The sequence below is a fragment of the Microtus oregoni genome, unplaced genomic scaffold, assembly GCF_018167655.1.
Source record: "Microtus oregoni isolate MIOR12 unplaced genomic scaffold, Mior012 000022F_ref0000154, whole genome shotgun sequence".
Lineage (NCBI taxonomy): Eukaryota > Metazoa > Chordata > Mammalia > Rodentia > Cricetidae > Microtus > Microtus oregoni.
In genome coordinates this window covers 33832990-33905078 of record NW_024543081.1, presented here as the reverse complement: position 1 = coordinate 33905078, position 72089 = coordinate 33832990, and the positions used below count along the sequence as shown (strand labels likewise).

General features: G+C 40.0%; 1 long non-coding RNA gene across 1 annotated transcript; it reads left to right on the top strand.

The window, feature by feature from the left end:
* The first annotated feature begins 68435 nt into the window (after positions 1-68435).
* On the top strand, positions 68436-71865 carry LOC121461104. Its single transcript, XR_005976155.1, has 3 exons — positions 68436-68459; positions 71166-71288; positions 71762-71865. It is a non-coding gene; the product is annotated as an uncharacterized LOC121461104 (long non-coding RNA).
* Positions 71866-72089: the final 224 nt, after the last annotated feature.

The following is a 72089-nucleotide window of genomic DNA, read 5'->3' as shown; positions in this document are numbered from 1 at the left end:
TCTCCTAAGAGCCAAAGAAAACAGCAGAAACCAAGGAACAAACCACCCACACAACAAACCAAGACCAGATATGAAGAGAGACAATATGTCTCCACTAGAACACAGCAATGCTGACAAAGAAGGCCTTGAGAATTACAATATAGCAAAATAGTCATTATGGTTATGACAGATGTCCTTTAAAAGGAAATGAATAAATTCTTCAGAAATCTAATAAAACTGAGTTCGAGACCAGCCTGGTCTATAAGAGCTAGTTCCAGGACAGGCTCCAAAGCTACAGAGAAACCCTCTCTTGAAAAAACAAAACAAAACAAAAAAAAAAAAACCAACAAACCAACAAAAAAATCTAATAAAACATAAGCAAACAAGGAAGTAAATAAAAAGTTAAAGAACTGAAAATGGAAATAGAATCAATAAAGAAAACCAGAAAATTAGGGAAATCTGGAAATGAAAAATTTAGGAACAGGAACCTCAGAGACAAGCCTCATCAATAGAATACAAGAGATGAAAGAGAGAATCTCAGGCTTTGAAGATATAATAAAGAAGTGAATATAACAGTCAAAAATGTTAAATTAAAAAATTCTGGAAAAACATCTGGGATATCTGGTACACCATGAAAAGACAAAAATCTAAGAATAACAGGAATAGAGGAAGGAGGAGAAATACAGATTAAAGGCCCAGAAAAAATTTTCAGCCAAAACTTAGAGAAAATCTCCATAATCTAAATAGGCAATGTCTACCAAGGCAAAAAAAAAAATGCTTATGGAACATCAAATAGACAGGCCCAGAACAAAAAGTCCCCTGAGCAATACAAATAAAACACTAAATGTACAGAATAAGGAAAGAATATTGAAAGTGACAAGGGATAAGACTAAGTAGCATATAAAGGGAAACCTATTACAATAACCCCTGATTTCACAATGGAGACTATAAAAGCCAGATGGACCAGGACAGATGTTCCAGAAACTCTGAGAGACCAAAGATGCCAGCCAACACCACTATATCAAGCAAAAGATTTAATAACAATAGATGAGGAAAATAAGACATTCAATGATAAAACCAAATTTATGCAGCATCTATCTATAATTCCTGCCCTATTGAAGGTGCTGGAAGGAAAAGTCAAAAAGAGGATGGATGACCTCAGTCAAGAAAAGACAATGAGTAAATAATCCCAGACTAGAAAAGCAAAGGAGTAACACACACACATACACACACCACATCACCACCACCACCACCACCTTCACCACCACTAACACAACAACAACAACAAAATAACAGGTATAAGCAAACACTGTTCAGTAATATTTCTCAACATCAATGTTCTCAAACCCCAATATAAAGACACAGATTAACAGAACTGATTATAAAATAGGATCCATCCTTTAGCTGAATCCAAGAATCATAAAAAGTTTGATATTGTTTCTTCTGTTTCTATTGTGTGGAACAATTTGAAAAGTATTGGTATCAGCTCTTTTTTGAAATTCTAGTAGAACTCTGTCCTGAAACCACCTGGTCCTTGTTTTTTTTTGTTTTTGTTTTTTTTTTTTCCGTTGGGAGATTTTAATGACTACTTCTATTTCCTTAGGTGTAATAGGTCTATTTAAATGGTTTATCTGGTCTTGAGAAAATTGTTCAATATTTTTTTTAGATTTTCCATTTTTGTGTGGTGTAGGTTTTCAAGTATGAACTGATGATTCTCTGGATTTCCTCAGTGTCTGCTGTTATGCCCCATTTTTTTATTTCTGATCTTGTTAATTTTGATATTCTTTCTCAGTCTTTTGGTTAGTTTAGATAAAGGCTTGCCAATCTTGTTGATGTTTCTCAAAGAACCAACTCTTTGTTTCATTGATTCTCTGTATTCTCCTTTTCTTAAGAGGAGATTTTTTTTCTCATACAATATACCCCAATTACATTTACTCCTTCCTCTGCTCCCTCTAGTTCCTCCCCACTTCCACTCCCATCATTATCCAATCTGTTGAGGGACATCTAGGTTTCTTAATTTTCTGGCTATTGTGATAGAATAGGAACGAACATGGTTGAGCCAGCATCATTGTGGAAGGATGAAACATTCTTTGGTTAGATGACCGAGAGTGGAATAGCTAGGTCTTTAGTTTGATTGACTCCCATCTTTCTGAGGAACCACCATATTGATTTTCATGTGACTATACAAGTTTACTATTCAACCAACAGTAAATGGGTGTTCCCCTTTTTCCACACCCTCACCAGCAGGAGCTGTTCCTTGAGTTACTGATACAAGCCATTCTGACAGGTCTAAGATGGAATCTAAGAGTACTTTTCATTTTACTTCCCTAATGACTAAAGGTGTTGAATATTTCTTGAAGCATGTCTCAGTCATTTGATTTTTTTTCTATTTAGAATTCTCTGTTTATATCTGCATTTCAGGTTTTAATTGGATTATTTGATATCTTGTTTTTGGAGTTCTTATATATTTTGGATATTAGCCTTCTATTGGATATGTAGCCTGGTGATTTGTATGAATGATGATATCTTTTACCTTCTTTGTAAGTTTGTTGAGGGCCCATTTTCTAATTGTTCATCTCAGTGCTTGTGGTGTTTCGTTGGGAAAGTCTTCTGTGCCACTGAGTTCAAGGCTATCCCAAACATTATCTTCTATCAGGTTTAATGTATCTAGTTTTATGTTGATGTCTTTGATCCATTTTGGAGTTGAGTTTTTTGTGTAGGGTGATAAGCATAGATCTATTTGCATTCATATACAAAGAAACATCCAGTTTGACCAGAACCATTTGTTGAAGATGCCCTTTTTTAATCCAGTGTATATTTCTGGCTTCTTATAAGCTACTTTTAAATATATACATATATCTTCTCTGTGAGAATTCTTCATCCATTTTTTTCCACCACTCCCTCAGACTCCTTGGACTCATTACCCTGTGCTATTCTTCCTTCAGATTATTTGAGTCCCTACTTCATAGTTAAGTCTAAAATGTTGCAAAAAAATTCAGTGACTCAAATAACAACTGTTGTTGTTTAATTCCATTGGGTCCAGAGCCTGATTGCTTTGTTGATTTGTCTAAATTCATTAAAGAAGATACAACCTTAAAAAGTGAACTGCAACAAAGATGGTCTCCCTTCTGTTTCCCTGTCTGTTGGAGCAAACTAGTCCTCCCTCACACGGCTTCTCATTCTCCAGTTGTTGGAAGGGCTGCCACTGAGATTTACTCAGGGCCATTCTCTAAGGGAGTGAGATAAAGTGTTCCTCTCCTACATTAGGTGAATACTTCCACATCTCAAAGACCTCTCCTATTATATCCTATTAATATAGAATCACAAAGGATGAGAAGAGGATTTTACCTCTTGAAAAGAAAGACTTTAATTAATTGTTACTGTATTTTATAGACTAATGCATTTCAAGTTTATTGATCATCTACCTACCTACCTATCCATCTACCTTTCCTATTAAAATGCAAGCCTTGTGAAGATGAGCTTGATTGTGTTCCTTATTATGTCACTGGTGAACAGCACTTAGCATATAGTAGGAGCTCAGTCAAAGTGAATGAATAGCCAGCTTGATTTGATCTCTGCACTTCAATGCAAAATAATTAGGGAGTTTAAATTTCCTGAGATGAGAGCAGGTTCTTTTTGGAATGAAGCAGTGCCCTTACTTACAGCACAGCACCCTGATGGAGGAGCAGTGCTGGAAAGAACCCGTTGGTTAGTTATTGCAATCGTGTTCTGACAGATGAGACAAACGAATGCACAGACATTAACTGATTTACTCAAGTGTTATTAAGGGTGGAATGGAATTTCTGTTTTTAAATATGATATTTCTTTTTTTTAAATATGATATTTCTTACTACCCTATTCCATATTCACTTCCCAAATTATATCACGTGCAGTGAATCAGATATGTTGCTCCGAGTTAAATATACAACAAAGAACAAAAGGGAGTTTTGTCCACAAACACATGCTATTTAATATGTACTGAAGGAGTGAGACACTAGCTAACAATTTAAACAAGACATTTGCATGTAGTCCCATGGTGTGGTGTATATTATGGCAGGTGATTCAAGCAGACATTATTATTTTCCCCATGGAGTCTGTTGGAAATAACAGGCAAGTAGCAACTAGAGATAGAGCACTTTTATAGGACAGTAGTGCCCTGAGTCACAAGACCTGGCTATATTAAATATTACTGCAACCTAGGAAACATTTGCCTTTCTGTTCCATAAGGACTCTAGTGCATGTTTTAATTGGGCAAGATAGGTATATTCATTGTTTTGGGGCCTGTTCTTTTCCATAATTTTCTATTACTTTCAGTTTCAGATCTCCCTGAACGAAATTTGAAGTAGGCTTGAGGTCTAGAATACTCTAGTGCCACAGTTACTAGAAGAGAGCATTTGATTATGCAAATGAGAGACCTTATTCTAATTCTCACTGTGATCCTGGCTAATCATTGCCTCCGTATAAGTAGTGCCCACTTAGGACCAACTTGTTCACTTTGTTCAATAAAACATTTCTAACAAATTCATTCCAGTGACTAATTATGAACAGAGGGCATATTCCTATCACCAGAGTCTAGTGCACATACATATCCCCCCCGAGAAATTTAGTTTTTAATATTTAATACTCATACATGCTTAGAATGTGTTTGGATCAAAACCATCCCTCAATTCCTCTCCTTCAATCCCTACTACCTTGACTTTTCCCCTTTTCCCTCTCAACTTCACATGTGATCTCTCTCTCTCTCTCTCTCTCTCTCTCTCTCACACACACACACACACACACACACACACACACACACTACCCATTGATTCCATTGTTGTCTGTATGTGCAGGGTAATGGGTGCTATAGTACAGGACCATCTGGAGTATGAACTGTCTCTCAGGTCCTATATTCCCGGAGAAAACTGACTCTTCCTCCCACTGTATACATCAGTTACCAATAGCTCCTCAGATTGAGGTGGGACTTCATGGCTACCAGACATTTTCAATCGGTTTTGAGACAAACCCTTTCCAGTTGTTATAATCACATCTGGTAACAGGTCTATCACAGGCTGGAGAACCCTGAATGGAAAATGGGAAGAAGTAGCCCCAGGCACAGAGAGTGATGTCATGTAGGCCTCATGCTGAGATAGTGTTTGTTTTCTTCCTTTGCAGACCCCTTGCAGCTCCTGACAAGTGCTCTTTGGGAGGGAGTGGATGTGGCAGTTTCTAAACTCATTTAGCATAGTGCCGATGGCCTTTTCATCATGAGTTCTCCCCCCCCCCCCCCACCCTTGTCTCTGAGCTGTAATCATAAAGAGAGCACATTGTGAAGCTCTATAGTCTCAGTTTTAGGGAAAATTTGTTCCAGGAAGGAAAGTGCTATTAACTACAAAAAAAGCTGGAGTGCATGCTGTGTGCTTTGCAAATAACTCCTAATAAACAGACAGGCCCAGGTGTGAAGCATGATTTATTTCTTCCCTGCCCAAAGTCGTGTGGATTATAATGCTTTGGCTGCTGATTGTCCTGTTGGAAGCGTGCCACTCTCCCTTAGGACATGGTTATGGTCTAGTCCTGCAGGTGGGGAGCAGCAATTCCTTGCCTTCCATCCACCTTGAGGAGGAAAGCAAGCCAAAATTAATAAAAAGCACAAGGCGTGGGGGGAAAAGGAGATATGTGAGCAGTGGTGAGAGAAATCTCTTCCTGACTGAAATGTTTCTGGCCTGGAGCCTCCATTTGCCTGAGAGAAGGTGGTCTTTCTCTGCAGTGGAAAGCACAGGTCCCCGAGGGCCGGCCATCCTTCCCTGAGTGTGTCTTCTAGTTCAATCTGTTTAGACATGGGCAAGACCATGTTTATGTCAGATCACAGATGTGACAATGCAGAGACATCTCTTCCACCGTTTGGCATCTTTGGAAGAAGTCCTCCAAAGGCAAGGAGAGCATAAAATAAAACACGAGGCGAGAGTGTCCATGGGAAGAGCGTAAAAGAGAGTAAGAGTCAGTCAAATGTGGCATGATGGAATGACCCATGATCCAGAACTTAGTCACAAGCATTTTGATAGTTCTTACATGTGACTTTCAATATTAACTTTCTATTTCAATCATTTGCTGAAAGTTGGGATAATTATTATAAAGATAGCCTAAAGGAGCCTAAGGGAGCATCTTGGACTAAATCTGAAAAAGAAAAACAATTTATTTCTTCGGAAAACTTGTGACATTAGCTTTTCCATGGGGTTACCTTCTCTTTCCTCTGTTCCTTTAACTGTCACAAATCCAGAACACTCTAGTTCAGAAGTTGTATAAACCGAAAATGATGAGATTCTCACAGATAAAAGACAAGTCATTTTTGAAATGCAAATTTATTTGACAGTGCACAGCTTTCAGTCATTCTTGTCTGAGATTAGTTCGTTTTAATTTCATCCGCATCTTTTTAACACCTCAGTGAAAGCAAAATCAATATCATGTTACTGCAGGAGAAAAAAAAAATGAGAACGGGGGAACAGCTAGACGCAGAAAACCATGGCTATGTGAACCGCAAAATCAGAAGGTTTCGGCAGAAAGAACACAGATGAAGTAAGGATGTTGCACATCAGCACGTGAGACCGGTTATCCTTCATGATGCCTTTGAAGAGTATGGCTCCACAGTACTTCCTTGTTTGAGCTTCTCTGGAAGAATGCAGTGAGTTTGTTTGCATAAATCTTGATTTTGAGATAAATAATGGGGTGAGAGACAATACCACTGTGGTCAGTAATTTAGGTTTAATCCCGTGGAGGAAATCTGATGTGATCCTTTGAGTTCTCTAGAGCAGAAGGCAAATTCAGAATACCAATACTCCAACTCCCATCATACATCATGACCTATATTCTTTTTTTTTTATTGCTTTTTATTTTCTAGAAAAGGAGAAAATAAAAAAAACAAGTTTCCACCTCCTCCCAGCCTCCCATTTCCCTCCCCCTCCTCCCACCCTACGCCCCCTCCTCCCACCCTTCTCCCCCTCCCCCCACTCCTTTCCCCCTCCCTCTCCAGTCCAAAGAGCAGTCAGGGTTTTCTGCCCTGTGGTAAGACCTAGGACCTCCCACTTCCGTCCATATCTAGGAAGGTGAACATCCAAACTGGCTGGGCTCCCACAAAGCCAGCACATTACGTAGGAATCAAACCCCCGTGCCATTGTCCTTTGCTTCTCATCAGCCCTCATTGTTCGCCATGTTCAGAGAGTCCAGTTTTATCCCATGCTTTTTCAGTCACAGTCCAGCTGGTCTTGGTGAGCTCTCAATAGATCAGCTCCACTGTCTCAGTGGGTGGGTGCATCCCTCGTGGTTCCGACTTCTTTGCTCATGTTCTCCCTCCTTCTGCTCCTCATTGGGACTTTGGGAGCTCAGTCCAGTGCTCCAGTGTGGGTCTCTGTCTCTATCTCCATCCATCACCAGATGAAGGTTCTATGATGATATGCAAGATATTCGTCAGTATTGCTCAAGGATAGGGTCATTTCAGGTTCCCTATTCTCAACTGCCCAAGGAACTAACTGGGGACCTCAGCTTGGGCACCTGGGAACCCCTCTAGGGTCAGGTCTCTTGCCAACCCTAAAGTGGTTCCCTTAACTAAGAATTGTGGTTCCGTGCTCCCCTGTCCAACCTTCCTTTATCCCAATCCTCCTGCTTTCCCAAGGCCCGACCTCCTTCCCTTCTAACTTTTCTCTCCCCATCTCCCCTTACTCCCAACCCTCCCCACCCCAAGATACCAATTTTCTCCCCGGCAATTTTGTCTACTTCCCTTAGCCAAGAGGATAGCTATATGTTTTTCCTTGGGTTCCCCTTCTTACTTAGCTTCTTTAGATTCACCTATTGTAGACTCCGTGACCCTTATTTATGGCTAGAAACCAATTATGAGTGAGTACATCCCATGTTCATCTTTTTGGGTCTGGGATACCTCACTCAGGATAGTGTTTTCTATTTCCATCCATTTGCATGCAAAATTCGAGAAGTCATTGTTTTTTACCGCTGAGTAGTACTCTAATGTGTAGATATTCCATACTTTCTTCATCCATTCTTCCATTGAAGGGCATCTAGGTTGTTTCCAGGTTCTGGCTATTACAAATAATACTGCTATGAACATAGTTGAACAAATGCTTTTGTCATAAGATAGGGCATCTCTTGGGTATATTCCCAAGAGTGGTATTGCTGGGTCCAGGGGTAGGTTGATCCCGAATTTCCTGAGAAACCGAAACACTGACTTCCATAGTGTTTGCACGAGATTGCATTCCCACCAGCAATGGATATACAGCAAGCTGACCTATATTCTTATATAAAAAGTATTCTCCAGGAGTCCCAACCTAAGTTGGTACTGTCCCTGCAAGTCTACGACAGGACGTGAGTTTATCAGAGAAGGGAAATGGAATAAGTACTGACAGCTTCTGCTCCAAGGGAAAGACAATGTACTTGTTTTGAGTCCCAGTTCTTCTACCTACCAGTATAGACATGCTCTGTCACACTCTTTTCCTGGATTGGTTGTTTGAAAGCATTTAGTTCCTAGTTTTGGATGTAAAACCTACCCAGTAACATTCTCTCTCTGGCTCTGCTCTCTCTAGGCTATACCCTCTAACTGTGACCCAGATCCACAGTTCTAATCTCAGTCTCAAATACTGTGCTGGGGCATAGAAATTAAGCCATCTTCAGACTGTGTATTTCCAAGGTCAGGTCAAGAATATTTCCTATCACTTGAGGTGGGAGAAGAATTGGGATAGAGGAAGAAGGTAAGACATAATCCTGGAAATTGAGTGACTCAATTTTGAAGGTCCATGCAAGAAAGAAATCAGGAAAGTCTGTTTCTACAAATGTCTTTCTAATAGGGTTTCCCAGGGGTCACTCCTACACAAGTCCCCCCACTTAGCCCTCAACATATGTATTACATATTCCAACCTGTGGAGTTGAGGTACTGAGTTGTTTTATTTTATTTTTCTTAATGAAGTGCATTCATGGTACATTGCCAAGAGTTACTCGGAAAAAAAACTAATATATTTTCCATCTCTCATATCCTTGGGGAGAGATGATGCTATATGCCATTATACAGAGATTTTTCTTAAGACTTTCCCAGCTTGACAGCTCTTCCAGACTCCTTTCCTCGAAGGCTGAGTCCAGGATTTTAAACCTCAGTGTTTTGTGAGGTCCCCTCTGCATCTAAAATCTGAGATTAAGTGTAAACCACATAAACACAAACCTCTTGCTACAAACATTAAATAACTTATATGAAACAAAAGAAGGCAACAGTGAGTAAACAGGTCTTTAGAATCAAAGAAAAATATTAACCTACCTATCTAGTATGAGGATCATTTTTAGCAGCATATCCAGGTGAATTCCTTACAGTTTACTCCTTCAAATACCATATATTTTTCCTTTATTTTCAAGAACCAAAGAAAACACCCAATTTTAAAAAGTCCATTTTTTGCTGAAAATATGACATCATTGGTCAAAACACTTAGACCAACTCTTTCTTGCCACTCAAGTGAATCATACCAATAGGCTCTCCCTGGTTAACTTTGTAGCTGATAAGGTTTGTCTTCCATGAAAAGGGGAAAGTTACGAAGAAAAACTGAGAAGTAATTAAAAATGTGGCCCATTACTCCTTAGGTGTCTTACATATCAGCATATTCTTTATTTTCTTTTGTTTTCACATTCTGATCCCTGCAAAATTAGTCCAGTTCAACAGACATGTAGATGGACATCACTCTGAGTCAGTCAGCCCAATGGTTTATTCCTTCTACTTACCCCGCATTGATTACTCAGAAATCTAGCAGTTTTCTGCTTCTTTGGGGAGGCAGGGAGTGGCAATGTCCACAGCTAGGCTACAGTTCCAAGCCCCAACAGCCACTGCTTCCCCATATAAATCCTCAGTTTTGCGGGCCAATCCTTTTTTATCCCCCAACACTTCTCGTGTTTTGGATGTTTTTAACTTATATTTTACTTATTCACTTACTGGGAGTGTGTGTGTGTGTGTGTGTGTACATGAACACTTTGGCACATGTGGAGGTCATAGAGGATCTTGCAAGGGCTGGTTCTCTCCTTCCACCATGTGGGTCCCAGGGATTTAACTCAGGTGTTTGGGCTTGGTGCTCAAGTGTTTTTATCTGCTGAGCTATTCACTGCTTCAATATTTCCCATTTTTTCCCCATACAGATTAGTTTGCCAACACTATGACAAAATACATGAGATAAAAAGTTTAAAATAAAGGATGCTATGGTATTGATAATTTAACTTGACTGCTGGGTTCCTTTCTCTGATCATATGGCAAAGCAAGTGTTAGGGGTGTGAGTAGCTCAGGGCTTGTTACATCAGGACAGTTAAGCAGAAAGAAAAAGAAGAAATAGCCTCAATATTATTTGAAAGGTCATGCCTTTGGTTCACTAATCTCCTCCTATGAGATTACATCTCCTGTAAGGATCCACCAGCCCCTGATATCTTCATCACCCTGTGTACCAAACTTTTCATGAAGAAACCTTTGTAGAAAAGTCCAGATTTAAGCCATAACAGTACATGGGATATTTGTTCCTTGTAAATATTCAAATAGCAACCATTAAACAAAGACAGAGAAATTTCCCCAACATAAAATTAACTGAAGCATGAAATAAAAATATGCTGAGAAAGATTTATTTCTGAAAAAGATACTACATCAATATTGGGATGGGTTATAAGGGAGAAGAGCAGATGATGCATAGTGGATCTATTGTTTTTGGAAATTTAATTAGAATCCACTGATTAAATGTTCAAAATTCACTGTTCCTCTAGAAAACAAGAATTTTAAGTCTCTTACAAACATCGCATGGCATTAATTAATGTCTGTGAGGGGACAATGAACATGTACAACAAACAAAGTGGTTGCTTTCTGATCCGCATCTCTAAACACATGGGTTTTCAAGTTCTGGGAGAGAGATTTCCCAAAGAATGAAGATCCGTGAGTACCCTCAAAAGTTTATTTTGGCCAAATATGAGGGAGAGCTTCAGCTACCAAAGCTGTCCTTAGGTATGGTAAACTGCTTCAGTATTTCATGCATTTCCCGTCTGAGCTAAGCTACATTTGGGAAGATAAAGTAGCCAAGAAATAGCGGTCTGAGTAGGTTTTCAAGAGAGGTTAGAACAAGCCTTCTTTATGTGGAGATGACCTTCTCAAGGATGGCTAATGCAGCAAATGCAATAATGTAGTGATGTTGCAAGGGTGGAATTTCAGTAACAAATTTCTAGGCTCTTGCAGAATGCTTACAATGTCTCCCTTAGACAAGAGATTCCAAGGGATTCTGTTCTCTTGTGGGCTATAATTAATATCTAAAATATTTTCTCCTGGTTATTCATAGTATGAAGTGAATAGTATTAGCATAGAAAAACATTATGCATCTATTGTTCCTTCTTGGCATCAAGTGTGTTTGGCCAGTTGCAAAAGGAGAATACAGAGGGAATTTAGGGGAGAGGATGAGAGCCTTAACTTTTCTTTTGTGTTTTCTAGTAGCTCTTTTTGGCTTGTCTCATGCCAGAGGGAAGGGAAAAGATTCTTGAGTATACTCTACTAAGCACTAGTATTTTCTATATGCAGATTGTCTCCTAGAGAAGGAATTTACATGACCTCTCTTCCCAACCTCCAGTCCCCAGCCTGCTCTCTGCCTCTGAGGAGAATCTTTCCACCTGTGTAGGAAATCCCAAAAGGGGAAATCAGTCTGTGCCTTTTTTTCCCATCAGCTCTATATCTCACAAGCCTTATATACAATTTCCTTGAAATCAGTGCAGCCTTGGAAGCATTGATGCTATAGTTTCAAAGGGAGAACAACGGAAGCTGTAAGTAATGGAACTATGAGTAGGAAGGACTATCAACCAAATTACCTACCTATATACTTACTTGCAAATGATATCTCATGATCCATGCTCATATAGGAGAAGAAATGAGTCAACAGAAATATCAAAGCTTGGATAATATATGTCAGTACCCTTCATTACCACTCAAATGCTCAAAACTCTTTAAGAACTCATCTTACTGAAAGTGAAAGCCCAAACCCTCACATCATCTCAGGCAGCCCTCTGTGACCCAGTCCCTAATATTTTTTCCAATTTACCTATCATAACTCTTTGGTGCTTGCTCTGTTCCACCTTTACTGGCTTCCTTATAGTTTAGAGCAGCCAGGAAGGCCTTCTTTCAAAGACCACATTTCTTTCATCCAGAACTCTCTCCCCTGTAGAAGGAGCTGCAGGCAGGCCTGCTTTCGTCCCACCCAGCTCCTGTATGGTTAGCTTTAGTCCCGAAATAACAACACACAAACTGTATTCATTTAAACACTGCCTGGCCCATTATATCTAGCATCTTCTTGGTTAATTCTCACTTCTTGCTTAACACATTTCTAATAATCTGTGTAGCACCACAAAGTGCTGGCTTACTGGAAAGATTCAGCATGTCTGATCTGCGTCCATCTTGGGCCGGAGCTTCTTCACATCTGAACCAGAGAGGAATGGCATGGCATCTGCCTAACTTCCCTTCTTCCCAGCATTCTGTTCTGTCTATCCACCCACCTAAGGGCTGGCCTATTAAAATGGCCAATGAAATCAACAGATAGACAAATGACCTTTGCCACATTTTCTTTATTCATTCCTCGGTTGAGGGACATCTAGGCTGTCTCCAGATTCTGATTATTACTAACAAAGCTGCTATGAACATAGTTGAGCAAGTGTCTATCTGTTGATTTCATTGGTTTTATTAACCAATGAAATCAACAGATAGACAAATGACCTTTGCCACATTTTCTTTATTCATTCCTCGGTTGAGGGACATCTAGGCTGTCTCCAGATTCTGATTATTACTAACAAAGCTGCCATGAACATAGATGAGCAAGTGTCCTGGTAATAGGATTGGCTTCCATTTTATTACTTTCATTTCTGATTTCCATCAATTTCCTTTATTATTTTGGGATTGGCTTGTTATTGTTTTTCTAAGATTTGAGATACACCATTAATTTTTATCTGAGATAATCTATTTTTAAAATATATTTATTTATTTATTTATTTTACAACTGGGCCACAGTTCCCCTTTCCCATCTTCTTCCAGTTCCTCTCCCCATACCTCCTCTGTTCCCTACTCCCCAACCAATCCATTCTTCCTCTGTTTCTGTTTAGGAAAAGGTAGGCATCCCATGAGTATCAACAAAACATGGCATATCAAGTTGCAGTAAGAGTAAGTACCTTCCAATGTATTAAGACTAGTCAAGGCAACCCAGCATGAGACATAGAGTTCCCAAAGACTGTAAAAAGTGGCAGATGGCCCCTGTTCCTGCTGTTAGGAGTCCCACAAGAGGATCAAGTTATACAACTGCACCATTTATGCAGAGAGCCCAGGTCAATTTCATGCAACAAACCAAATAACCCAATTTTAAAATGGGGTACAGATGTTAACAGAGAATTTTCAATAGAAGACTCTCAAATGGCCAAGAAACACTTAAGGAGATATTCAGCATCCTTAACTATCAGGGAAATGCAAATCAAAATGACTCTGAGATTCCATCTTACATCTGTCAGAATGGCTAAGATAAAAAAAAAAACACAAGTGACAGTTCATGCAGAAGAGGATGTGGAACAAGGGGAACACTCCTTCATTGCTAGTGGAAGTGCACTTTGGAAATCAGTGTGGCTATTTCTCAGAAAAGTGGGAGTCAATCTACCACAAGACCCAGCTACACCATTCTTGGACATAAATCCAAAGGGGCTCAATCCTACTACCAGGACACTTGCTCAACTATGTTCATAGCAGCTTTGTTAGTAATAACCAGAATCTAGAGACAGCCTAGATGTCCCTCAACTGAGGAATGAATAAAGAAAATGTGGCAAATTTGCACAAGGGAATATTACTCAGATGTTAAACCAAGGACACCTGGAAATATGAAGACAAATGGATGGAACTAGAAAAAAAATATCCTGAATGAGGTTACACAGACTGAGAAAGACAAACATGGTATGGATTCACTCATGAGTGGATATTAGCTATAAAGTGAAGGATAACTTGTGACAGTCCACAGACCCAGAGAGACTCTGTAACAAGAAGGGTTCTTGGAGGGACACTCAGATCTCCTGGAGAAGGGGCAAGAGAAGAGATTTTGTGAGTGAACTGAGGGCAGACCTAGACGGGAGCATGAAAAACCAGTTTGGGAGCAGGGGTATGGGAGAGAGTATGGGAAGAGACTACTGGAAAGGGGGTGGCATTTCAGAGTCAGGTAATCACCTGTCACAAGGGATTTCCCAGGAATCTACAAGGATGACCCCAGCTAAGACTCCTAGTAATAAGGGATATGTAGCCTGAACTGGCCATCTCCTGTGACTGGACTGGTGTATAGAAAGCTCACAGAATTGACTAACATGGGCTCACAAAGCCTCACAGAGACTGAACTGATAGTTGATATATATATATATATATATATATATATATATATATATATATATTTGTATAGTCACTCACAGCTACAATTTCCACTTTCAAAATTCTCCTGGAGCTTGGAAGGTGGCTCAGTGATTAACAACACTTGCTGCCTTTCCGAAGAACCCAAAGTTGGTTCCCAACACCCAAGTCAAACAGCTCACAACTGCCTGGAACTTCATTTCTAGGGCAGCCAACATCCTTCTCTGATTTCATTGGATACCTGAACACAGATGGCATATACTCACACAGACACATACACATAAATAAAAATAAAATTTCTTAAAGGATTAGAGATTTAATTTGAGCACGAAACCCCAAGTTCAGCCCACTCTACTTCTCATGTAAAACTGAAGAAACTAGAAATTCTTTCTGGATTCTCAAATATCCTGGTAAGCAGTGCTTTATTGTTTTTTTAATTTTAAACTTTCCTTGCCATTTTTTAAATGGCCTACTTACTACTCAAAAGCTTATTGTTCATTTTATGTAGTTTCTTTAGATGTTATGTCTCATTTTATTCCAGTATGATCTGACAAGACACAGACATAATTTATCTTTTTTGCATTTATTAAGATCTGGTTTATGGCCTAAAATGTGATCAGCTTTGGTGATGGTTCAATGGGCTTCTGAAAAGAACATGTATCTTTCAGCTGTAGATTTCTGTACAGTCCAGATCTGTGGGGGGGGGGCAGTTTATCTATGAAAATTCATTATTAAACATTTATCTAAATTATCTTTTTGTTAATGAGAATAGGGTACTGAGATCTGAAACTTATTACTGTGTCTGGACTTTGAACCCACTATAAATATGAAGGGTAATAAAAGCCCTGAAGAAACCAAGAGCAGAAGATTCATACCTTAGTCAAATAAAGTCTATATACAAAAAACCCAACAGCTAACATTAGACTTACTTAGAAAATCTAAAATATTTCCTCTAATATCAAATGGTATGAGTCTGTCCCTCATTAAATTAATATAGTAACTATAAAATCAGTATTAGATTCTTCAAAAATTTAAAAATAATAATGCTTCAATAAATCCAAGTGCGCCACTTCTGGATACACACCCAAAATAACCCAGACGTTTTCTTTACAGATACCTGCAAAGTCATGTCTATCATAAAAATAGGCAAGCTATGGAATCCACCAAGATAACCATGAATGGATTACTGGATAAAGCAATTGTGATATATGTCCATGATAGAGCATTGATCAGTCATAAAAATATGCTCATTGACCAGAAAATGATGGAACTGAAGATCAGTCTGTTAAGTGGGATAAACTGGACTAACCAAGGGAAGTAAGTGTTGGACGATTTCTCTCAAAAGTCTGATGTTGGTGGGTTACAAGAGGATATCAAAGAACAAGAGTGACTATGAGAGATGTAGAAGCAGAGTGGGGGAGGGATGAAGAGAACAGAAGAGAGGATGAACATGGCCAAGGTACACAACTTGCATGCACAGAAATGTCATAATGAACACCTTTACTTGGTATGTTTAGTATACGCTAATAAAAATTCACTGTCTTTCTTGACAAGGTTCAGTAGAGAGCAGCCTGAGTGAGGGGTTGTTCTTTTCCTTGGAAGATGCGGTAACCCAGGGTGTTTCCATTACCTAACTTGAATCTGAGCCATCGTCTTCCTGGAAAGTAAGTGTCATGTGTGAGATGGATTTTTTTCTTCATCTGAGGGCTTTCTGCTTTGGCCTCATGGTTAAGTGTAAGCATGTTTTATACAATTAGACAGATGTTCAGGCAGCTCAGCGATGGTGCTAGTCCTCGGAACCCTGTCAGTGGAATTTGGCAGTGTGATCACTGCCTGAAGTTACAGGAAACGATCTGAGCAAAACATGAAAGAATTTTGTAAAGATGGCAAAGGAGATAAATTTTTCCTCTTTAAAAGCAAATTAAATGCATTCTCTTCCAGCCCTGACTGAAATTTCCCACATGTAAAATTAAAAAAAAAATCAGACATTAACATCAAAACCGGAGAAAGAACCAAAGAGCATAAATCTATCTTTTGACAAGGAAATGACTAAGTCCATTCACGCCATAGTTTCCTGAGCTATGACATAGCTCACTAAAGCCACCTCAAGGGATTTTATGTGTGTATATGTGAGTGTGCACACACACACATGTTGAAATGTGTATATTTACACAAAGCTTAACAAAACTCTTCTAATAATTTTTAGATAATCAGTTTATAATATATTTGTTATATAGTCTATAATAGTATTTGAGATTCCATAGTGCCTAGATTTCCTGTTTAGTCCTGAAGTTTATCTAAAAGTCAGTGTTCCCTGTCCAGACAGTCAACAAAGACCTTCACAGTTTCACTTTACCCCCCATTTTTTAGAATTTAAATATAATTGCAATATTTTCCCCTTTCCTTTCCTCCTACAACTGTTTATATGTTACCCCTTACTCTCTCATTCATGAACTCTTTTTTATTTTAGATAGACAGACAGGCTGATAGATAGGTAAATGGTAGATACATACATATATGCGATATATAGAAAACACACCCAGTTTTTATACATATACATATACCATATATATATATATATATATATATATATATATATATATATATACACACACATACACACACCATATGGTATTTGTGTGTGTATATGATTTCAGGTATGACCAGTTGGTATTAAAGAAGAGATCAATGGTCTTTATCTTTGGGAAAGGCTGTTTCTTCCACTATCAGCATTCCTTTTTAAACTGTAGTTCTTTGCTTAGTGGTGGGGACCTGTGAGATTTCTTCTTTCATGGTAGCATATCCCCTGATGTTGTCTTCGGCCATGTCTGCTTTAAATAACCGTATGGCTGAGGTATGAAGGGGACAGCATCTTTATCAGTTCTGAGAAACACAACCTCACAGTAGATTTCCTGATCCATATCTTCATAGAGCAGTATTGTGCACCCACACAGGGTAATTCCAGTTGAGCTCATTTTTAAAGCTGTATTTTGAAACTGACTTACTAGCTGTTGAGTCTCCATAAGACTTAAGAAACTTTAACTCTGGTTAACCCACTCACTAGGCCTTCGTTTCCTACATTCCTCTGTCTCTATTCCTTCTTAATATTTAACCCTGTGCCTTCTCTTATTGTCCTTATTTGGATCCTATTGCTGTGATAAGGATCATGTTTGCTCCATGGACTTTTTATTAATTCATCATTGATCTCTGCTATTCCTATTCTGCTGATCCTATTCCTCTATCTTGTCTTCCATTTATGATGCTCTACTATCCACACAATCTGTTCTATTACTGTAGCTTTCTGTTGATACTTTTGTTTGGCTTATTACATGTTTCATTTACAATATCATTTCATTTTGGCTTGTCTTCAGCAATCCTATTTCTTCATTGAATTTTCACTTTCATCTCTTATATTGGTTTATACTACTCATCTCTATTTGTTCTTTTGGAGTACACTTCTTTGAGATGTTCAAACATACTTATCAACATTCCTTTGAATCCTTCCTTGGTCTGGAAGATTTTTGAGTTTATTTGCATTGGGGTCTTCCATTATAGGATTTGTAAATTTAAGAGGAGACATATTGTCTTGGATTTTAGGGCTGCTCCGGGTACTGGGACTTGCACATCTGGAGTCAGTAGGTTGGATAGTGGTGTTGGCTTTGGGATGCTGGTCTAGGGACTGCATACCTATCAGCCTGGGAACTAGGGAAAGTGGGGAGGTGAGGTAGTAATCAGTGCCTGAGGACATCTTATCTGTGGATGTAGGAGCTGGGCAGAAAGTAGAAGTTTGGATTGGGTTGTCTAGTGCTTGAGGACCACTGACTTGTCAGCACCAGAAGCTAGACAGGCCCAGCTGTCAGAATCCAGTTACATCTACCTGTTGTTTCTCTCTCCATCAACCTGGATTTGGGTGGGGAGAGAAAGTTTGTGCTGAATGGGTTGGGTTTTTGGAAGTTCTGACTTACAGGCATCAGGAAGTTGGCAGGGAAAGTGGTATGGACCACATTTGTACATTTGCAGGCAAGTTTCTTTTTTTAATCTGTGGAAGTAAGCAAGAAAAATGTAATGGTTCCATCATCTTGCTTGTGACCTGTCATCAAACGACCTACCAATGGTGGCTCTGAATGAGAACGATATTTGTGTAAGATGTCACGGGACTTGAATCTTCCATTGTGTGTGATCTCAGTTTGGCCATGCATAAAATATGATCTGAACTGTGTCTGAAGTTAGCTCAAGGCTATCAGAATATTCCTCCTGAGTGTTGTTAATACATTAAACTACAAATACCCCAAAGGCAGCATAAAGTCTAATGGAAAGGACTGAAAGACAAACCAGGATTGAAATCTTCACATAAGAACTTATCAGCAGATGTTCGGTATGTTGTATTTTCCTCTGTTCCTCTCATTTATCAGGTGAGAACTATAATACTAGTTCTTCTTTCATAAGCTTCATAGCTGGATCAATTCAGAAAAGTCAAATAATACTGCAAAGTGGTACCAGTGTGCAAAAATATTTTTCATTTTGTTTTATGTACATCATTTTATGAATAGAAGTGTTTTGTTTGCACATCATTTTATGAATAGAAGTGTTTTGTATGAAGTTCCCATGGAGGCCAGGAGAGAGCAGCAAATTCTCTGGGACTGGAATTACAGATATTGTCAGCTACCTTGTGGGAGCTGGGAATTGAACTCTGGTACTCTGGAAGAAAATCTGATGCTCTTAGTCATTGAGCTCTCTTTCCAGTCCGAGAATCTTTGCTGTTTGTTTTTAAAGACAGGGTCTCATTAAGTAATCCTGGCTGGCCTGGAACTCATTCAGACTAAGCTTGTCATGAGCTCACAGAGATCTACCAGCTTCTGCCTCTTAATGCTGAGATTAAAGGCACGTGCCCCCACTCCCGCTATTACTGGTTTGTATCATATCATTTATTAGACTACAATCATTTAGAAAGGTAAATGTTCAGTAGGCATCAAAGTATCACAGCATACCTTCTCTGCCCTTGACGAAATTTGACAAACACACCTCACTCTCAAAACATTTGATTATGCAGATTTTTCTAATTAGTCACAGATCTCAGAATGACCCCAGAATTTATTTCCAGAATAACAGATGGTTACAAATTAAACTTCATACATCAATCCTGGTGCAGGAATCTATGGGCTATGCCATTATTACAAAACTCTCTCAGTTGACCTGAATCCTTCAGGCATTGACCATTCATACTATATGTTTTATGTGACTGTCATAATTAATATTGATATTTCAATTTATTGGATTAAGAGCCAGAGAGAATATTTATAGAACATTCCTCTGAGTGAGTCTATGAGTGCTTTTTTTTCTTAGGGAATTAAACCTAACCAAGGGTTTAAATCATGGATGTTTGCAAAAGCTAAAAATAATATTGGGTAGTGGATACTGTGGATGGTGGGAACACGGAACACATAGATCATTAGAGATGTGTCTTTGAAATGTATTTCTTATCCTGAATCAGCCCTACCTTCATTCTTGTTATGTGATGACCCCCATGTGAAACCTTGGAAACTGTGAACAAAATGAGCTTTGCACCCTTTAACTTATTTTATCACAGGCACGCAAAAAGAACCCACATAATAATAATTGCTTTGTTGTGACATTCCTAAGAAGAAAACTAAGCACAATCAACAGCCAGCATGGATTTCAGGCCCTCAAAATCAATAACTTGTGTTGAGGAAATCTCAAGCCTGTCGGAAAAGAAAGAGTTAAAAAATCACAGTAGCACTCAGATTTCAGTGATGAGCTTAACAAGAGAAATGAAGCCTGGAGAACACTCTCAGATTATATGATTCATTCCATCAGTCCTGGAGTACATAATTTTGTAACAAACCTTTAAACTTTTATCCTAACACGTTACCAAGTAATGCTGAAACAGATGTTTCAGGGGTCACACTGAGAATCACCACACCAGAAAAAGGACAATTGGTCTTAGAGTGAGGAGACTTCTTTTGGAGACATTCTCCTGCTTTTTATAGTACTCATGTTCTTAAAAAAAAAGAACTCCAAACTATTTCTAGGCTGCATCTCAGAGTTTTCTAAAATGCTTATGGCAAGTTTTGATTTGCTTACTTGGTGGTTCTTTGCAAAAATCTTACACATGGTTCAACATGAAAGAAACATACATGAGTGCTTCAGATGCTGTTTGTGGAGGATGAAAACTTGTGAGTCTGCAAGCATATCAGCTGCCTGTACGGCCTCACCTTCTTCTCTCCTTTCAGCAGTCATGGGCCAACCACAGCAGAAAGGTGATGCAAATTTCCAACCAACTTCTGAGATTTACCAGACTCTTAACAAAGCTAAAGTTTTCCAACTGCTTAGGGTGTTTTATCCAAGACATTTTCCCACTTCTCTGCTCTACAGAGATTAGGGAGAATCTGTCAGTCGGAGAGGAACTAGGGTGGAACCCTCAGCCATTGGCAGTTACACATCAGAGTCGTACTTATGACTCATGACAACAACTTGCCCGGAGGATGGGATGGAAATCATCTGGAAAACACCCTCAATAACACTAAACAAATGTTCTGGGAACAAGACAAAGAAATAAAATATGGTCACGATAGTTAAAGTCCCCTTTAAATTCGATGTCTTTCCGATAGTGGAAAGAACCCAGAGTTTGCAGTTCGAAGTCCTAGCTCTGTGACTTAGGGATATATTTGAAAAAGTTACTTCCAAATTTTGTCAGCTTAAAAGCTCAGCTGTTGATTTGAGCTAGTGGAAGCTCACTGACCCTGGACTGACAGCTGTGGAAATAGTGTAAGACTGATCTAGGCACTCTGAATGTGGGTGACAGTTGTGTAGCATGGGCAGTTTGTGGGGCCACTAACAGTAGAGCCAGTATTTATCCCTAGTTCATGAACTGGCTCTCTGGGACCCATTCCCTATGGAAGGAGACCTTGCTCAGCCTAGGTATAAGGGGAGGGTCTTGGTCCTGCCTCAAGTGATGTGACAGATTTTACTGACTCCCCTTGGAAGGTTTCACTCTCTCCAAGGAGTGGATGGGGGTGGGGTGGAGAGAAGGCAGGGAAATATTAAGGTGGGAGGGAGAGGGAACTGAGATTAATATGCAAAATAAGATTATTTTAAAAATAACATATATGCATATATAAAGCTCAGCTGTATTTTCAAAGAATATAAAATATTTTTTGATCAATAAATCAGTGACCTAGCAAACCTTTCTTGACTTCAGTTCCCTCATCTGCCAAATAAGACAATATATAGGCAATGGTCATGGTCCTTTCTTACCTCCCGTGACTTAAAAGGTAAGGTCCTTTTGCAGAAGACCCCAGACACTTCAGACACAGGATTGCGAGGAATCATGATAGAACTGACTTGGATGCCTCCTTCCTGAGGGTCAGAAAATGTTATGCTGAAGGCATATTCGATAGGTACGCTAAAATAACCAAACCAGCTCAAAACAACAGATATAATTTAATAATTGAAAACGAGGAAACCTAAGCAACCAGAGTAAAAGTTCCAATGTCCAAACGGGTCAGGCGAACACCATGGGCAGAGAGGGAGGCACCTGGATCTTCAGGTTTATCTACCTAGCTCCAGGTGGCCACACCCTAGTCAGATGTGATTGGCTGAAATTCCCCATCATTATGCAAGCTGCCAGCAGGCAAAGGGAATTATGGGTCCTCCCCAGTTATAAACTCTATGAATCACAGCAATGACTGGCCCAGAAAAATATCCACAATGGTACAATAATGCCGCTTTTATCTTGGGAGTACCAACAGTTATGTAATTGAACATAAAGTATGGTCAAAAGGAGGAAATCCACTGCAGGGGCTATACTGCCCGATACCTCCTCTCTCTTCCTATCCCACCCAGCTTACATCCAGAAGCCCCTACCCCCTGTCTCCCTCCCTACCTCCCCTCTTTGGCAGCATAGCACCTCCCAGCTCAGCCTGCTCGGGGGCTGGGACCGAACCCAAATCGGGAGGGCAAAAGGGAGGGCAGTAGTTCCTTTGTCTCCATAGCCTGCCTGCAGAAAGCAGGGTGGGCCCTTTGTTTGCGAGCTACCCAAGCAGGACGGAGATCTGATCTGGACACCAGGAGAACCATCACTGGGGAGTGACATCACTGGGAAGGTACATCAGTGGGCAAGAAGACCTGATCCAGTAAGAGAAGATCCATAGGGGAGTATTCGGAGGAAGAGATGGGCAGGCGCCAATGCAAGAATTCACCCAACAATCTGAAAAACAACATGAAACAACCAGAACCCAGCAACCTCACAACAGGAGGACATGAACACCTTAATCAAGAAGAAGTAGAAAAACTGACTTTATGAAAGTGATAGAGGCCCTAAAACAGTATATAAAAAACGCCCTTATAGAAATGGATAAGAAGTATAACAGAAAGTTTGAGAAATTGAGTAAATCAGTGAATGATACCCTAGGAAACCAAGGAAAAACAATCAAGCAGATAATGGAAACAGTTCAAGACTTGAAAACTGAAATGGAGGCAAAGAAGAAAACACAAACAGAGGGCCGGCTGGACATGGAAAATCTAGGTAAACGAATAGAGACTACAGAAACAAGCATAACCAGCAGAATACAAGAGATAGAAGAAAGAATCTCAGATTCTGAAGATAACATAGAGAAAATAAACGCACTGATCAAAGAAAACAGCAAGTCCAACAAACTCTCATCACAAAACATTCAGGAAATAGGGGACACAATAAAAAGACCAAACCTAAGAATAATTGGAGTAGAAGAAGGAGAAGAAGTGCAGCTCAACGGTCCAGAAAATATACTTAATAAAATTATAGAAGAAAACTTTCCCAACCTGAAGACAGATGTACCTATGAAGGTTCAAGAAGCATACAGAACACCAAATAGACTAGATCAAAGAAAAACATGCCCTCGCCATATAATAATCAAAACAAAAAGCATACAGAATAAAGAAAGAATATTAAGAGCAGCAAAGGAAAAAGGCCAAGTTACTTATAAAGGTAAACCTATCAGACTTACACCTGACTTCTCTTTGGAAACCATGAAAGCCAGAAGGTCCTGGATAGATGTACTGCAGAAACTAAGAGACCATGGATTCAAGCCCAGACTACTATACCCAGCCAAGCTTTCGTTCACTATAAATGGAGAAAACAAAATTTTCCAGGATAAAAACAAATTTAAACAATACATAACCACAAATCCAGCCTTACAGAAAGTAATAGAAGGAAAATCACTAACCAGGAGTCAAACAATGACCACAATAACTCAGACATCTAGAGACCCTTCACCAGCGCAACTCAAAGAAGGGAAACACACAAACCCTACTACTAAAAAAGTGACATGAGTTAACAACCACTGGTCATTAATATCACTTAATGTCAATGGGCTCAACTCACCTATTAAAAGGCACAGGCTAAGAGATTGGATACGAAAACAGGATCCAACATTCTGCTGTTTACAAGAAACACACCTCAACCACAAAGACAGGTACCTACTCAGAGTAAAGGGCTGGGGAAAGGCTTATCAAGCAAATGGACCTAAGAAACAAGCAGGTGTGGCCATACTAATTTCTAACAAAGTTGACTTCAAACTTAAATCAATCAGAAGAGATGGAGAGGGACATTTTATACACATAACAGGAACAATTCATCAGGATGAAGTCTCAATCCTGAATATCTATGCCCCTGATATAAAAGCACCCATGTACATAAAAGAAACATTACTAAAACTCAAGGCTGCCATCAAACCTCACACACTAATAGTAGGAGACTTCAACACTCCTCTCTCACCAATGGGCAGGTCAATCAAACAGAAACCTAACAGTGAAATTAGAGAATTAATGGAGGTAATGAAGCAAATGGACTTAACAGACATCTATAGATTATTCCACCCAAAGAGGAAAGAATATATCTTCTTCTCTGCAGCTCATGGAACCTTCTTGAAAATTGACCACATACTCGGTAACAAAGCTAACTTACACAGTTACAAAAAAATATTAGTAACCAACTGTGTCTTATGAGATCACCATGGATTAAAGTTAGAATTTAACAACAATGCTACCCCCAGAAAGCCTACAAACTCATGGAAACTGTATAGTCAACTACTGAACCATACCTGGATTAAGGAAGAAATAAAGAAAGAAATTAAAGTCTTCCTTGAATTCAATGAAAATAAAGAAACAACATACTCGAACTTATGGGACACTATGAAAGCAGTGCTAAGAGGAAAGTTCATCGCACTAAGTGCCCCCTGCAGATGAGGGAGGGGGACTTGATCGGGGGAGGGGGGAATGGGAAGCGGTTGCGGGGAGGAGGCAGAAATCCTTAATAAATAAATAAATAAATAAATAAACTTAAAAAAAGAAAAGAAATTAAAGTCTTCCTCAAATTCAATGAAAATAAAGAAACAACATACTCGAACTTATGGGACACTATGAAAGCAGTCCTAAGAGGAAAGTTCATAGCACGAAGTGCCCACTTAAAGAAAACAGAGAAAGCACATATTAGAGACTTACCAGCCCACCTGAAAGCTCTTGAAAAAAAAGAAGCAGACTCGCCTAGGAGGAGTAGAAGATTGGAAATAATCAAACTGAGGGCTGAAATCAACAAAATAGAAACACAGAAAACAATCCAAAGAATCAATGAAACAAAAAGCTGGTTCCTGGAGAAAATCAACAAGATTGATAAACCCCTATCCAAACTAATCAAACGGCAGAGAGAGAATACCCAAATTAGTAAGATCAGAAATGAAAAGGGGGACATAACCACAGACACAGAGGAAATTCAGAGAATCATTAGATCTTACTACAAAAGCCTGTATACCACAAAACTGGAAAATGTAAAAGAAATGGACACTTTTTTAGATAAATACCATATACCAAAGTTAAACCAGGACTAGGTGAACAATCTAAATAGACCTGTTAGTCGCGAAGAATTAGAAGAGATTATCAAAAACCTCCCTACCAAAAAAAGCCCAGGACCAGATGGTTTCAATGCGGAATTCTACCAGAACTTCCAAGAAGACCTAATATCTATACTCCTTAATGTATTTCACAATATAGAAACAGAAGAGGCATTGCCAAATTCCTTTTATGAAGCTACAGTTACTCTGATACCAAAACCGCACAAAAACTCAACCAAGAAAGAGAATTATAGACCAATCTCACTCATGAACATCGATGCAAAAATCCTCAACAAAATGTTGGCAAACCGAATCCAAGAACACATTAGAAAAATCATCCATTATGATCAAGTAGGCTTCATCCCAGGGATGCAGGGCTGGTTCAACATACGAAAATCTATCAATGTAATCCAGCATATAAATAAACTGAAAGAAAAAAAACATATGATCATTTCATTAGATGCTGAAAAAGCATTTGACAAAATTCAACATCCCTTTATGATAAAACTATTTGAGAGATTAGGGATACAAGGGTCATACCTAAATATAATAAAAGCTATATACAGCAAACCGACAGCTAACATCAAATTAAATGAAGAGAAACTCAAAGCCATCCCACTAAACTCAGTAACACGACAAGGCTGTCCACTCTCGCCATACCTCTTCAATATAGTGCTTGAAGTTCTAGCAATAGCAATAAGACAACATAATGGGATCAAGGGGATTCAAATTGGGAAGGAAGAAGTTAAACTTTCATTATTTGCAGATGATATGATAGTGTACATAAGTGACCCCCAAAACTCCACCAAAGAACTTTTACAGCTGATAAACACCTTTAGTAATGTGGCAGGATACAAGATCAACTCCAAAAAATCAGTCGCCCTCTTATACACAAAGGATATGGAAGCAGAGAGGGAAATCAGAGAAGCTTCACCTTTCACAATAGCCACAAACAGCATAAAATATCTTGGGGTAAATCTAACCAAGGAAGTGAAAGATCTATTTGACAAGAACTATAAGGCATTGAAGAAAGAAATTGAAGAGGATACCAGAAAATGGAAGGACCTCCCTTGCTCTTGGATTGGGAGGATCAACATAGTAAAAATGGCAATTCTACCAAAGGCAATTTATAGATTCAATGCAATTCCCATCAAGATCCCATCAAAATTCTTCACAGGTCTGGAGAGGACAATAATCAACTTTATATGGAAAAACAAAAAACCCAGGATAGCCAAAACAATCCTATACAATAAAGGATCTTCTGGAGGCATTACCATCCCTGATTTCAAACTCTATTACAGAGCTACAGTGATGAAAACAGTGTGGTACTGGCATAAAAACAGAGAAGTCGACCAAAGGAATCGTATAGAAGTCCCAGATTTTAACCCACAAACCTATGATCACCTCATTCTCGATAAAGGAGCTAAAAGTATACAATGGAAGAAAGAAAGCATCTTCAACAAATGGTGCTGGCACAACTGGATGTCAACCTGTAGAAGAATGAAAATAGACCCCTATCTATCACCATGCACAAAACTCAAGTCCAAATGCATTAAAGACCTCAATATCAGCCCGAACACACTGAACCTGATAGAAGAGAAAGTGGGAAGTACCCTACAACAGATGGGCACAGGAGATCGCTTCCTAGGTATATCCCCAGCAGCACAGACATTAAGGGCCTCATTGAATAAATGGGACCTCCTGAAACTGAGAAGCTTCTGAAAAGAGAAGGACACTGTCACCAAGACAAAAAGGCAACCTACTGATTGAGAGAAGATCTTCACCATCCCCGCAACAGACAAAGGTCTGATCTCCAAAATATATAGAGAACTCAAGAAACTAGACTTTAAAATGCTAATTAACCCAATTAAAAAATGGGGCACTGAACTGAACAGAGAATTCTCAACAGAAGAATTTCATATGGCCAAAAGACACTTAAGTTCATGCTCAACCTCCTTAGCAAACAGGGAAATGCAAATCAATACAACTTTGAGATATCATCTTACACCTGTCAGAATGGCTAAAGTGAAAAACACCAAGGATAGCCTTTGCTGGAGAGGCTGTGGAGGAAGGGGAACCCTCATCCATTGCTGGTGGGAATGCAATCTTGTGCAACCACTGTGGAAATCAGTGTTTCGGGTTCTCAGGAAATTCTGAATCAACCTACCCCTGGACCCAGCAATACCACTCTTGGTAATATACCCAAGAGATGCCCTATCATATGACAAAAGCATTTGTTCAACTATGTTCATAGCAGTATTATTTGTAATAGCCTGTAGTGAGCCGGACAGGATCGCCATTACAAGATGGCGCCGACATTCTGTCTTGTTGGAAATAAACAACTTCATATTTGGCTAAGCCTTTGAGAGCTGCGTGTCCCCCGCTTCCCGCATGCATGGTGGTGAAGGGTCCCTGGGCCTATCCCGATGCAGTCTGGTGTCAGCTGTTGGTGGCAGCCAATCACAGGGCGACTCGTTTGCCATTTCCATATATAAGCAGTTGCCTTAGTGCTCTCGGGCCCCCTTTGCTTCATGCTCTCTCAACCAAGGGCACTCCAATAAAGCGTGATCTGAGAAGAATCCTCGTGTGGTGGTCATTCTTTCTCACTGGTCGAGAAGTCCGCCACGATAGCCAGAACCTGGAAACAACCTAGGTGCCCTTCAATGGAAGAATGGATGAAGAAAGTATGGAATATATACACATTAGAGTACAATGCTGCAGTAAAAAAGAATGACTTCTCGAATTTTGCATGCAAATGGATGGAAATAGAAAACACTATCCTGAGTGAGGTAAGCCAGACCCAAAAAGAGGAACATGGGATGTACTCACTCATAATTGGTTTCTAGCCATAAATAAGGGTCATGGAGACTACAATTGGTGAACCTAAAGAAACTAAATAAGAAGGTGAACCCAAGGAAAAATATATAGTTATCCTCTTAGCTATGGGAAGTAGACAAAATTGCCGGGGAGAAAATTGGGATCTTGGGGGTGGGGTGGGATGGGGGTAAGGGGAGACGGGGAGAGAAAAGTGAGAAGGGAAGGAGGGGGGGAACTTGGGGAAACAGGAGGATTGGGATAAAGGAAGGTTGGACAGGGGAGCACGGAAGCACAATTCTTAGTTAAGGGATCCACCTTAGGGTTGGCAAGAGACTTGACCCTAGAGTGGCTCTCAGGAGCCCATGGTGATGTCCCCAGTTAGTCCCTTGGGCAGCTGAGGATAGGGAACCTGAAATGACCCTATCCTATAGCAATACTGACGAATGTCTTGCATATCACCATAGAACCTTCATCTGGTGATGGATGAAGATAGAGACAGAGACCCACACTGGAGCACTGGACTGAGCTCCCAAGGTCCCAATGAGGAGCAGAAGGAGGGAGAACATGAGCAAGGAAGTCAGGAACACGAGGGGTGCACCCACCCACTGAGACAATGGGGCTGATCTATTGGGAGCTCACCAAGGCCAGCTGGACTGTGACTGAAAAAGCATGGGATAAAACCGGACTCTCTGAACATGGCGAACAATGAGGACCGATGAGAAGCCAAGGACAATGGCACAGGGTTTTGACCCTACTTCATGTTCTGGCTTTGTGGGAGCCTAGCCAGTTTGGATGTTCACCTTCCTAGACATGGACGGAGGGGGGCGGACCTTGGACTTACCACAGGGCAGGGAACCCTGACTGCTCTTTGGACTGGAGAGGGCGGGGGAGAGGAGTTTGGGGAAGGGGGAGAAGGGTGGGAGGAGGGGGAGGGAAATGGGAGGCTGGGAGGAGGTGGATACTTTTTTTTCCTTTTCTCAATAAAAAAAATACAAAAAAAAAAGGAGGAAATCCATGCTTGATACTATAAACCTAGATATCTGCCCATGAATGAAATAGACATAGATCTGAGAGGCCATAGATCTGGCCCTCTACTGCAATCTTCCTAAACTAATATAACATAACTGTATTCTAAATGTTTATCCTTATACCTACAGAAAAGTGAAGTTCTCACCCCTCATCAAAAGAGCTTCATTTTGCAACAGATGGAAACTATTGCAGAAATCCACAATTGCTCAAAATACAAAAAATAAGTGACTAGGGAATGTTCAATCTCAACTTATTTACCAGTAATTTAACCCCTCCACCTAGGACTCACAGAAGAAGGTGTGGAAAGATTGTAAGAACCAGAAAGCCAGCAGGATATCTGCGTCTCGATAATGTCTTATGAACAATACAGGGAAGCTGTACTTATGCATGAATATCAACAATATCATGACTTAAACAAGACCTGCATAAGGACAGCATCAGTTGACACGACTATGTGTCTAGAAGTTTTACAAGGTTCTACCACTAGATGAGGGAATACGGGAAACCAATTGTTGCTGAGAGCAGAACAATCAGTTTTCCCAAGGTAGAGTTGCCCTGGTAGGTTGCCCCATGCCAAGGGGTCAGTCTTAAACACAAATGTGTAGAAGCAACCCCAAATGGACTCAGCAGTGTGTGTTAGGACAGCAATAATCAAGAAAAAGTCATGATTGTGAGAAGGAGAAGGAGGCACAGTAGGAATTGGAGCAGAGAAGGGGAGTGTGGACAAGCTATAAATACAGCGCACACATTAAATTCATTAAAATTATTCAATAAAAAGAGTTCATTGATAAATAAAATTGAAATGAATGAATGAAATTTATGCCCTGGCAATGCCAAAGCATGCTTGGGCAGCCCATATATGAAGGTTTTGTTAAACTTGCCCAGTGGTTTTTATGTTGTAAGTTGATGAGGACGACTCATTAGGACTCTTCTTCAAGAGGGCACTAGCTCTCATCACAGATGGTTGTGAGTCACCAAGTAGTTGCTTGGAATTGAACTCAGGACCTTTGGAAGGGCAGGCTGTGTCCTTAAATATGGATAGACAACTCTTCAGAGCCAAAACCAAAGAATCCTCGCTCTTAGTCTCCTTGCAAATGGCACATGAGGTAAGGAAGTCCACTGGGAACGTAGTAACCCCCCACGAAGTAGAGTGTGCAAATGATGAAAGGGCTGCTGGGAAGGCGTTTGTGTGATTGGCCCATGTTTTCATTATTTTCAATAGTTCTAGAGGAGAAACAACTTCATCTCACGACAATGAACTGCTGCTTTAGCTGTGACGTTACCAGTTGTCCCTAATGTGACTTGCTACTCAGTTTCTTGTCACTCTAAGGGGCCAAGAGTACTACAAACTCCTTCACTAGCATGTCCTAAATGACTTGAAAACTTCTCACATGGTCCTGATTCCTAAAGGTTCACAGGGTCTCTCAATGATATACTAAGAACCAGGCCTTTAACACACAGGGCTGTGGAGGGAATCCAAACTGTAGCTGTGAGCGATGAGAACTAATTTATTCTCCAGTTATCATCATTTGACATGAAAGAAAATGCTGATGTTTTTAGTCTCTTGTATGGTGTCCAGAACCTCATCTTCATCTTCCCTATAAGATCTAGGATGGGGAACAGGAGGAAAACCACCCCAGAGCACTGAGAGATAAAAGCAGCACCACTGATCCTGCTGCCTATCCCCAGAACATAAGAATGTAGAACTTAATCTCACCACATTCTGAGGGCCTGGAGGATTAGGGATCATTAAAGAGGATTTGGTGCTTTAAGTACCTGGAAAGAGCAACTTAATCACAAGGCTTACATGCAAACGTGCACTTCTTCTGGAAATCCAGAGGACCAAGTGTTGTTGCACTGTGCCCTTTCAGCCCAAGCCTATTTGTTCCTTTGATGCGGCATGCTTGGCATTTCTTACATATTAGTGCACCTGCATCTCATTAGCATAAAAGATCCCGAGCACCCTCCATCCTCGAGTGTCTCTTCCAAGACTCATCAACCACCAGCAACACGTAGACATAGCTGTTTTTGAATTCCCGTGGCAAGAATGCTGAAGAACGAATCCAATAGGACATTGTGTTAAATACAGTATTAATAGGGTGATTTTTTTCCCTGATGTCTCTTAAATGGATTTGTTTACTTTGTCTCTAAGTACAGGTACCAAGGGCTTGTGTATTCTCCTGAGGTCCTCAGAGTACAGATGTCTGATTGGTTTCAGGGACTGATTTCTCTTTGACATGGTCCCCAAAACGAGAGCCAGTGGATTTTGAGGCCATCTGTAGAATAGTGTTTTGCAATTTTTTCTTCCTGGCAGTCTTTTATTCAAAAATGTTTGCATTTATAGGAATGAGGACAGTCAAACAGAAACACACTTGGAGGCTTTCCCCCACCCAGTCCAATTTTCCAGGTTCCTCTTCTAAAGGGACTTTTCTTCCAGGGGACCACACTGTGCACGCATCTCAAATTTATGACGGGGCTGATGATGTATCCCAAGGTAGACTACTTGCCTAACTTTCCTGAAGCCCTAGTTTCAATCTCCAGCAGACTGTCCCTGCCTAAAATGAGATATAGGATACCTTTTTCCAATAAAATTCCTAGTCTTTCAGACTTCAGTCTCTGTTTGGTTTCTTGATATCTATTGGCCCGTTTTCCTATTTGCCCACCTTACCCACACTTCTGTCATCTACCCACTGATGCAAGATGTAAACTGATCTGCTTTTAATGTCTAACTTTCCAGCCTAGATGATCACTTCCTGAAACTTTAGTCCCAACATCTCCAAGTGAAATGCGTTTTGGCCGGATTCCAAAGTTAAGCTTAAGAATTGTCTTAACATCAACTAAGGTTTTTTGAAGTCTATGTTCCAATCACTGCTCTGATTGTAGTACAACTGACCTTCAGAGCCTTTCTCTGCCACAGCTGCTTTCCCAGGCTGTGATTCCGGGTGACCCTAAGTCTCCTACTGCCTTACTTGGTGAACTTTTTCTCAGTTTCTCTTACAGCAGCCCCCTGAGGTCAGCATCATCATTATCCCCATTTTTCAGAAGATAAAACGGAGGACCAGCGATGTGAAGCAACCCATCATAAGCTAGCAAGTAGCATGACTTGAACCTGAGTAAAATACAGCCCTTGTTCGACTAATGATTCATCATGATGATTCCATAATTATACTGTTTCCATTTTAAGAAAAACAACCGTTTCTAAAAGTGAAGTCTAGTGATTATTTAGTGTGGAGAATGAAGCAAAATTTAAGTATGAGCAATGCAAAAAATCCCCATCCTAAATGACTGTTCTGTTCTGTGTTCTCCACAAATGTTTAACTCCTTAGCTCTTTCCGTGACCTTTTCCTTCAGAGTTCTCCCAGCCTAGGATCTGAACGATAAGACATATGAGAAAAATATTTTTGATCTTTAGTGTTTATTTAAATTATTTTATTTAATAAATTCATTAAATTATTTTTGATCTTTACTGTTTATTTAAAATTTATTGTTTTTATACTTAAATGTGTACCTACACACCTACAAAACTGGATATCTTTTATGCTTTCAAGGTTTTTTTAAGGATAAAAACTTAAAATTTGGCAAAATAAATAAAAATAAAGTATCAATTATTGCTTCAGAGAAATGTCCTTATGAATTCCTTTTCCCTAAAATAACACTTGCAGGGCAGTTATGATCTCACTTGCTCAGAGAGAATTAGTTTCAGCTTGGCAATCCCGACTACCAAAGGTCTGCATGTAGTCTTCCAACTGTCTTTATTCCATACTGGAAAACTTCAGTGCAAACATTATCGGCAGCCACTGGATATTAGAAGAGTTGCTCAGCATGTTTACCTCTGTTTTCACGCACAGCTTACTTAGTGAAAATGGTTTTGATTGGTGCTGTTTGTCTTCCATATCAAGTGTATGCAGCTGCTCCCCCTAGAGAATAAAGACAAGTTTCATCCATTAACAAACTTGATTTGAAGGTCACATAAAATTGAGAAGATCTGTCTTGTCAGAGTCAATGTTTGATGTGGGATTCCCCTCTGCATGCTGGGAATACCACTGGTGAATGAAGAAACTGCTTTGAGCCTATAGCAGAGCTGGGCAGAACAGAGGTAGGCAGGGAAAACTAAACTAAATGCTGGAAGGAAGAAGGCCTCAGAGTGAGGAGAAGCCATGTTGCTCTGCCAGAGTAGACACCGGAACTTTTCCCTGTAAGCCACAGCCTCGTGGCAATACGCAGATGAATAGAGATTGGTCAAATTAATAAGCATGCGTTAGCCAATAAGAAGCTAGAGCTAATTGGCCAAGCAGTGATTTAATTAATATAGTTTCAGTGTGGTTATTTCAGGGCTGAGCTGCCATGGGGCCAGGAAACAAACAAGCGGCCCTCCTACTACAAACTGACGCCCACTTACTAAAAATGCTTGCATGCATGTGCTCATGCATACAAAACCCCCTTTATGTCGTCTTAAATGCCAAGTTAAATTCACCTTTAATGTTCTATCAAACATTTGTTCTGGGAAAGGAGAAGAAGGGATTTTAAGTTAGAAGCTGCTCAATGTGTAATTAGATGGCCATTGCCTAAAAATGTGGCAGCACTTAAAGATTAATGTGGAAGCTCAGATTTGTTCCCAAACTTAGTTAGTGTGCTCCGGCTTCCAGGGAAAGAGAGAAGGGAGCCTGGTCAATGGTCTGGTAGAGGAGAGCCACAAGAAGGCATTCCTCCTTCTCCGTTCAGTTAAAGGCAACAGAAAGATGAAGAGGTAAGATTCCAGAAGATAAACTTCCTTAAGAGAGACGTACTGGCTTTTTAGAGTGAAGATGACCCAGGAAATCACCATCCCGGGAGCAAGGAGTCTGGAAGCAGTCTACAAAGACTGAATACATCAATTAGCCACGTTAATCTTTGTTTTAGGAAATTTGGGAAAACAGTAAAATCCAAAAATCTAGATGCCTTCAACTTTCATAACTGTAAATGAAATTTTTAAAGACAGGGTATGTGTCTCAGTGGCTAAGGCTAGATTGAATCTGCTAGGAGCTCAGAGAGGTTGTGAATTCATAATCCTACTGCCTACAACCTCTCAAGCGTTGGCAGTGGGGGCATGTACCACTACACACTACACTTTTGTTCTCATTTGTGAGTATTTTAAAAGTAATCAGGGCTGTTGTAATAGTAATAATTGCCATTTCTTGGCCTCTCTGAAATAATCTCTGGTCATAGAATATGCTATTTGCTGGACTTGATGTGAACAGTCACAAGAAATAGTCACAACTAAAACCTCTGATTTATTTTTTACTTACAAAAATCTGTAAAGAAATCTGAGCATGAAGAGGTTAATAACTGGCCCAAGGCCATAACATCCTTAAATGACAGAGCCAGGATCTGAACCTATGTCTCAGTGATCACTCAACATGAGCTTTTAATCCTTAAACCAATTTCACCTTCCATAAAGCACTCTGCAGGTAATCAAATCCTAGTCATATAATGCTGCCCAGTAATTAGCTGTCAAGTCTGCTTAAGCTATTGATGAGAAATCTGAGACAAAAACGATATTAAATAAATTCTTCAGGCTTACATAACTAAAAGAAAAAAACAAAGTTCTGATTTCTAATTCAATGTCATTTACCGGGTATATATATTTTTAAATATAAAAATAATTGCGTAGTGGTGCATGCCCCCATGCCAACCCTTGAGAGGTTGTAGGCAGTAGGATTATGAATTCCCAACCTCTCTGAGCTCCTAGCAGATTCAATGTAGCCTGAGCCACTGAGACACACACCCTGGCTTTAAAATCCTGTAGGGGAGCAGAAACGCAAAGGACCAGAAATTCAAAGTCAGGCTCAGCTACACAGCAAGTCTGAACCACATTGGTCTTTATCAAGAAACAAAAGCACAGAAGCAAATGAATGGAGGACAGGTGGAGCTGGGGATGTAGAAGAGATCCTTCTTCCAGAGCGCTCAACAATCTATGTTCAGTTTCTAGCATTGCAGGTAGGATAAATACTCATGCATGTCCTTGCTTCATCCCTATCAAATTTGTCCGAAGCATTTCTGTGTGTTCAGGAGATCCTTCTGAAATTTTAGTTTTGTTTCTATGTGAATAAAGATTCAAAGCTATTGAGCAACAGCCATCTCATGGGAATGCCTTGGCAGTCTTCATAAAGACTTGGTTTTTAAGGCCTTCATTTTGGTTTTGTAAACAAAATCAGGGATTAATATAAAGCAGAACCATCTCTGCCCATTTTTCAATTCATCATTGCCAGGCCATCTTGTCTTTCAGACAGCTATGCTGACCTTCTAGCAATTTCCCCACATCGAAGACACTTTGCTCCCACTTGAAAGCTTTTTGGCTGATTTCCAGCTTGCCTTAAGCCATGCTGCCTCTGGAGTTTGGTAGATGACAGTCCCTGATTGTATTGAGTTTGTCAGTTTGTAACTGCTGGAATATTCAAGAACAAAACTGACCAATTGTCTGAGGTTTTCCAGGATTAGGGGAAAGTGGGGCGTCTTCCCTAAGATTCTTGGCACTGAAACCAGCAAAGAACCAGGCAAACAATGTTCGTTGTTCAGTAGATGTCAATGAGATGTTAATGGAGAGTGAGAATGGGAGAACCATTACAAACAGCATCTTACCCATTTGTTCTATCATCCCCATAAACCCCCAATTTCTACACTACCCCCAAAAGAAATACAAATGTTAAGTAGAAGCTGTCTCCAACAGTCCTAACACTTAGTAGAAAAAGACAAGGCAAATGTATGAAAAACTGTGACTTCGGGCAAAGTGACAGCAGCAGTAACAGAAAATTCAAAGTAACGTTTGTGTGTGTTCATTCATAATGGAGTGAAAGGACTTCCAAATGAAGTCACTTTATGCAAACCAAGTTCTACGAACCTGAACTCTCATCTTAAAATATGACAAGTAAGGCCGGATGACAGACATTCTGATGACATCAGGTGTGATTTTCAGCATTTCTTGGAGAATCTAACTCAGCTTAACTAAGGCTTAAGTGAAATAAAGTTAAATCCATGTTTAAAAAAAAAAGTTACTCTGAAGGAGAACTTGGTGCCACAAAGTGGTTCTTGATCTGTAATCATCTGCACTTGTGCATAAATGTCTTTATTGATTTCACTTGAACACTCACATTATTTGATATGATCTATTGTTTTATTTTGTTTTTCCCCAGAGATTCTGAAACTATGGACGACAAACAGCTTACAGCATAGATGATTCCGAGTAAACTTCCTGTCATTTTCCATGCTGCCACACTATAGTGAGGAGAGAACAGTTTGGGGATGAGAGGTAGCATGGACGGACCGGCTGTAACACTCTGTCATGCCCTCCCAAAATGTTCCCAATCCACTTTGTTGATCCTGAAAATGTACTAGCTGATATTGCAGCCAGACATATGCATTTAGACATACAAATCATTTTGAGAGCAGAACGTTAATCTGAACCAGCTCCATGGACCCGATGTTGTCAACAGAATCATTACAAGAGGAACATTAGAGCATGACAGGAGTAAAAGATGTGAAAACCAGATCAACAGGTTGGAGGATAGTGAGGAAGAGGAAACAAACCAAGGACTATAGGCAATCTCTAGAGCCGTGCTTCTCTACCTTCCTAATGCTGTAATTCTTTAATACAGTTCCTCATGATGTACTGGCCCCGGCCATATATTCATTTCCTTGCTACTTCATAACTGCAATTGTGTTACTGTCATTTTATCATAATGTAAGTATCTGATGTGTGACCCCTGTGAATGGGTCCTTTGATCCCAAAAGGGGCTGTGACACACAGGTTGAGAAGCACTGCTCTAGATGGTAGAAACGGCAAGCAATTGGATTTCATATTGGGCAGGAAGAATGCCTGCCCACACCTTGATTTTAGAGTTGTGATATCAGAGCAGCACACAAACATTCATTACTATAAACTTCTAAGTTTGTGTTGCTCCCTTACGACATCACAAAATTGACTCACTGCCTTGTATTGGAAGAGGCAGATGCTTGTGTCTCTATTGAACTCTGGTATGGAATATAAAGAGTATCTTATTAGCAACATGATGTCACTCAATGATTCATGGAAAGGACAGCAAAACTCACAAAAGCCAACTTTCTCAAATATTGAACCCAGGGCTGTTGAGATAACTCAGCAGTTACAGCTCCTGCTGCTCTTCTACAGACCCTGATTCAGTTCCCCACACTCAAGTACAGCGGTTCACAGATCACTGCCCAACTCCAACTCTAGGGACTCCAATGTCCAGCAAGCCACACACATGGCCTACAGTCACATAGACACATATACATATAATGTGCAAAAAATAAGATTAAAATTAATCTTTAAAAGAGTAGAACCAGTTCAATCCTGATCTTGAGGACCTAAGGCAAATCTTGGGGGTCTACCTCCATAAGTTCTTTGAGATAGCAAACAAACAAAAAACATAAAAGCAAAAAAGCAGTGAGTGTTTATGCGTCTATATCCATGGGTCTCCAGGCTGTGGGTTTCTTATGAGACACAAGCTTTGTGTGTGAGGGCAATACAAAGAAGAAAGGTGCTGGTTCTGCTCATTGTTTGGTCAAACTCGCAAAGGACAGTTGCTATACAGCACTTTTCTTTGAGTGATTTGATTTCTGGTTCAATTGTTTGCTGATTGTCTGTGGATTTTTCCCATTTTTTAAAATTTAATTTGCAGTTTTGAAAAAATATTAGACTTAGAGGGAAACTGTGTCCACACAAAGAGAATCCTCTGTATGCTAATATGTTCTTTATTCTAACATCTCAAATCAGGCTTACATAATATACCGGGTGTGTGTGGTAGAAAGAGTGAACCAATGCTGATGCACTCTTACTGATTAAAGCCCGCAGCTTATTCCAATATTACTAATGCTGCAGATGAAGAAAGTAACTGAGAATGGGCATGTGGACTGTCCAGGGCCAGGAATCAGACTGGCAGGAAAGTGACGGCTGGAGAGCGTTCTGGACTGTCCCAAGACACGTCTCTCAACGTCTCCAAGTCTAAGCTGGACAACAAAATGAATCCACTTCCCCAGATGCACCATCACTTTCTTCTTCATCCGAGGGTAGTAATTTCTTTCTAACTCCAAAGGAAATGATTAAGAATAACCAGATCTCACGACATTCAGAAATAAGCCAGGCAGTTGATACAGGGCCAGGGGATTGGTCACAACATCCTGAATATAAGAATAGACCTGTTTGGATGCTGCCCTGCAACATCAGCCCCCAGACTTCCCATGTGAAAGCAGGCCAGTCAGAGCTACCTCCAATCGTAGCACTCAAAAAAAAAAAATGTGGCTGCAAATTCCATCCCTAAAAGGGAGGCAAAGAAACTCAGTGTGAGAATCCGTTACTTTCAGAAGCACCGTGCCAAAGCACAAAACAAACAAGACAATGTCTAAAAGCAAAACTCATCCAGCCTCAATTTGGGAACCCTGCCCTGAAATACAGAAACTTTGCGGTAAACTAGGAAATGGCTCAAGACAGTTGGACCAAGCCGTCTTTTGTACTCTGGGAAGTCCCTGCTTGTGACGGGTTATACCAGTTAGGGGTGAGACCCCTCAAGGCGAGACTATGATTCGGCATTCCAGCAAGTGGCCTGGGAGACCCTGTAAGCAAAAAGGACATGGAATAGTCTAACCTTCAAAGAAAGGGACTTTCCATGGATTCCCAAGAATATGCATTTATCTGAAAAGGAAAGTAGGGGAGAAAGCCTTGCTGGTCTAACAGAAAGCAGGTCTGTCTTCTGCACAGTGCGGGCACTGTTCCGTCTTCATTCTCATGGGAGAGACATCCATGACGCATACTGAAACTCCCTATTGGATTCTCATTTGGGATGCATAGTCTTCTCAGTGAAATGGGCACTTAATAACCCTCTGTCTAAGAGAAAACAATTGTGTTTGTTGCTAGCCAAACATTTCTGTCTCTTACCCTGATCAAACATCCACAAGACCAGGAAGAAACTCCCCACTAATTTTTTTTTAAAACATAGTTGCTCTTTCCTGTCTTTTTGCCTTGGCATGAGCTGCTCATTTTGTTTAAAGCCTGCATTCCCTCTGCTGAATGTTTAATCATCAGTGCAGATGACAAAGACGGTGTAGAAACCGACAGTAGTGAGTGGCATAAAATACTGCGACATTGATGTGCCTGGCATTGCCCCAAGAACGTCACAGGGATTATTTTGTCTTGTCCTAAAGGCAAAATATGATAGAAATGCCCCCAATTTGCCACATTTTATAGATGATAAAAGTAAACGGTGGAAGGATATCTTATAGGGCAAATAAGGGCAAAATAGTTCTGTGCACAGTAACTTAAAAGGCCAAATAGAGGGTGTGTGAGATGGCTTAGTGTCAAACATGAGCCTAATTTGAGCTCCATTCTCAGAACCTATTGTAAAGGGAGCTATTTGACTTCCAAATATTTCTTCTTACCTTTTTATGTACACTATGGTATGCACACACACACACACACACACACACACACACACACGAGTCTTTTATGGTGATTAACACTGAACCCACAACTGGTTGGTTACCAAGATAAGATCATATACAATGCTCAGCATTAACTTGAGCATCTGCATTGCACCCTTTCCCCATGGCTCTGGAATCACCATGGAAGATCAGAAAAAAAGATTAGAAGAATCAGGGTCAGTGAATGACTGCAACAAAACAGTTTTCCCAGAGGAAACAGGGCAGCGGCACATATGAACTCACAACTATTGCGACACTGCGTACAAGAGCAAGGTAGACAGCAATTCTAGCGTGGAGGGGAAAGATCTCATGTCGTCCCAACCTTAACTAAGGCACTGGAAATTAATGACTACCGGGTCTGGGAGAATCATTTTTTAAAGGATAATGACATTGATTCGTACCCCAAGGATGGCCTTAAATCCAGGCACAGACTGGCAGTACCAAGTATATTCAGTAGGTTGAGAGACAGAGAAACAGACAGGGAGAAAATGGTGGTGGAGAGAGGAGCAATATTGGAAGAGGGAGACTGAGGGCTGACTTCATTAAAACACATTGTATACATTTAGGAAATTCTCAAACAAGAAAACAATTTTTTTGAAAGAATATAATTAAAGGGGTTTGTGAGAGATCTCAGTAGAGATCTCAAAACACAAAACAGCTTGATCCCCGATTCCCCCTAAAGTCTGAAGAAGTGAGCCAACTCCTGAAAGGTGTCCTCTGGCCTCCACGTGGACGCTATGGCATGCAGGAGTATGCCTCAACACACACTGTATTCCCTGCCCCTAGCTCCCTGCAGCCCTTCTTTCTCACCCACCAACTCTTTTTGCCCCAAGCTCTAAAGCGAATTAGTGATGCCTATGTGTTTGTGGGTGTGTGGATAACCACTGAAGCATGGCAATGTTAACTCTCTTGGCAGCTACTGGTCGCCAACAGCTCCCAGGCTAGCCCTGGAAGCTTAGAGTCCTCTCCCTTTTCCTTGCTGGGTCAGGTCTGGTTTGAGGATGCACGTAGCTTGCAGAACTGCAACAAATCCTACAGCTTTAGATGTGCAGCTTCCGTGTTAAATCTGGAGGACGCTGTCATTTTATTTCCATTCATCATCTCAGGCCCTTACCGTCTTTCCACACCATCTTCAGCAACCGTCTCTGAGCGTTCAGAGGGCTGGCAAGCTTAGTGTGTCTATTTTTTCCTTTCTATTTTGAGCAACAAGAATATTCTTCATGAGTTATTCCAGGAATGAGCCTATGGAGAGAAGTACAAAGAGCCAGTGGTCTCAACACAGACTGAGAAAAAAAAATTATGTCATTGCTTTACAACAAACACTGGAAAAAATCATTACAGATATGGAATGTTCTGTTTTCCAAAGGGAAGTTTTCATTTTCTCTACATGTCCATTCTCTCTCTCTCTCTCTCTCTCTCTCTCTCTCTGTCTCTCCATATATATATATATATATAAATTTGCATAAAGGATGAATATTCATGGAAACATCGAAATTATACAATTATTGAAAAATAAAGTACTTTCTGCTTCTTTGGTTCTTATTGAAATTGTTTTGATGATTAACAGACCCTCCCAACAAGGTCAATTGACAAGGAATCTTTAAACTCTTGTTAATTTGTTGTAAATGTTAGCTTGTTAAGACTAAACATTTGCTAGGGGACAAAAGAATAAGTTCATCGCAAGACCTGAAGCCAATCTTGAGCCAGGCAGAGCTTTCCTTTTGGAAAGTTTATCATTGTGCTTCAGTGGCTGCCACCAAACTGCAAAGTCCATTTGGCAATATTTTATTGCAAAGACTATTTCAAAACTAACATTATGAGAACATGTGCTACATTAACTTATAAGTTAATTTTGTTGATTTTGTTTGGTTCTTTGAGAATTGTGTATGTGTCTTTATCATATTTACCTTCTCCTTCAAGTCCTTCCAGATCTACTTTCCCACCTAATTAACCAACTTTCTGTCCTTTTTTTTTTTTTTTGATATCTAGAACCCAGGTGGAAGCCTGGTGAACATAAAAGCCCACTTTTAACTCCTAAACTTTTTCATTAAATTGGACAGACCAAGCTAACCATCTAATCTACCTGAATAAAAGCACTGGCTCTTCAATGAGAAATCCTGCATCAGGAAATAAAGTACAGAAATTGATCAAGAAATACAGGGAATGTCAACCTATGTTCTGTACACACACACACACACTCCCTCACATGTACTGCACATGCACCAAGTTGTGTATAAACACATACATGCTCCACATAAACATATACATGTAAATAAAAAGTAAATCAAGTAATAGAAGCTAGGGTTGACATTTTGTAAAACTGAAGATCAAAAGACATTTCAGTGTACTATTCATGAGCACAGACCCAGCCTATCGGTAAACATACCCATCTCTAGAAAGAAGTTAGAGAAAAGGACATCTAACATCCATGTAGGTTAATCTGTAATACTTACTTGACTGGATTTGGAATCATCAAGGAGACAGACTATTGCTTAAGTCTTTGAGGACATTTCCAGAAAGATTGAACCCATGACCCAAGATCTACCCTAGACATTAGCTGTACAGTGCCAGAGGCAGGGTTCCTGATTAAATCAAAAAGGGGGAAGGACAAATTGAGAAAAGCACATGCATGCTGGCATTCTTTACTGTCTACATCCCAATACACTGAGGTACGAGATATAAGCAAGCAGCTCCCCAATCACACAGACAGTAGCTGGTCCTACTGTTCTGTCTTCCTCGATTCCATAAGGAATGGTTTCTCCTGCACTGTAAGCTAAAACAATTCCTTACTCCCTCAAGTAGCTTTTGTCAAATATTTTGCCACAGCAACAAGAAACATAACTGACACACATCCTTCCCTCATTCCTTAAGTAAATGTCCTATTACTGTTACTGTACTCTTTAGCACTCTGCTCAAGGTGTTAAATCTGTTAAAGTTACAGTACAGAACACAGTAGGTGTTTCTGGGTGGTTAAGAGTCTTACAAAGGCAGACTACTTAACATGAAGACAGAGCTGGAGACATGATGAAAACTTTTCAGATGGGGAGCATTTTACATGGCTGTTGGTGAGATTGTAGCCAGCATGTGCAAAGGGGAAGAAACTATAAGATGAAGATAACTACATAAGGACAACTGAGGCTAAACCAATCAGCCCATGTGAGTCAATTTGGTTTTTGTTAATTTTTCAGGAAAATCTTGAGTTGTCTGATCCATGGGTAAACTTCCTTGTCAGAAACCTGGAATACCAGGACCTCCTGATGGGCAATCTTTACATGTGGTCATGGAAGTCAAACATGGCCCCCTTCCAGGTAGCTCTATTTACAAAGACGTGAGTAATGGCACTATCGTTTTGCTATGTGACAGCTCTGCTCCATGATATTCAATAGGCTTTATCCCCAACATAGGGAGATCATTTAGTTTTGCATAGATTTATTCTACTCTGGGAAAAATTTTCAAGACTTTCCATTTGATATGGAGAGCACATCACACCAGGTTCAACAGCTTGGTGATGGTTCTAACATTTTGTTAATCTGGATATCTGAGAGGTTCAAGAAGTTTTAGAAGTTGGGAAAACAGAGAAAACCCTGCAAATACCTCAGGGATCTTCTCAATTGCCAAGTCTTTGCTGACACCTCATCCTTTCTTAACTATCACAATGTAATTCACCATATAAACAAACTGAAAAAAAAAACATATGACCATCTCATTAGACACCTCATCCTTTCTTAACTATCACAATTTACAATGTAATTCACCATATAAACAAGCTGAAAAAAAAAAGATCATCTCATTAGATTTTGAAAAAGCCTTCTACAAAGTGCAACATCCCCTCATGATAAAGATCCTGGAGAAAACAGAAATACAAGGAGCATGCCTAAACATAATTAAAGCAATATACAGAAAGCCAACAGTCAACATAAACTAAATGGAGAGAAACTCAAAGCAATTCCACTGAAATCAAAAACAAGACAAGGTTTCTCACTCTCTCCATATCTATTCAATATAGTACTTGAGGTTCTAGCTAAAACAATAGACAGCAAAAGGAGATCAAGGGGATACAAATTGAAAAAGAAGTCAGAATCTCACCATTTGTTGATGATATGATAGTTTATATAAGCGACCCCAAAAATTCTACCAAGGAACTTCTACAATTCATAAACACCTTCAGTAATGTAGCAGGATACAAGAGAAACTCAAAAAAGTCAGTAGCCCTTCTTTAAGCAAAAGATAAATAGGCTAAGAAAGAAATCTAAGAAACAATAACCTTCACAACAGCAACAAAATCATAAAATACCTTGGAGTAACTCCAAACAAATGAGTGGAAGACCTGAATGACAAGAACTTTAAATCTTTGAGGAAAGAAATTGAAGAAGACACCAAAAAATTTGAAAGCTCTCTCATGCTCTTGGATGGGTAAAATTAACATAGTAAAAATGGTAATCTTACCAAAAGCAATCTACAATTTCAATACAATGCTCCTCAAAATCTGCTGTAAGAGAATGGTCTTGTACCCTGTTACTTGTATATTTTAATAAAATTCTGATTGGTCAGTAGCCAGGCAGAATATATAGGCAGGCCAACCAGGCTGAAAGTAGAGGCAGAGAAACAAGAACAAACACTACTACAAGAAAAATAACCAGAATTAACAACCAGTGGTCATTAATATTGCTTAATATTAATGGACTCAATTCACCTATAAAAAAACACAGGCTAAAAGAATGGGTACAAAAATAGGATCCAACCTTCTGCTGGATACAAGAAACACACTTCAACCTCAAAGACAGATATTACATCGAGTAAAGAATTGGGAAAAGTTTTCTGATCAAATGGATCTAAAAAAAAAAGTGGGTGTAGCTATCCTAATATCTAACAAAATAGATTTTAAACTAAAATCATCCAGAAGAGATGGAGAAGGACACTTTATACTCATGACAGGAATAATTTATCAAGATGTAGTCTCAATCCTGAACATTGATGTCCCAATACAAGAGCACCTACATATGTAAAAGAAATATTATTAAAACTTAAATTGCACATCAAACCCCACACACTAACAGTAGGCGACTTCAACACTCCACTCTCACCAATGGACATGTCAAATAGACAGAAACTTAACAGAGAAATAAGAGAACTAACAGATGTCATAAATCAAATGGAATTAACAGATATCTATAGAACTTTCCACCCAAACACAAAAGAATATACCATCTCAGCACCTCATGGAAACTTCTCTAAAAGTGATCACATACTAGGTAACAAAACAAACCTCCACAGATACAAAAATAAATCAGAGCAACCCCCTGTGTCTTATTGGATCACCATAGATTAAAGTTATACTTTAAGAACAATACGACTCTCAGAAAGCCTACAAACTCATGGAAATTGAACAGGAAACTACTGAACCACCCCTTCATTAAGGAACGAATAAAGAAAGAAATTAAAGACTTCCTTGAATTGAACGAAAATGAAGGCTGAATTCAAGAACATATAAAAAGATCATCCACCACAATCAAGCAAGTTTCATCCACAAACTGAGGGATGGATCAACACACAAAAATCAGTAAATATTGTCCACCATACAAATAAACTGGAAGAAAAAAACCCACATGATCATCTCATTAGTTGCTGAAAAAGCTTTTGACAAAATCCAACAACCCTTCTTGATAAAGTCCTGGAGAGATTAGGGAAACCATGGACACACCTAATCATAACAAAGACAATTTACAGAAAGCCTATAGCCAACATCAAATTAAATGGAGAGAAAACCAAAGTGATTCCACTAAAGTGGGGAACAAGACAAAGTTGTTCACTCTCTCCCTCTCTGTTCAATATAGGATTTGAACTTTTAGCTAAAGCGAGAGGACAACTGAAGGAGATACAAAACGGGAAAAAGTCAAAAGTATCTTTGTTTGCAGATGATATGATAGTGTACATAAGTGACCCTCAATATTCAACTAGAGAACTCCTAAGGTTGGTAAACACTTTCAATAAAGTGGCTGGACACAAGATTAACTCAAAAAAACTCAGTATCCCTCCTATACACAAATGACAGAAGAACTGAGGAAGGAATCGAGGAAACATCACCCTTCACAAGAACTCAAATAATATTACATAATTTTGGGTAACTCTAATCAAGAGAGTGAAAGACTTGTGTGTTAAAAATTTCTTTGAGGAAAGAAATTAAAGAAAGTATGAGAAGACTGAAAGATCATCTATGCTCATGAAAGACTAGTATTAGCCTGGTAAAAGTAGCTATTTGACCAAAAGCAATATGCAGATCCAACACAATCCCCATCAAAATTCCAACACAATTCTTCCCAAACCTCATAAGAACAATACTCAACTTCATATGGAGAAACAAAAACCCAGTGTAGATAAAAACAATCCTGTGCAAGAAAAGAACTGCCAGAGGCATCACACTCTGATACAAGCTCTACTATAAAGAAATAGCAACAAGAAAGATCAGGTGTTGGCAAAGCAGGCAGGTTGAAGCATTTAATGCAATTGAAGACCCAGACATAAATCCACACACCTATGGACACCTGGTTTTTAATAAAGAAGACAGAAATACATAATGGAAAATGGAAAAAAAGAAAGCACCTTCAGCAAATGGTGTTGTTCTAAAAAGATGTAGACAGTTAAACAAATGCAAAGAGATCCAAATTTACCACAATGCACAAAATCCACTACACTGTGTCCAAGGTACTGTGATGTTCTGATTGGCCAGGCCTGAGTCATATGGCCACCCAGACTGAAGATGAAATTAATTTCTTAAGAACCACAGACACTGAGAGTAAAGGCAAAGTAAGGGACAGGAAAAGAAGGGCAGTTATCAGATTTGGGTGCAGGCCAGCTTACTGCTAAAGAAGGAAGCAGTCGACACACAAGCCTGCGTTTTCTGCTAGGTCCTTTACTCAGGAACAGTTTTCTGTTCCTACACTAAGGCGACCCACCCAGAGCAGTGAGTGCCTGCCTATCCTCTGGCTACCCGGTGAGTTCAAGGTCAGTCTGGGTTATGTGACAGCTGGTCTTGAAACAAACAAACAGACAAGCAAAATAAAATAACTCTCATATATAACAGAGAATGTTCTTATTCTGAACAATAAGATGATATAAAGCATTTCGTCACATGTCATAGCATGTCTCAGTGAGGACAGAGCTATGACATGTCAATAGGTTCCTTAAAATTCTGTCCTAAGAATCTGGAAGAATTATCTGTTCTTCAGAGATGTCACACTTTCCCCCAAACTATCGCTGATCTCTCTCTCTCTCTCTCTCTCTCTCTCTCTCTCTTTCTCTCTCTCTCTCTCTCTCACACACACACACACACACACACGTGCATGCACACACACTCAAGTATGTATATGCTTATATAACTATGCATAAGCATATAAGCATATGTTCATGCATGTTTATATATGGTGGTCTACACACATAACCTGTATCATCTAGTAGCCTTTCTATAATTCATAGGTCAGAGATTAGAGGAAACTAGATATCACTTTTATTTCTTGACCTGAAAATATTATTTCAGCGCCAAAGAAATGGCTTGATATTGAGATCACTTGCTATTCTTGAAAAAAAAAAAAAAAGAACCCAAGTTGGGTTCCAGTACTCATATATGTTGTATACAACTACCTGTACCTCCAGCCCCAAGACATCTGACACTGTGTTTTGAGTTCTGCAGACTTCCACATAGTCGGGGCATTCACTCACATTGACACACACATATAGGTACACATATATAAAAATGATAAAAACAAATCTGTATAATATCTTTAAATAAAACTGTGTGCGTCACAGCTTCCAATCATTTTCCATGATTGGAATTTATGAGATTTAATGTATCATCAGAGTTTATATATTTCTGAGAGTCACACTTCAAAGGAAACAAAAGTCTCCTCCCAAATAGTTGTAAATCCCACCATAATAACTACAGCCTTAGTAACAAAGGGCCATGTCCCTGTGCTTATACCATCCGGAACAGACTATGAAGAAAGGTCAAAAAAGAAAGACAGAGCTGACTGTGCTCTAATTATCTGTTTCAGAGGAAAGAATCAATTCAAATGGCAGACCCTCCACAGAACAGAGCAGCCGGCTTGAAGAGCCCTTTGTGCAAACTGGCTTTAGTCTCTCCCCAGATAAAGAAAGGAAGGAAACCAGAGTTTATTTTAAGGACCCTATCCTGTCTTCCATCACAATGTAAACAACCATCCCCTCTTCTGGCTAGACTAGGGGGTTTTCCATGGCCTCTAACAGACTCGAAGCCAGTCACACTGAAAACTGCTGCTGGCAGAAGATAAGGAAGAAAGAGTGTGCGCATAAGTTTATTTATTTTATCTGTGACTGCAACCGTCAGGGAGAGACTGTAAATGCCAAATACTTTATTCTAGACAGGCTGTCAGCTTCAAAGAGAGGTCTGTGAAGGGCCTGGAACCTTCTCTCCACCATTAGATGTCAAACCTGACCAAGGTAAGCTGAAGTTTCTCGGTGTCGATGAAATGAAACACCCACTCGTAGGTTGCAATTTTACTGGCAAGGCAGGTGCTGCTAGGAAGGTCCATTGCTTTTTAAGAGGGTCAAGCAATGCTAAAGAGAAAACCTGAATGAACAGTCGATAAGAACTGGAGTTTGGCTTAACCCCTTGCCCACAGTATTCCTGGACCTGGCGCGTAACTCACGGGGAGATATTTTTAAGAAAGAGGACTGTGTTTTCTGACTGTAAATACGAGCACAGTAGGTTGAACTGGGATACACCAAATATTTTTCCAACTGAGGGAGACCAGTGTAGAATTTAGATGCCAACGAGATGACTAAACAGCCATTTGTCTCGTATTTACTCATTTAGGGGCGAAGAAAGTGGAAAGAAACAGCTGGTCGGGGCTATTTGTGTTGGGAGGCAACAAGATACAGCCTGTCATAGGGAAGTATTTTAAACCCAAGGCAGATTACAGCCACGGATCGTTTATAGAACCTTCAGGGTCTCCATCTCAAGCTTTTTTCTTAAATCAATCCGTGCACATATATAAAAGAATTTTAGCTGGACTTCGTTGGTGAGGCTTTGGATTGTTGACCTTTTCTGGAACATTTAATGTGTGAACTATAGCACCTGTCTGTGTAGTAAGATAGGAGAGAAGATCTATGACAAGTTAGAACTTCAGTTCTAAAAAGAGTAACGAAAGCCGGGCGGTGGTGGCGCACGCCTTTAATCCCAGCACTTGGGAGGCAGAGGCAGGCGGATCTCTGTGAGTTCGAGACCAGCCTGGTATACAAGAGCTAGTTCCAGGACAGACTCCAAAACCACAGAGAAACCCTGTCTCGAAAAACCAAAAAAAAAAAAAAAAAAAGAGTAACGAAAAAGAAAACAAAGTATGCCATATTTTCTTATTATGATGAAGAAACCTTCTTCTGTCAGTAATAGAGCACTATGTGTTTCTGTGTGGGACACAGAACCATGGAGCACCCCTGAGACTTTCCATAAGGTGGTGCTAAGCAACTCACAAAAGCCTCCCAAGGACTGAATTCTTGAATGAATTTATTTTTCCATTACTAATACTTCCAACACATCTTCCAAAGACAACTGTCCAGTCTCCCTCCACCAGAAAAATAACCCAACACAGAGTTTACGGAGCAGGGTCTTAGGGAGTGACATATTTATATTGCACTTAACACTTTAGAAAAGTCAGTTCAGAAGTGTCGTTCTCAAGCAAGTTCTACCACAACATGTTAGAACCCAGAGAATGTTTGGTAGTCCTCCAACATTGGCATCCCTTCTTTAAGGTTCTTTAGCAATTAGCGAGTTGCCTGTCACGTGGTAAGTGTGTAATTAATCATTCGCTCCCCTCTGGCTCTCATGAACTTCATTCCAGTATTGATTCTCACTTTTCTTACTGGAGAGAGGGAAGGGCTTTGGTGTGGCTACCGAGGAGAAATAGATAATGAGTGCTAAGGAGGGTCTGGTGTTTGTTGTTGTTTCCTGTTTCTCTCTGGTCCCTCAGAGTTATCTTTATGGCAATGGTTATCAGGATCCATCCTATTCTGCTTGCTTCATTTTCAGTTTGTGCTATCTGTTTCTTTCGGCTTAATTAGAATGTGACGAAACCTACTAGATAGTCTGGATTTCGCGAAGTGGGGGGTTAGGTTTCATTTTCAGTTTGTGCTATCTGTTTCTTTCGGCTTAATTATAACGTGACAAAATCTACTAAATAGTCTGAATTTCATGGAGTGGAGGGTTAGGTTAGAGAGTAAGGGTTGAAGGGTGGTTGTCTCCTGGTGTAGCACAGGATGGCCTCATACTCAGAATCCTCCTAATTCAAACGCCTCGCCCTTGTTTTACCCTGATGCTGGTTACACACACACACACACACACACACACACACACACACACACACACGACCAGAGAGAGGAAGAGAGAGAATCATTCACAACTCATCTAGAAACTTCAGATAAGACTTTCCTCTTCCTCTGAGATTATATGATCTTATCATTCACTAAATATTTGCATCTTAACGTGATTCTAAAAAGCTGGTAAATCTTGGACTCCCACACAACGGCCTCTAGCACTGTTTTATGGAGGCTTCTCCTAACAAACTTTCATTTTCCCACCATGAAGAGAATGTAAGAAGGCTGGCCCTGATTCCCATGAGCTCCTATGAGGATGTATATTCAAAGCTCCCAGTAGATATTTTTCACTAAACCCAGCTAGGCCTTTTATCCAGAAGATCTAATATTCCTAGAGAAAAAGAGGCAATAATGCAATATGTATTACCATGAAAACTCACCATGCTTCTCAGTGAGGTTAAACTGTGCCAAACCAAACAGCATAATTAGGGGATCAGACAGTAACGGCATGGATGGAGCAACTGACATCAACTGTAAAGCAAAGAAAAATTAAGGAAATGACCACAGAAGTACTAGAATGATGGGTAAGTTGGGATGACAATTTGATAAGATCTTAATGGGATATCACACATTTATGAGTTCTGAAAACCATATACTCTGGCATCAGATGGTTTTGTATTGCTTCCACTGTGACTGTCTTTTTTTTTTTTTTTTTTTTTTTTTTGGTTTTTCGAGACAGGGTTTCTCTGTGGTTTTGGAGCCTGTCCTGGAACTAGCTCTTATAGACCAGGCTGACCTCGAACTCACAGAGATCCACCTGCCTCTGCTTCCCGAGTGCTGGGATTAAAGGCTTGCGCCACCACCCAGCTGTGACTGTCCTTAAGATCATATTTTGCTCATGGTATTTCTGACGTTAGAGTCACTGTACAATGCATCTCTTTTGCTTTCTACCCTAATAAAAACATATTAGATTTCTGAATAAAAGACTCGGAGAGGAGATTACAGGAAAGTGGTTAGAAGGAGGCTCCATACAACAGCTTTCAACCGAAGGCTAAAGTTAATCATTAAAGATGATTAGAAATGACTGTGGGCAACGCTAATTCCATCAGCTTTTCCCAATAGCTTAAAGAGGCAAGTTTTGTAGTGAGCAAGGAAAGCAGGTGATTACATTTCAGAGGGTGATTGAGGTCAAAATGACATGCTTAGGTAAGTCTAAAGGTTCTGTGTGTGTTGGCTATGGGAAAACCAAATAGAGATATTACAAGTAAATCATGCAAATCAGATTTAATTAAATAAAAATTAAAATTGAAAACCTATTTCCAATTTTTCCATGGATCTGGCCACAAGTTCTCAGCCTGTTGTTCACGACCCCTTAGGCAGAACTCTGTCTCCAGAAACATTTAAATTACGGTTCACGACAGTAGCAAAAGTACAGTTATGAAGTAGCAATGAAATTTATTTTATGGTTGGGGGTCACACAACATGAGGGTCACAACATCAGGAAAGTTGAGGACCATTGATCTAAGCTGTCTAGACTGACTTAGGTGAAGATCCCTGGGAAGGGCTTATCCTCAATCCCCTATTCAGGTGAATTTTCTCTCTGTTTTCCCAACCCTAAATGAGATATCCTCCTATCTTGGCTATTTTTTACCAGAGCAATTTCAGCTCCAGCAGAACATAGCTTCCCCTTTACAGACTAGCTTTAATTTGATTTGAGGTTTTAGTGGTGCCCCCACTTATCTGTGCCAATCTCTCACCCCCAGACAATCAAAGCCTTCATATTTAAAATCTGTAAAATTTGGGAAAATTCCATATTTTAACTTTCTCCATCCAAGTGCAGGAATGGTAACGTTCTGCCTATAAAACTGCACAAAGACTGCCTGAATCAGTACTTGCAGGGGCTTTCTGAATGCTGTTTAGCCTAAAATACCATTAGCAGCCTGGGGATTACCCTGACCTTCTTTCTTCAAGCTGTTTTCTTGCTACTGTGCAGTTAGTGTAAACTGAGATGGTGATTAGCTATCTCTTTGTGAGTTCACTGCCTACTTGGGGTCTTAATATTATCTCCAGACTCCTTCAGAATCAGAAGGAAAAACCCTGCCTTGTCCCAGGAGCCACTTTATCTTGCTCACCTTATCTCTTCATTCCTAGAGATCCAGGAGAATCCTACAGCCACACCCCAACACACAAGCCCACCTCCGGAACCTCCTTGGAGACATCCCCTTTCCAGGGAAGCAAACATTATTCAAATCCCAAACTCTTAACTTCAGCCCTTCCCTAATCCCTCCAAGCTGTCTCTGGCCACATCACTGATTTCTGCATGCTGTTTTTTATTGTTATTTTCTTCCTTTTATGCAGTTGTGTTTTTCTCTTTTCCCCAGTCCTGTAATAGATCTGATGATAATGCCCAGTTCTTACAAATCACCTAACAATGAAGTACTGATTTAGGCACACAATTTCTTTGTATAGTTTTTTTAGTGCCAAAATTAATAATATATGAATATACATATGCAAGGGAAGTTGGGGATTTAATGAAAAAAGTGAAAACATATAGCAAATATAAAAATGAAACCAAATACATAAAACATAAATAACTTAAATGATCTAAGCTGTAAAGTGAAGCAACCATCAATGTATGTCTCAGTGTGCTGCTGTGATAAATCTACATTCAAAACAACTGCTGAGCTCTCTCAGCTTTAAAGCTCACTAAGTTCATGTTTTGCTCTGAAGATCAGCCTCTTCCTTGAAATAGCCTTCATAGTATATATTCTTCCTAATAGTGTAGTTCCTTGAAACTATTTTGAGAAAAAAAAGGTTACATAAGAAAGAAAGTAGCGTTCTACCATATTTGTTTTTATTCTGCTTTAAATACGAATTGCAATATTGATATCTCTGGTGCTTATCATAGGTGTTATAACCAGATATACTCTCATAGGCTTAGGTATTCCTACATGTCGTGCTTAGGTTAGTGACATGCATGGCATTCATATCAACTATCATTACTCTCCCATGTCTCTGTCTTCAAATATTTAGCTTATTTCTGTCTTTCCAACTGGAAAGAATCCTGTGAAAAAATGAGGTTTTTCCACAAGCATGTTTCTGAACGTTCTTAACATTTCCTCAACACAGATTCCAATGGTAAGCTCCCTGAGCTCAGGTTATGAGGATTTACGCAAAATTCTCAGTCAGTGCCCCTTATTCAGATTGCATTTATAGAAGACCGTGGGTCACAGGTCACACACTTTTAGATAGTATGTTTTTAAAATCCTCTTCAAAAATCCACAATTGAAAATGGGATTATTACTATTGCTACTTTAATTGCTTAAGCACTGAGGTAGTGAGTACTTTCAAAAGTATGACTGTGCATATTTTCTCTGTAGAATATTTATGCCAAATTTTACTCATTTTTATGATAATGAAAATAATTTTAACAACACAGAGCTACTTGCTTGTTGCCACATTATTTTGAGCACATATTCTCTCAACGTGATTGTTGTCTTTAATTCTATTTGAGATGTGCAGAAAATAGGAAGCATGTGGCAGGTATGATGAATTTCTTCTGTAAGTGTACTAACTCTTGAGTTTGATGACAGCCTGAACTCACGGAACCACAATCCGGTCCCCACAAAAGCTTTTAGCACCGCTGTCCTGTCAGTTTTTCCTCCTTCCAGCCCCCAGGAGCTATGGCTTTTGTTTTGTTTCACTGTGTATCACAATCATCTCTTCTAGAATTCTATATACATGGAATCTGTATGTTAGAACTAAGGATGGGAGCATAGTATACGGTTCTTTATATCCATCTGTGAGGACTATCAATCTGTTGGGATTCCTGGCTGTTCTGTCTGTTTTTAAAATTAATGAACACATAATTACACCACTTCGACTTTTTCTTTCTATCCCTTCCTATTTCTAGCCTCAACTATATCCCCTTCCTCGAATTTCTCACATGTACTCCTCCACTGCCAAATCAATAACCTCTTTTTCTTGTGTTATTATTGCTGTGCGCGCGTACGCGCACACACACACACACACACACAAATAAAATAGGAACTAAATAGATAAGATAGAAAATAAATAGAATCTGCTGAGTCCATGTTTGTTGTTGTGTGTATATGGTTTCAGGGACGACCACTTTGTAGTGAAAGACCCTTGACGAGGACCTTTTTCGGGAAGAGACCTCCCCAGTGCCAAGCAACAGGCCGAGACCGCACGGATGCAAATCGCAAGAGGTTTATTGAGTAGACACAGGTACCTGCGGGCGGCAAGATCTCTCGGAAGACTTGCGCACCTGCCAACTGGAGGGCAGGCTTCTTATAGGGGAGAGCAAAAGCAAGCTTACAGAAGCAAAAGCGTGGTTATCGGTCGATCGGAATGAGGCGGGGGCATGAATGGTTTCCTCTCTCAGCATGGGTGTCAGCAAAAAGCAAGTTTACAGAAGCAAAAGCATGGTTATCGGAATGAGGCAGGGGCATGAATGGTTTCCTCTCTCAGTATGGATGCCTGGCAACAGTCATCCTGTTCCTATCTTATAGCTAACCTGCTTTGTTGATGTCCTATCTTATTGACATCTTGCCTTGCAGTCTTCCTATCTCTATCTCATAGATATCCTGCTCTCTCAAGCACATGGGATGTTCTTACGGAAGCAGGCTGGTTGCTGATCCGGAGAATTTTTTAAAAGCAAACAGGACGTTCCCCCGGGAGCATGCTAGCTACGGGTTTTGAGGAGGGGGCCTGTAGGGTCTTTCAGTAGTGGACAATCAATTGGAGGATTCGTCATTGGGTGAGACTAATTCTCTTTCAGCAGTTGTTGGCTGCCTGTAGTCTAGGGATGGGACCCTGTGAGACTTTCTTTCTTCCACATTAGGGTGTCTAATGATACTGTCATTTTTCAGGTCTTGCTGTGAAACCATTTCTAAGACAAGCAGTCTCGCAGAACATTTTCTGGTCCTCTGGCTCTTATACTCTTTCTGCTCCATCTTCCACAATGCCCGAGCCACGGAGGCAGGAGCTAGAGTGCAGCTGTAACTGCTGGACTGGGCCTCCCACGGTCCATTGACCTTTGCATTGTGTCCAGGTATAGTCTTTTTAATGGCCTCTATTTGCTGTCAAGAGGAGCTTCTCTGACAAGGGGCAGAAGCTACACTTATCTGTGGATATAAAACAGTTTATTATGTAGTTAAGCAATTATGCTGCCCTAGCAAAGTGACAGTCATAGATTCTCTCCTAAGGTCAATTACCTCATTCGCCCTGTGTGATTGCTAGTTTTCTAGTATCAGGCATGATTTCTTTCCTGTTGAGTGGGCCTTAAGTACAATTAGATAGCTATTGTTTGCCACCAATCTGTGCATGTTACAATTGCACTTTTATGGGTACCTTGCCAGACTGGTCATTGCTATGGTTCATAGGTAACATGCTAGGATAGGACTAGTAACTGCTTTCCTCTTTTGGCAGCTTCTGTAGTAATTCCTGGTAGTGTGGAATCTAGACCATAGCAAGCAGTTATCAGCTTAGATTCAGCTTAAATAATCAGCCCTGTGTTCTAAATGTGTCTGTCTCAGACATAGGGGCCTCAGTCTCAATATTTTTTAATCTCCACATAATATCTCTGAGACAATGTAGAAATGATACACATGGCAAGACATGTGAAAATGTGCATTTTATGTATGTGTGTGTGTGTGTGTGTGTGTAACAACAGTAACTGAAGAAAAAGAGGCCATGAATGTGAGAGGAAATGAGTAGGAAGACATGGGAGAGCTTGGAGGGATGAGACATGGGAGTAGTTGGAGGGAGGAAAGGAAGGAGGAAAATGACGTAATTATATGCGGATGAAACTAAAATTATTTATCATTAAAAGGTTATATTGGCCTGAAGTGCTGTTTAGAAAATAAACCTTATCAAAAAGAAAATGAAAGAAATTTGAGGGTAAGTGTTATTTCTCCCTTAAAGTTGTGTCAGCATCCTGCGGCAAAACACTTGAAAAGCAAATTTATAAAGAAGAAAAGATTATTTTAGCTAATGACTCCAAAGGTTTCAAACCATGTCCTGTTTTGGGGGGGAACTGCAAAGAGACAGAGCTTTGTGACAGAACTGCAGGGGCTTGGGGTTGTTCAACACGGAAGCTAGGAAAAAGAAAAGGAGGAAAGAAGAGGCAGAGTGGAGAGAGAAGACTGGGGAAGGGAGAAAGAGAAAAAGAGACAGTCAGATACAAAGGAGATATATAGAGAGAGACAGAGAGATTATCAGGATCCCACTATCTCTTTCTAGAAAGCTCTTCCAATGACCTAACTTTCTCTTGTTGACTCTGCCTCTTATAGGCTCCACCATCTTCCAATAGTTTCACAGTCTGGTGACGACTGTTTTAGTATGTGGGCCTTTGGAAGAAGGCATTCAGATTTTCAGCTGTAGTAAGAGGACCGATTTAACTCACCCAGCATGATAGCTAGGTCCGGATTTTCTTGATGGAAAAATTTTCATCTTTGTGCTCAATTTAAACATAAGCATAGCTACAGGAAAGAGAGACAGATGAATTGTCTCATCTGTCAAATATCACAACACTAAGCGACCCATTGTCCAAAGCCTATAGATAATAATTTGGGCCATTTTGTTCTCTCAGTTTTCTACCTGCTTGGAGTAGGGAGCCAGTAATTCCACCATAATCAAGAAAGGAATTCAAACATTTTGAACATTTGAATGTGAGGTGTGCTCTTAGCTTTCAAACTGTTTGGCAATTGTGTTTGCTCAATCAACCATGAATTTACTGTTCTATGCCTGTCTGGTAAACATTGTATGAGATTCTTAGTCTAGAGAGTGGGACAGATACACATAGCTATAGGAAGATTTAAAAAGAAATATATGAAAATATTTTATACAGACATGTAGTAATATGGAACCCATTTTAGATTTCACTAATAAGAATTCTTATGACAGTTCTTGTGGACTATATATATCTTCTGCCAAGCCTTCTTTAATTCTTCACAGTAAGAATTTCAGATTCTCTTTCTTCCCTCAAAAATTCACCCTGACATCGAATTTCCTTATTTGTGTAGACTTTGTAAACATTTTGCTTTTTGTTAGCATCTTGTATATGAATCATCAATGAACAGGGCATGAAGTATTTGGTATTTTGGTGTGACTTCTAATTAGTGTTTGCTTTAGTAACTCAACTGCACAGATAAGCAATCTCTCATCATCACATTAGAAGTAAGCCTTCCCCACAAGCAGTTTTTGCTCACTTTAGTTCCAGTGCAGGTATGCAATGCAGAAACATGAGTCCAGAATTCTGACAAAGCTGTATTTAAAGCATAGGGTATAAAATTATTTCTGGTGATTTCTCACACAATTAGAAAACAATCTACCTCAAGACCTAGCAATACAACTTTGGGTTATATACCCAAAGGATGCTTACTCATACCACAAGAGAATATACTCAACTATGTTCATAGCAGCATTGTTTGTCATAGCCAGAACCTGGAAACAGCCTAAATGTCCCTTGACTGAAGAATGGATAAGGAAAATGTGGTATATTTATACAACGGATTACTACACAGCAGAAAAACAACACTGCTTCTTGAAATTTGCAGGCAAATGGATGGATCTAAAAAAAAAAAAACCTATTGAATGAGGTAACCCAGACCCAGAAATACAAATATAAAATGTATTCAGTCATAAGTGGCTTTTAAACATAAAAAAACAGCCTACAGTCCACAACCCCAGAGAACCTAGACAACAAAGAGGAACCTAAGAGAGAGATACATACATCTACATAGGAAGGAGAAAAAGACAAGATCTCCTGAGTAAACTGGGAGCATGAAGATCAAGTGGAGGGTAGAGGAGACACGGGAAGAAAGGGAGGGAGTGGAGAAAAATGTATAGCTCAATAAAACTATAAAAAATATGCAAAGACAGTATGTATATTAATTCTTGAAACAATCATTCTTTTTGAAAAAAAAAATGGTCCTGAAAAACCAAGCACTGCTCACACCCAGAGATGTCAGCGTCTCTACAGCATCTTTATACTGTAACAGTCATTTATTTTCTGAGACATTTTCCTTTAGCCTAGTGTTCTATATTTGGATATCATCTTAAAATTAACTTTATTTTAGAAACTTGCAAATAAAGAAACACCATGTAGTAAAATTAACCAGACACGAAGTCTACATCTCAATGACCTTCTAGAGTTAGAATAGCCATTCTGAAGTGGTGGAGCTCTGCAATATTTTTCTAGTACAATGTTGTTCACCCTTGAAGCATAAAATATTGTTCAGAGTATATTTAGAAAGAGGACAAGCAGTGGGAAAGAAGAACACAAGAGAGGAATGGGATACATGTAATCAAAAATATTATATGCATGTAAGAAAATGTCATAAGAAAGTGATCATTTTGTATAATTAGTATGCACAACTAAATAAAAATTATAATTTTCCTGTGCTGACTACATGAAATACATTTTAAAAGTAGATTCTGAAACAAGTGTGTTTGTTCAGAGAATAAGGACTTCAACCTCAAATCATAAATACCCGAGTTTTAACCCTGGTACATAGAGGGTGGAAGAAGAGAATCACTTCCATCAAGTTGTCCTCTGGCTTCCACAAATGTACCGTTACCCCCCCCCCCCCCCACAAACACACACACACACTCAGAGAGAGAGAGAGAGAGAGAGAGAGAGAGAGAGAGAGAGAGATTGAATGAAAGCATAAATAGATATAAACCTACTTTTTAAAAGTAGGTTCTACCTGTAAGCCTTCATAATCTTTCCCCTTTCTGCCTATTTGTGGAACCCATGGTTTCTGATGTTTGGACAACCGTTCTATGTTGCTTTGTTTTCACTATTTTTGAGAGAAAGTGAGATCTGGTCAAAAATGCTGTTTGCAGACATATCTGTGAAAATTGGCCCTGGCTTCTCTCACTGCTAGTTTGAGTTGCAGTTGCTGCTATTTCAGTCCTTTGTTCAGATTAGTAGCTGGGGCTGGAAGGGGAAATGGGATGGCAATTTGTTATGTTTTATAGCCACCTCCATATCCAAGCATGTATCCGTGTGCCTTCATTCTGCTGACCCCTGATTACTGTGTTTTCTCCTAGCAATGTCAGGATTCTTCTCATCCATGCATTATTCTGTTCTCTACATAGTCTGATGTCTGAAACCATAACTCTAGGTACTGTTAAGAGATAGTGAGAGGAGTATGTTCTACATCTATACATCTGTGAGTTTTATCTGGTAGGTTGAAGTTAGATGGAGACAAGAAGAGAACACTCTGGCCCCCAAATATAGAACTGGACATTGAGTAACAGTAGTGTTATTTTTCCTGTTCACAAGAATTTAAACATGATTGGAATTTAGGTCTGGAGAGTGAGATTTCCACAATTTAGAAAGAGACATTAGATTAGACTTTAGATTTTGATCTATTGTCTTGACAATGTAGAACTAGAAAGTATTGACTTTGTTTATACCACCACACAGACAAAAGAAGATCTGTTTGTTCTTCTCAAAGATGTCTGATGGAGGAAGGTCATTGGTTAAGTAATAAAGAAACTGCTTGGCCTCATAGGTTTAAACATAGGTAAGAGGAGTAAACAGAACAGAATGCTGGGAGAAAGAGGAAGTGAGCTCAGAAACTGTGCAGCTCCTTTCAGAGGCAGACACGATGAAGCAAGCCGCCAGGTCAGACATGCTGAATCTTTCCCGGTAAAACCGGTGCTACGCAGTTTATTAGAGATGGGTTGATGGGGATATCAGAATTAGCCAGTAAGGGCTAGAGCTAATGGGCCAAGCAGTATTTAAAAGAATACAGTTTGTGTGTTGTTATTTCGGGTAAAGCTAGCAGGCAGACAGGAGCCGGGCTGTGGGAAGAGTCCTGCAGCTCCTACAACAGATGTCAATACCCCTGCCTTCAGCAACTTAAGTTATAAATTCTACGCTAGAACTAAGGTAAAGAGTGCAGTTTCTAATGTAAATATTATACGATGATTCTCATAGCTGGCTCTACTTCAGTGTGTGCACACTGCCATAATGAGATATAGGGGTGGGGGTAAGCAAAACCGACACAAGAGTAGGTGTGGTCTGATTCACATGCAGACAAGGGAGTATCCCTCCCTTTGGTCTGGACAGACACTGCAGTCCTGTTCATTCAGCCCCAGATCAAATTATCCTCTTGGCAGCCTCACACTGGTGAGTCATGCTGGGCTGGCTGTCAACTTCTCTTGGTAATCCTGCTCACATGAGCAGCTGTTTAGCTGCATCTCCCCCATTCTGGCTAGGTGCAGTGCTGCTTAGAGTCTGAAATGAGGTTACAGAGCCCAAAATTTGTTTCACCAACCAGCAGGGAGATTCAACACACAGCATAACGACCATAGCATAGAGCTGAAGCCATCCTAAACTGCTATTAATCTGTCCTGTAATGCTGCAAGTCTGTATAAATTAGCAAGGAGTTAGACATAATGTCCATTTCCTCAACCCATCATGTCTAGAATCAACAGTATTCTTCTGTCTTCCTGATGAAATAGGAGACCACCCACATAGTTCATATCCATATTCTCCCTACAGAAGCCTTGTAGAGAAACTGAAAAATTCAAGGGCAGGACACTGGAAAACTACAGACTCTTTGACAATTTCATATGCGTATATTTTTCCCATCATTGTCAGAAAATATGGCTCAAAATTTCTTTCATATTTATGACCATTTGTTTTGTGACTCAGTGAGCTTAATCAAGCCATTTGTCTGATGGTGGGTTTGGAACTACCCATTGGAGTCTGATGGGCTCAAGGAAGGAAACATAAAAATAGAGAGTGATTCTCCTGGAATCTGTTAGCTGATGCTCCACTGAGTGCTGGCAGTGAGAGTCTTACACAGGCTGATACCAATAACTGCACTACTGTGAGCTCATAATAGCAAATTATTTCAAAGATGGATATTCATTGCCCTTCTCACTGTCCTTAACACCCTTACATTCTTTCAACATCTTCCACGATGTTTCTGAGCCTTAGAAAGGGAGGTATAAAAATCTTGTGTAGGGCTGAGTCCTTAATCGTCACTTATTCTTAGCATCATTGGTATTTATGAGTCTGTGTCCACCACTTCACTACAGAGACTTCTCTGATTAAGGCTAAAAGAACTCAGTCCAGTGCTCCAGTGTGGATCTCTGTCTCTATCTCCATCCATCACCAGATGAAGGTTCTCACTCAGGATAGTGTTTTCTATTTCCATCCATTTGCATGCAAAATTCGAGAAGTCGTTTTTTACCGCAGCGTAGTACTCTAGCGTGTATATATTCCACACTTTCTTCATCCATTCTTCCATTGAAGGGCATCTAGGTTGTTTCCAGGTTCTGGCTATTACAAATAATGCTGCTATGAACATAGTTGAACAAATGCTCTTGTCATATAATAGGGCATCTCTTGGGTATATTCCCAGGAGTGGTATTGCTGGGTCCAGGGGTAGGTTGATCCCGAATTTCCTGAGAAACCGAAACACTGATTTCCAAAGTGGTTGCACAAGATTGCATTCCCACCAGCAATGGATGAGGGTACCCGTTCCTCCACAGCCTCTCCAGCAAAGGTCCTAATGAGGAGCAGAGGGAGGGAGAACATGAGCAAAGAAGTCGGGACCACGAGGGGTGCACCCACCCACTGAGACAGTGGAGCTGATCTATTGGGAGCTCACCAAGGCCAGCTGGACTGTGACTGAAAAAGCATGGGATAAAACTGGACTCTCTGAACATGGCGAACAATGAGAGCTGATGAGATGCCAAGGACAAGGGCAAGGGGTTTTGATCCTACGTAATGTGCTGGCTTTGCGGGAGCCTAGCCAGTTTGGATATTCACCTTCCTAGATATGGACGGAGGGGGGAGGACCTAGGACTTACCACAGGGCAGGGAACCCGGACTGCTCTTTGGACTGGAGAGGGAGGGGGAAAGGAGTGGGGGGAGGGGGAGAAGGGTGGGAGGAGGGGGAGAAGGGTGGGAGGAGGGGGAGGGAAATGGGAGGCTGGGAGGAGGTGGAAACTTGTTTTTTTTTCTCTTTTTCTCAATAAAAAATTATATGATAATATAGTGAAAATTATTAAAATCAAAATAAAAAAAGGCTAAAAGAAATTTTTGTGTGTGAACACAAGCATAACTATTTAGAAGATTATGTGTTGCTATGTCTATTTAGTTGTAAGAGTAGTAAGTTCCCTTTTGTTTGTTTGTTTGTTTGTTTGTTTCTAGATTTACAGTGCTAGGCATGAATTCCCTCCAATGGGGCCAAATCAGTCAGAAAATGAGTGATTGATTACCCTTATAATCATCATTCAATTATCACACAGGTGAGCACATCTTGCCTGGTAGGTAGGTATTACAGTTCATAGGCTTCACAGTTGATTCAGACTGTTGTTATCTTTTTTGCCCTAGCAACCTGTGTAGGTATGTCTGGGACCATGGAAGTTATTTGGCAAGAGGCGGATGGTCGAAATCCCATGGGTTCTCATCCATTTCAGTCTCAACTTCATATTATGTTTTTATGTTATGGTAACGTGATTTGGATAGAACCCAATGTTCGTGAAAACATTCCTTCAATTTAACCAAAGAGTACAATATGCAATGCTGATTGCTAGCTCTGTGAATTTAGTAATGGTATATTCTAGGAATTCTTTAGAAAGAATTACGGAGCACAGAATGTTCACATGATGTGATCCTTGAAGTATGGATTCTTGAAAGTCATTGGGTTTCATGACATCACAAGAGCAAAAAGGTGCAGATTATTCTGGAAAGAGAGGGAACCAGGGATAAATGAGTCATGGGAAATTATTGTTAAGAATAGCATAGTGTAGGCTGCTACAAATTTATAATACATAAATGACCGTACCAGGAATCAGATCTGTGAAAACATTCCTTCAATTTAACCAAAGAGTGCAAATGCCATCCAATAGTTCTATTCAAGTCTGTGGTTGATTAGAACTCAAATTCTTGGACACAGTGAGGTGAGAAGTATCTGTGAAAACAAGAAGGAAGAAGGAGCATTGGTCTGGTGACTAGCTAATCAATCAGTGCAACAGAAATGAGCCAATTTGACTAAATAAATTAATAAATAAAAGCTTCCATGAAACTTAAGGTATAGAGACCAAGTGTCTTTGTACTTCACTCTTGCTAGTTGTAGAATAGTTTCATTAGCCTTTTTTTTTTTGAGTGTTTAAATATCTCTTTATTTAAATTTTCAGGCTCATAAGATATTTTGGAGAGAGAAGACATGAGATACGTATGAAAATGCTTTGAAAACTCAAATGATTTGTAGTCATTCTCATAATTGACTTAGCTCCTCAGATGCTGGGAAGCTGCACTCCTATAACTGTGCAGAGATGAGGAATGAAAAATGCATAAAAACTCAGAATAAATTTTAATGAAGGGCTTAGACTAGGGCAAATATGAAGTTATTCTTGCAAGACTATTTTCCTGTGGTTAAAAGTCTTTACCAGCTATATGCTAATTACTATATATTTGCAAAGTGAATAAATTATGTCCTACTCCCTTACTACCAAGAAAATATATGTCCAAGTCATGCATACCAAAGAGAATTTTACAATGAATAGGCATATAAAGATGGAAAGGAAAGGGTAAATACAGAGAGGATACAGAAAGACTAGAACTTCTGTGATAACATTTACCAGCATTTTCATCAGACTATGACATGTAGCAGTAACAAAGCAACGATGCAGGAGAAGCAAAACTTTTCCAAAAGTCTGTGAGATGAACAAATTTACATTGTCAGTAATTGGCAGAGCCAATTTAAACCTGAGTCAGAATCTGAACTCATTATTGCTTACTTGCCCCAGCCTTGCCTTGTTGTTGCTATTTAGCGACCTACAAAATTAACCTTATAAGAACATTTGAAATAAAACCAGACTGAGAAACTTAAACTCTGTCCAGCTATTAGAACCCAGCTGGTCAGCTGTGCCATTTTCTAACGGATGTGAAAACTGAGCCCCAGAGAGAAGATGCTTTGCCCAGCATCAGAGCCTTTCAACCCACAGCCAGCCCTAGAAAACCTTCCGACTTATGGTCCACGTGATGGTTTCTGTCCAGGGAACTGTTTCTTAAAAAGCATCTGCTGTCTTAAAGTCATGTTTGTATCCAGTAACAGACTTTGAAACTTTCCCCCAGATTCACATCTCCCATGTAGGTTTTGGGTCATACTTCATGGTACAACTGAATCCATGTGTAAGTCCAAACTCAGGTTCCATGACAGTAGTAGTATAAGCTTCAACTTTGCTAGGGCTATAAATAATAATATAAAGCAGTCAGGCACTTATGTCACCTGCAGAATCCATTGTGTGGAATTTGAAAGGGGACTTGTCCTGAGAGCCGGGAGATCTGACTCTGACTGTGGAATACCCTTGGCTACCCCTATGTCCTAAACCCTCAGTTCATTTTTTTTTCTATGCCATGGTTCCCTCTTTAAGTCTACCTTTGAAAAATAATCCTAGAGAATACAGACCTGCCTTCTAGCATCCGTGTGTTAAATGGAAACAGAGTCTCTACATCACCTGCACTTCTGAAAAGGTGTACACGTGAAAATTCCAAAGAAAATCACCTAAAAACCGCTGTTCTGTTGTTCTCTTTGTAGTTTGGTTATGTGTCCAACGCTATAGAAATGCCAACATCTGGCACATGACCTTTGGAGACTGTAGTTTTCTGCTCACTATAATTTTCTTGATACTCATCCAAGTTGTGTATAACAAAAGCTATTTATTTTTATTGCTAGTAATATTCTACTACATAGATATACCATCCTGCTTCATCACATGGTCCTTGAAAGTCAATTTGACTTGTGTTCAGAGGGCAATTACTAGGCATATAGCTGCTACCATTGTGTACAAGTTTGCACGAGACCATATTTCCTTTCTTGGAAACACAGAGGATGAGGATGTTTTAGTGTTTGTTGTAGTTGTTTTGCTTTCAGTGTGGTTTCACAAAGTGGCTGTGGCGCTTGAGATTCCAACAGGGTTAGTGTGGGAGCCGCAGGTTCTGTGTTCTCATCAGTATTTTATGGATGTTGTCATTGTTTCGCTCCAGTTCTACATGTAGATCTTTAGTGACCTTGCGATATGCTCTTAATTTTTATTTCCTTGGTGACAGCAGCATTGAACAATGTTCAAAGCTTATTCAGTATCTAAGCTTTTTCCAGGGACGCTGGTCCTCCACTTTCATGTCTTTTGCCTTTACTTTAATGGGCAATGTTCTTTTTTTTTTTTTTACTGTTAGGTACTGAGTGTTCTAGATATAAACCCTTTTCAGACCTGTTTTACAAATCTCTTTTCCCATTTTGCAGTTTGCTTTGTCGTTTCTGCCATAGGGTGACTTTCTCACATCAGAAGTTCTCATTAGGTTCAGTTTGTCCTTTTGGGGGGGGGTATCATATCAAAGAACTACTCACCCATCCCTGCTTATAGAGGAATTTCTTCTAGTCTAAACTGTTTGTATTTTTATTTTTATATTTAGATATATGATCCATTTTCCTAGATTTTTAAATTATATTTATTACCTCATTTTTTTTACTCATGTGTATATGTTTTTGTATGTATATTTGAATATGTGGATGTGTACCTTGAGAGGCCAAAAGAAGGTGTTGGAGGTCCAGGTAGCTGGAGTTACAGGTAGTTGTAAGCCTCCTAAAATTTGTACTGGAAATTCAGCATGGATCTTCTACACAGAGAGCACTCCTAATGCTGAGTCATCACTCCAATTACTTGCCAGATTATATTTTATATGATTTGTTTTCTTTGCTTGTGACTATATGTTGAGAAAAGAAGAATATCTATGTTTCTTTCAACACATCTGAATTTAACAATAGGTAGTTTAAATTTTATCATTTTTATTCTCTTACTAATAAAAAAGTCATTGTACTATATATCTCTAAATACAACTTATCCTTAAATGAGAAGACTATTAACACACCCAATAAATTAATGAACCAAATTCCATCTAGATGTTCTGATTCTTTCCTAGTTGCTATTTAGCTTGTCTACATGCCTCAAACTAAATCCAGTCAGGGCTCACTCATTGGTCTTCAAAGGTCTTTTAAATAGACCCCAGCCCCATACTCTCTCTTTTACTTCTCATAATATGATGATGTATTGGAGAGAGGTCAGTAGTTGTCCTGAACATCTTGACTTTCACGGTCATCAGGAAAGTTATGAGCTATCACTTATGGGGCCCAGCTGAGTGAGAAAGAAAAAATAGCACGGTGGAAATAAACATTATGCAGGTTTATTCAATCTAATGAAGCCATTTCTTAGCTACTCACTATGTGTCTCATACAAACCACACCTTGAGGGGCTAGACATTGGGAAGCCCTGCCTCGTCTCAAGGAAACAAATTAATGGCTGAAAAAGTTACAAAATCTGAGCAGAAAGTTCCCAAGAGGTCTCCTGGCGAAAAGAAGCAAGGATTGAAACCCAGTTTGGTTTAGATGATAGTAAATAGTTATGGGCGCACCCAGGTGAAGATACCACCTTAGGTTAGTATGTTCATTCGCTAATTCATTTATTCATTGAATTAATTTTGAGTCCCGTGGATACTAGAGAAGTAAAATTAACCAGATAAATAGAGTAGTATACAACTTCTACACTACAGGTGAAACTTGTTTTCTCCCATAATTGAGTCATTTGTTATCGCATTGATGTCAGGCGAAGATGTGACAAATAGTACAATTCTAGATGAATTAAAACAACTTAAATGCTTTTTTCCCCTTTTAGTTATAGAAGCTGAAAGTGTAAAGTCAAGGTATTGATAGACCCATGTACTTCCTGGTAGATTTGTGGAGGGTATGGTCTTGTCTCTCTCCAGAACCTCCTGGCTGATGGTAAGACTTGGAAGTCCTTGATTTGTGGATTCCAACTTCAGCCCACGTCATCATGAAACCTTCTTCTTTTCATATCCCTTGCTTTGCTTGCACAAGGACACCAGCTGAGTCAGATCAAGGTCCCATCTACTGTAGAATGATGTATGCTCAAATTCACCTTTTCCCCATTTCCAGTGAAGGTAAACTCTAGGAAGTATAGGATTAGGACTTCAACACTTGCATCCATGCTTCAGGGTAACACGACTCAACTTATAATTGAAGGAACTGTACTTATGAATACCTTGGGTACAACTTCCTTAAAAACACTGACAGAGTTTCCGGCAGAACAGTGCTCTGAACCTAGACTGAACTATACAGTCCCCAGAGAGATAGGGTATGCCAGGACTCTGACATGAGATTTGATAAGAACAACCTATGATCCTAGAAGTTTTATGTGCTCTTTCCTTTTATTATTGAAAAGTAATGGCACATTTAATGATATTATGGTGTAGCCATCATATATTCTGCGATGTAAGTTGAAGTTTTGAAATACCAGCATCTACGTTGGATTTAACAACAAATTTATATGTCTGGTTAAGGAGGGCATGCTTCACCACTTAGAGGTTTCTTGGCAACTGAGCTATTTTTACCTAGAGAGGAAAAGAGGAGCTGAGGGGTATTTAAAAGGACAGAGTCCCCACTGTTTGGAATTATGAGTCTGTGTCCTTGTTTAATGGCTTCCTGGACAGCTGCCTCCCCCACTAAGGCAGATCTCGAGTGCCTCAGCCAGCACACACACGGTCTCTCTGAATGCCGTCTCTGCATTGCCTTGGTGTGTGTGTGTGTGTGTGTGTGTGTGTGTGTGTGTGTGTAGTGGAGGATGCCAGGAGGCCATGCCTAGCATCTATGATATTGTCAATAAAGGTTTGTTAGATGACGGAATGCTGCGGGGAAGCAAGTGTGATTCCTACTTTAGGGACTCTGCAATTTATTTCAATTTTTTTTTAATAAACAGTCCCTGTATACCACTGCCATAGCTCAGCTATGTGTGTCAAAGATTCACCTTAGCTCAGAAAATCTTCATTTGTGGTTCCTTAGCTATTAGCTGATAAAACTCAAAAGACAAAAAAAAAAAAAAGACAAAGACAAAGACAAAACAGCTTGTGAATCACCTGGTAGCTGTCTTTGAAGTTTAGGTCAAATTATTTTTGATAGATCTCTCAAAGCAGGTTGGCCACGATTTCACTGTATACTGAGGATAACCTTGAACCCTTTGTTCCCACCTTCCAAAAGCTGGGAGTAAAGGAAGGCATGTGCCACCCAGCTCGATTATGGGGTACTGCGGATGGAGAGCAAGGCCTGTTTGCACGTTAGGCCAGCATCCTACCAACACTGAGCTCTGTATCTCCAGCCTTTACTATCATTGTTCTTGCCTCTCCCTATTCTCAAAATATCTCCAGAAATTCCAAACAGTGCCTTATTATATATGCACACATATGTACACCCATACGTCGGCTTCTTTGAAATGATAATATAACAATATCTTTTCTCCCTTTTCCTCCCTTGATCTTTGCCGTGCATCCTCTCCTTGGCACAGCTCCACTCTTTCAGTGGCTCATCACCCTGAGCTGTCTCCAGTTGAGGATTTCTGTCCAGGGGGACAAAATGCTTAGAGATTCTTCCCTCAAGATGATGACATGGAGTTGAGAAGAATGAACAGCATTTTCTCAGGTGCCTTTGTTCAGATCATCAAATTCTCATATCCATCATATGGTTGCCGCTCCCAGTCACAATCCCAGGCAAGAGTCTGTCAAGTGCTGTGGTCTGGTCAGTGCTCTATTGTGTTTTATTTGGTCCTCACATAGGCATTGCCATCACCCTCTGAGGGGCCAGGAAATATTCTTTTCCACCCAATGAAAGACGCAGTAAATAGGAAGACCAATGCAGCATGACGGTGAAACTCAGAGCTTAGCCATAGAGCTGAGCATTCTGAATTGAAATCCCTGCTCAACATACGCCTCATTCCATCCAGGGCACGCCATCTGATAGCCCTGTGTTCTATTGTTATAATTAACCAAGGAGTGATGATTATGATAAGATTACCCGTCTCGTAGGAATATTGGAAAGATTAGGTTTGAAAGCATGCAGGGCTCTGGGTACATTTCAGAGAACATACATTCAACAAGTATTTGTTCTTTTATCTCCACTGATTAGATGAGGAGACAGATCCTGCGGAGTTAAATGACTACACTGAGGTTGCACAATTTTTAAATAGACCAGCTGAAATTTAACCACAGGCAATTTGATTCGTACAGCTTTTATTCCAAACCTCCACGCGGAGCTTCTAAATAGGGCTTAATCGTGAAACCCACAAGCCATTGAGGAGCTGGCATCATGCCATCTAAATCCACAGGCCAGGGACAGACAGAGATGACAGGGCCTCATAGGACATCCCAATGGGCTGGTGTGAATGTGAAATACGATTCTGTTGGGTGATTTCTGAGACACTCTCCAAACCGGGTGGAGGCACTCTGATTTAAAACCCTCCCAGTCCTGGAGCCTGAACTGCAGCAAAGGTCAAGAGTTGGGATCTGGGAATCTCTCGTTTGCCTTTTGAAGCCTGAGCTAACCAGAGTTTTAAAAGGAAAAAAAAAGTAATTGCATTTTTGCCTTCTCTTTTCTTCTTATTTAGTAGATTTGCCTGGAGGACAGGCTGTTCTGACAATGGGTTTGGAAAAGAAGCTGGACACCCAGGGTGGTAGAACGCAGTCTCTATGTCCTGAGACCGAGTGAGGCTGCCCTGCTGGGGTATTTAGCCTGGGTGTTGAAAAGAAAAGCTAAGGCAGGCAGGAGCCCCATCACACACCCCTGGTGCTCACCTCATGCTTATCTCATGGATCCATTTGATCACAGCTGTGCCTGACTTTTGACAATGGAGTTTTGGTGACAAATAAAAGCTGTGACTCTGTGTTTTATAAGAACACATACATTTTCCCCCCTTCCTTGTTATTTTTTATTATGTGCATAGACCTGAGCCAAGCTTTGCTAGGCTCCAGGAGTTTCTTGTTTTGCTATTTTTTCCCCACCCTTCTTAAAACTGGCACCGTGAATATTGCATGGCAGAATTGATTCAGAAGCAACTTGGGAGGCGGGGGCTAGCCAGGATTAAATAAAAACCAGCATGGCAAAACCAGTGGGGTTGCTAAATTTGAGAAGAAGCTTTGCAATGGAGACTGATTGCCAATGACCCTCCTCTTTATTAGAAGAAGTTCAGGGTCCTTAATTAGGCATTTCAGGTCATTGTTTTCCGTGTATAAGGCAACCGACTCCTTGATTTGATGCTCTAACTTATTTTTATTCCGAATGTGAAATCTGATAGGTGTCTTTCGGAAAGCCCCTTACCAAAAGCAGTGTTCATTCTCCCCTCTGTCACATGTCCTTCGCTATCACTGTCTCCCTCTTTATATCTCCTCCGCTCAAGCCATTCCATTGGGATTCTTATGGCTGACAAATTTATTTTTACAGTTTCTGGAATTATTGCCCCAAAATCCAGCTCAGGTCTGCGAAACACAGTGCCTTGGGCCTACAAAACAGCCCTGAACCCATGAGAGTTTGTTTTGAGCACACTCAAGTAGGAGCAAAGGATTTTAGGGATTTCCTCATTCGTTTGACCTGTTATTGTCTCCAACTCCCCGTGTAACTGGAAAGCGATTTCAAAACATTCGGTGAACTATATCCTGCAGTTTGCAAATCATTCCTTGCAAGTGCTTTAGATTGTCTGAGCTCGAGGTTTCGGGTTTAAACGTTTTGTGTTGTGATTTTACGATTAATATTTTGGTGCTGTTGTCCCACAAGGGAGCTCCCTAAACCTCATAGAAAACTATGCTGAAGTATAAAGAAGTATTGTAAGAAGAAAGCTTAGGGGCTCTTGTATTCCCCCTGATTACCAAATCGTGATCAATTTCTTGGGGATTTTTTACTTCTGAATTATCTGTACAATTACTTAGAAGGTCGCACTCTTTCACTCTTGTCCTTAACTCCCTCTCTATTTTGTCACCTCACTTTCCTTTTTCCCCACTTCCCTTCCTGTCTCCCCTGCTCTGCCATGTCAATTCTAAATACCCCATAACACCTGTGACTTATATACATAACTCTGCCTGAGCATGATTCAGGACCAGCTACAAAATTATTGTCTATCAACTCCACCCCTCCCCGTAAGCAATTTCACTTTGCTTTCTAGATGAGTAGGGTTTTCGGATAGAGGGTTCAAGAAGGGGATTTGCTTCCTCTCTGAGCTGTTTTATCCAGCGAGAATCCTACATCTAATTTTCCAAAGCTAGATATCTTTGGTGAGCATTTATGCAGTGCCCGAACCTATTAACATGGGTGATTTCCCAACATTATTATGCTGAGAATCATGTAGTTCTCCTGGACCAGGTTCCAGCATCCTGGACTCCATAGTTTTCTACCGTACCCAACCTGAAAAGTGCATGGCCTCCAGCAACACTCATCATGGAATTGAGCTGCTTTCCCTGCAACACCCTTCAGATGGCTGCATAGGTAAGTGCACCTTTGGGAGAATGCTTGCCTATCAGTGTTTCTGGGAGCGAGCACTTTGGACAGAGGGGATGTTTCTGGTATGATTTAGCTTGGTGATTGTTTTTGTCAGGCTTCTATTGCTCTGTCAAAATACACAGGGTAATAAAGTTTAGTTTACAATTTCTAGGCCTTCAGTCTGTTGCTGCTTGGCCTTTAGTTTGAAGATCTGTACCATGACAACACATAATTACTATAGTTATGTAATAAAGTAAGTTGCCCACCTTATGGAGATAGGGAAGCAAAACAAATAGTAAGAGAGAAAAGAGGCCAGAGATGTAATATCTCCTTCAAGAGCACACCCTCGATGACCCCAATTCCTATACTTTGCACAATCCCTAAGGTTCCACCTCTTTCCATCAGTACCAGGGTCTAAGCACCAAGCCTTCAACAATTTCAACCTCTTTCTCCTAACAGCTTTTTCCAATATCCCACAGCATGCTGTCTATTCTGCCTTTGTAGCTGGGACACAAATGATCCATTTGGTCATGACCCCTTGCAAGCTAGATTGATGCAACAGCCTCTTCATTTGTCCCCCTGCTTCTCTGCATGCTCTTCTGCAAGCTTCTCTCTATGTGGTGGCCAGAACTGTTGCAAGTGTTGCTGGAAGGATGGCAGTGGGAGGTAAATATGTGGTTATAAACCAACAGCATAAAGGATTCACATAATGGAATTACAAAATGGCTGAGCTGGCAAACAGATCACACATGGAATTAAAAAAAAGTAAATTCTCTCTCTCTCTCTCTCTCTCTCTCTCTCCCTCCT